Source organism: Bubalus bubalis, chromosome 5, assembly GCF_019923935.1.
Source record: "Bubalus bubalis isolate 160015118507 breed Murrah chromosome 5, NDDB_SH_1, whole genome shotgun sequence".
Taxonomy (NCBI): Eukaryota; Metazoa; Chordata; class Mammalia; order Artiodactyla; family Bovidae; genus Bubalus; species Bubalus bubalis.
The window spans coordinates 107,267,775-107,339,863 of record NC_059161.1 but is presented as its reverse complement, the minus strand read 5'-3'; the positions used below and the strand labels follow the sequence as shown (position 1 = coordinate 107,339,863).

The 72,089-nt window shown below is 38.4% G+C and overlaps 5 protein-coding genes and 1 pseudogene across 5 annotated transcripts; 2 read left to right on the top strand and 4 right to left on the bottom strand.

Moving 5' to 3' along the window:
• The first annotated feature begins 4,560 nt into the window (after positions 1–4,560).
• Positions 4,561–5,493, top strand: LOC102402896 (olfactory receptor 148-like). The gene has a single exon (XM_006056096.2). It carries the CDS (start codon positions 4,561–4,563, stop codon positions 5,491–5,493), a length of 933 nt encoding a protein of 310 aa, XP_006056158.2.
• Positions 5,494–16,352: 10,859 nt separating this feature from the next.
• Positions 16,353–17,291, top strand: LOC102403230 (putative olfactory receptor 10D4). The gene has a single exon (XM_006056097.4). It carries the CDS (start codon positions 16,356–16,358, stop codon positions 17,289–17,291), a length of 936 nt encoding a protein of 311 aa, XP_006056159.4. The 5' UTR covers positions 16,353–16,355.
• Positions 17,292–37,333: 20,042 nt separating this feature from the next.
• On the bottom strand, positions 37,334–38,578 carry LOC102403555 (putative olfactory receptor 10D4). Its single transcript, XM_025287189.3, has one exon. It carries the CDS (start codon positions 38,576–38,578, stop codon positions 37,646–37,648), a length of 933 nt encoding a protein of 310 aa, XP_025142974.2. The 3' UTR covers positions 37,334–37,645.
• Positions 38,579–48,562: 9,984 nt separating this feature from the next.
• LOC112585265 (putative olfactory receptor 10D4) lies at positions 48,563–49,495 on the bottom strand. Its single transcript, XM_025287188.3, has one exon. The coding sequence runs from the start codon at positions 49,493–49,495 to the stop codon at positions 48,563–48,565; it is 933 nt and encodes a 310-aa protein (XP_025142973.3).
• An 8,276-nt stretch (positions 49,496–57,771) lies between these two features.
• On the bottom strand, positions 57,772–58,786 carry LOC112585264 (annotated as a pseudogene).
• Positions 58,787–70,790: 12,004 nt separating this feature from the next.
• Positions 70,791–71,823, bottom strand: LOC102403865 (putative olfactory receptor 10D4). The gene has a single exon (XM_025287187.3). It carries the CDS (start codon positions 71,712–71,714, stop codon positions 70,791–70,793), a length of 924 nt encoding a protein of 307 aa, XP_025142972.2. The 5' UTR covers positions 71,715–71,823.
• Between the last annotated feature and the right edge of the window lie 266 nt (positions 71,824–72,089).

The following is a 72,089-nucleotide window of genomic DNA, read 5'->3' as shown; positions in this document are numbered from 1 at the left end:
GATGAAGCTTGAGGAGATTATGTTAAGTGAAATAAGCAGCCACAAAAAGACAAATACTGTAGAATTCCAGCTATACAGGGTGTTTAGAGTAGTTAGATGACAGATAAGAAGGTAGGAAGTTGTTTGCCAGGGGCTGGGAGAGAAGAAGATATGTTTGTTACTCACTCCCAGTGTCCATCTCTTTACAACACCAGGGACTGTAGCCCACCAGGCTCCTCTGTCCATGGAATTCTCCAGACAAGAATACTAGAGTTGCCATCCCCTTCTCCAGAGGATCTTCCAGCCCCAGGGATTGAACCTGGGTCCCCCACATTATAGCCAGAGACTGCTTTACTGTCTGAACCACCAGAGAAGACCCAGGGGAAGAGAGATTGTTGTTTAATGTATATTGTTTACTTCTGCAAGGTGAAAAAGTCCTAAAGTTTGGTTGTGCTGTAGCATGAATGTACATAGCACTACTGAACTGTATACTCTAAATGGTTAAGATGATAAATTTAATGTTTTGTACTGCTTTTCCACGATTTAAAAATGAGGCTCCTTTGGAATAGACATGTACACACTGCTGTATTTTAAATGGATAATCTACTGCATAGCACAGGGAAGTCTCCTGAATGTTATGTGGCAGCCTGGACAAAAGGGGAATTTGGGGGAGAATGGATACATGTATATGTATGGCTGAGTCCTTTTGCTGTTCACCTGAAACTATCACGACATTGTTAATCAACTATACTCCAATATAAAATAAAAAGTTAAAAACATTAAAAAAAAATAAGCCTCCTTATCTGGTTCTCACATTTCCTGGGATTTTTGAGTTTGCTAGTTCTCTTTTTTTTCTTATAACTTTACCTACTCTTGAACCCACTCAAATCACTGTTAAATTGCTGAATACCTCAGTTTGGTGTTTGGTGTAGGCAGAGAAAAATCTGGTCTAAGGTAGGCTCCATTGGGGTATGCTTGGAGTTATCGTTAGTGTCCTTACTCCTTACCAGACAGAGTGAAATGTGATTGCTTTACAAGTATTATCTAGTTTACCTTAAAAAATGCTGAGATCACTTTACTTAAGGTTAAACAGGGCTTAGGGATGTTGGATAAATTTCTGTGAATTTCACAGGTTTTTGTAAATAGAATTAGAATTCCATCTCAAATCCTCTTGCAGCTATCCTCAAAATAGCAATTTTGCAAAATTTTTGAAAGTAAGTATTTGGCCATTTACATACATACACCAAGGCTTCCCTACAGCTCAGTGGTAAAGATTCCACCTGCAGTGCAGGAGATGCAGGTTTTGGCTCTGGGTCAGGAAGATCCACTGGAAGAGGAAATGGCAACTCACTCCAGTATTCTTGCCTTGGAAATTCCATGGACAGAGGAGTCTGGTGGGCTACAGTCCATGTGCTCAAAAAGAGTCAGACAGTACTGAATGACTGAGTACACATACACACAGCACATACACATACACACAAACACACACACCCCCCCCAAAACATCTTACCTCACTTTGTTTTTCCTTTCAATATCTCATATTATCTCTTATTCCTGTCTTCGAACCATGCAAGCAATCTCCTTTTCTATACCTTCTCTTTTTCCCACATTACTCAATGTCTTGTCTTCTTTATTTAATTTTCCTTCCAAGCCTTCCTAACCCTAATTTTAACCTTAACCTGGAATATACCCTTACAGACTAAGGTCAATTTAATGGTATTTACGTCCCAGGCTCAATTCTGCTGACAAAGATCCTTGACCGGAGTCAAGGCTCCAGTCTTCTCAGTGGTCACATACCGTTTGAGAGCTGGGCCAGAAAGAAGGCAGAGTGCCAAAGAAATGATGCCTTCAAACTCTGGTGAGAAGATTCGTGAGAGTCCCCTGGACAGCAAGGAGATCAAACCAATCAATCTTAAAGGAAATCAACCCTGAATACACATTGGAAGGACTGACAGTCAAGCTAAAGCTCCAGTATTTCGGTCACTTGATGCGAGCCAATTTATTGGAAAAGTTCCTGATGCTGGAAAAGATTGAGGGCAAGAGGAGAAGGTGGCAACAAAGGGTGAGATGGCTGGATGGCAACATGAATGCAATGGACATGAACTTTGGCAAACTTTGGGAGATGGTGAGGGACAGGGAGGTCTGGCGTGCTGCAGTCCATGGGGTCACAAAGAGTTGGACACGACTGAGTGACTAAACAACAACAGCTTCATAGTTAAAGGTATGGTTATCATCTTTTTTATTTGTACAGACTGCACAGTTTTTTTCAAGTTAGTCTTCATGCTTCAAAGTATTAAAAATAATCAAAGATAAATAGAATGGTAGGATTACTCACTTTAATAACCTTTTATCATTAGTTAGATGTGCAATGAAAATATTAGGTTTACTTTTCAAATTGAATTCCAGATGTACTTGGAATAAGGTAGCTACCTAAACACGAACTAAGATACCAAGTACTATAAAAAAATAATAATAAATTTCAAATTATAGCTTAAAATTCTATACGACCTCTTAGAATGTTTCTTCCCCCATTTTCTCCTGGCTTAAGCCTTTATTTCCTTTACCCTTTGGAGGACTGCCCGACTCTATTCCATTGTACCCCATACCCTGGCCACAGAAGTGAGCATGAGATTCAGCCAAAGAAATCGTGTTTGAACCTGAGACTCCCAGAAGCAATGGGTGGTTGAGTCTGAATCACCTGATGGGCAGGCCCTGAGGATGCACCACAAGTTCTTACTGCTGAGGAGCTGCCCTAGTTCCTAGCCTTCCATGAGCCCAGTTTTTCATCAATTTATTTAGTTTTCTAAGCTACCACAATTACTATTTCTTGCAATAAATCAATCCTATTGACACAAGTACCAAAATAATATGTTTGTATGTGTGTGTTAGTTGCTCAGTAGTGTCCAGCTCTTTGTGACCCCATGAACTGTAGGCACCAGGATCATCTGTTCATTGGATTTTCCAGGCAAGAATACTGGAGTGGGTTGCCATTTCATTCTCCAGAGGAAATCCCAACCCAGGAATCAAACCTGGGGCCTCCTGTATTGAAGGTGGATTCTTTACCATCTGACCCACCAGGGAAGCCCCCAAATCACATAATTCATTAATTAAAACAACATATATACATGAAAAAGCAGTAAATACATAAATGTACCTATAAATATGTGATATCTGTGCCAAATGAATTTTTAAATTATATTATTATTCCATTAAAATATATTTTGCAAAGATAATCATAAAAGATTTCATCTTTAATCAGTTTCCTTCTCTTTCTGTCTTGTTGCTAAGGTGTAATTATACCAAGCAGTTAATTGCTTCCTTGCTTAATAGGCTCTCTGACTTGGGGGATTAACACCCAAAGGAAGACCAAGGTTACTTAAAGCTTCTTTGGGAATTATTGCAGTTCCTTCCTAGAGTCAAAGAGGAAATTATATTGCAAGAAAGAAAAGCACACTGATATTTTTTATATTCTGTTTGAAAGTGATGGGAAAAGAGAAGAATTCTGGAGGTCTACCAGCAGACTGCAAGCGGATGGGAATTCAGCAGGACAAGACTGCTTCCTCTTCCTGCAGTAGGAGAGAAAAGTGACATTCAACTCAAATAGCACCGGCCAGTTATGTTCCCTCTTTGCCTTGTTAGTTCCCAAATTTTGTGCTTTATTTTTTAAATATTGACTCTCACCCTCTCCCACCCATCATAACCACCAAAATAAAATAAAGTAAGAACAGAGCTAGAGCTAGATAGGGTTTTAGGCAGTAGAATTCATGGATTGATCTATGATTCGATGATTTCACTGTGTTGGAAAAGTTCAAGCAATTTGGAAAAGATATGAGATGTGTTCAAAAAATGAAAATTGGAAAGGAGTCTCTAATATGCATACTCCTGGGCTGTCTACTGCCATAAAGTTGTTGTAGTTTAGTCACTAAGTCCTATCAGACCCTTTTGTTACCCCATAGCCTCCTAGGCTTCAGTGTGTGTGGGATTTTCCCAGTAGGAATACTGGAATGGGTGGCCACTTCCTTCTCCAGGGAATCTTCCAGACCCAGGGATAGAACTCGAGTCTCCCACTCCTCCTGCATTGTAGGCGAATTCAATACCACTGAGCCACCAAGAAAGTACTTCCTAGCCCCTCAATGTCCTTGGTAGAATTTCTAATTAACTTCAACATCATCTTGATGGTTAAACAAAGGTAATAGTTATTAGTGTCACTAAGCCATGTCTGACTCTTATGCCATCCCATAGACTGTAGCATGCCTGGCTCCTCTACTCCCCACTATCTCCCAAAATTTGTTCAAGTTTAAGTCTATTGAGTCATTGATGATATCTAACCATCTCACTCTCTGCCACCCTCTCCTTTTTCCTTCAATCTTTCCCAGCATCAGGGTCTTTTCCAATGAGTTGGCTCTTCAGATCAGATGGCCAAAATTTTTCAGCTTCAGCAACAGTCCTTCCAGTGAATATTGAGGACTGATTTCTTTTTGGATTCAAAGTGATGATGAATGTATTGGTATTGTGTCTGTCATAGCCTGCATCTTCATGCTTCCCTGTCTTTTGTCTCTCCTAGACCTTCCTCCCAAGAACATGAGGAACCACACAGAAGTGAATGAGTTCATCCTACTGGGAATACCTCAGACACAGGGACTGGAGACTGTGCTCCTTGTCATCTTCTCATTTATTTACCTCTTCACCCTGCTGGGAAATTTGCTCATTCTTCTAGCAATTGTCTCCTCCTCGAACCTTCACACTCCCATGTACTTCTTCTTGGGACTCCTATCGATTTTGGACATGCTATTCCCCTCTGTCACCTGTCCCAAGATGCTAATCTATCTCTCTGGCCAGAGCCAAGCCATATCTTATAAGGGATGTGCTGTTCAGCTCTTCTTCTATCATTTCCTGGGTTCTACGGAAGGCTGCCTCTATTCTGTGATGGCTTATGATCGTTTTGTTGCCATCTGTCACCCACTGAGATATATGCTCATCATGAGACCTGGAGTCTGTGTTGGTTTGGTCTTGGCAGCCTGGTTGGTGGGTTGTCTTCATGCCACTATCCTGACATCCTTTACCTTTCAGCTACCCTACTGTGGCCCCAATTGGGTGGACCACTTCTTCTGTGACATTCCTGCTGTCTTACCCCTGGCTTGTGCTGATAGCTCCCTGGCCCAGAGAGTGGGTTCCACTAATGTTGGCTTTCTGGCTTTAATGCTTTGGTTGAGTGTTTGTGTCTCCTACACACGCATTGGGATTGCCATTTTGAGGATCCGTTCAGCAGAGGACAGGCAGAAAGCTTTCTCTATCTGCAGTGCCCACCTCACTGCCATTCTCTGTGCCTATGGACCTGTAATCATCATCTATCTGCAGCCCACATCCAACCCTTTTCTCAGTGCCACGGTGCAAATATTAAATAATATTGTCTCACCCATGCTGAACTCATTAATCTATTCTTTAAGGAACAAAGAGGTGAAAAGCTCACTAAAAAAGGCATTCTATAATGTAGTATTTAGTGCTGTAGACTAAATTATGAGTTTTGTGAAGGATTTTAGATTTATTGTCTTTTAACACCCTTCTCCTATTTCTTCTTTTTTAAAAAACATTCTTGTGGTATAGCTTTTTTACAATGTTGTGCTCATTTCTTCTGTACCTTAAAATTAATCAGCCATACCCACGCATGTGCTAAGCTGCATCAGTCATGTCCTACTCTTTGCAACCCCATGGACTAAAACCTACAAGGCTCCTCTGTCCATAGGATTCTCCAGGCAAGAATACTGGAGTGAGTTGCCATTTCCTACTCCAGGGGATTTTCCTAACCCAGGGATCAAACCCGTGTCTCCTGTATCTCCTCCTTTGGCAGGCAGGTTCTTTATACACACTCATATATCCCTTCTTTTTTGGATTTCCTTCCCATTTAGGTCACCACAGGGCACTGAGTAGAGTTCCCTGTGCTACAGTGTAGGTTCCTATCAGTTATCTATCTTATACATAATATCAATAGTATTTATATGTCAGTCCCAATCTCCCAATTCATCCCACCACCACCCCCCATTTTCAAATTGGTGTCCATAGGTCTATTCTATACCTGTTTCTCTATTTCTTCTCTGCACATAAGATAATCTATTTCTTCTTTTTTGTTTGCCTTATTTTAATTTTTTTATTTTTTATTGGAGTATAGCCAGTCAACTATGCTGTGATAATTTCAGGTGAACAGCAAAGGGACTCAGCCATTCATATACATGTATCATTCTCCTCCAAACTCCACTCCCTTTTAAATGAATAAATAGTTCATGGAAAATGCTTCCTCACATTTGTCTTGTTCACTGTTGTATCCACAGGACATGGCTGAGTGATCTGGTAAGTGCTATGCATGAGCTTATTAAGTGAATGAATGGGTACCACTTAACCTTTTAAATTTGATGTAATTTAATATTTATTTACTATAAACAGAAACAATTTCAATAATTGGGAAACAGAACAACCACATACACTGATTAAAATACATATCCTCTTAAAGCTGAGGAAATGTAAAACCCAAATCTGAATGAACTCTAACCACTTTTCTCAATTCTCAGATCAGTGTTGTGATGACTGGCATGGCCAAAAAATTAAATCATTTTAAATCTTTCCTGTATCTAATACTTTAGTATGCTGCTGCTGCTGCTGCTAAGTTGCTTCAGTCATGTCTGACTCTGTGCGACCCCATAGACGGCACCCTACCAGGCTCCCCTGTCCCTGGGATTCTCCAGGCAAGAACACTAGAGTGGGTTGCCATTTCCTTCTCCAATGCAGGAAAGTGAAAAGTGACAGTGAAGTCGCTCAGTCATGTCCGACTCTTCGCGACCCCATGGACTGCAGCTTAGCACACAACAAAAAATTTTACTTAAAACATACATGCTCACACACACAAGCAAACACCAGTTCTTAAAATCTCACTCCATCAACAACACAACAACAAAAACAAAGAACTTGATTCCAAAAAGTGCGCAGAAGACCTCAACAGACATTTTTCCAAAGAAGACATACAGGTGGCTAATAAACACATGAAAAGATGCTCAACATCACTCATTATTCAGATCAGATCAGATCAGTCGCTCAGTCGTGTCCGACTCTTTGCGACCCCATGAATCGCAGCACGCCAGGCCTCCCTGTCCATCACCAACTCCCGGAGTTCACCCAGACTCCCGTCCATCGAGTCAGTGATGACATCCAGCCCTCTCATCCTCTGTCGTCCCCTTCTCCTCCTGCCCCCAATCCCTCCCAGCATCAGAGTCTTTTCCAATGAGTCAACTCTTCCCATGAGATGGCCAAAGTACTGGAGTTTCAGCTTCAGCATCATTCCTTCCAAAGAAATCCCAGGGCTGATCTCCTTCAGAATGGACTGGTTGGATCTCCTTGCAGTCCAAGGGACTCTCAAGAGTCTTCTCCAACACCACAGTTCAAAAGCATCAATTCTTCAGCGCTCAGCCTTCTTCACAGTCCAACTCTCACAGCCATACATGACCACAGGAAAAACCATAGCCCTGACTAGATGAACCTTTGTTGGCAAAGTAATGTCTCTGCTTTTGAATATGGTATCCAGGTTGGTCATAACCTTCCTTCCAAGGAGTAAGTGTCTTTTAATTTCATGGCTGCAGTCACCATCTGCAGTGATTTTGGAGCCCAGAAAAATAAAGTCTGACACTGTTTCCACTGTTTCCCCATCTATTTCCCATGAAGTGGTGGGACCGGATGCCATGATCTTCGTTTTCTGAATGTTGAGCTTTAAGCCAACTTTTTCACTCTCCACTTTCACTTTCATCAAGAGGCTTTTGAGTTCCTCTTCACTTTCTGCCATAAGGGTGGTGTCATCTGCATATCTGAGGTTATTAATATTTCTCCGGACAATCTTGATTCCAGCTTGTGTTTCTTCCAGCCCAGCGTTTCTCATGATGTACTCTGCATGTAAATTAAATAAACAGGGTAACAATATACAGCCTTGACGAACTCCTTTTCCTATTTGGAACTAGTCTGTTGTTCCATGTCCAGTTCTAACTGTTGCTTCCTGACCTGCATACAAATTTCTCAAGAGGCAGATCAGGTGGTCTGGTATTCCCATCTCTTTCAGAATTTTCCAGTTTATTGTGATCCACACAGTCAAAGGCTTTGGCATAGTCAATAAAGCAGAAATAGACATTTTTCTGGAACTCTCTTGCTTTTTCTATGATTCAGCGGATGTTGGCAATTTGATCTCTGGTTCCTCTGCCTTTTCTAAAACCAGCTTGAACATCAGGAAGTTCACGGTTCACATATTGCTGAAGCCTGGCTTGGAGAATTTTGAGCATTACTTTACTAGCATGTGAGATGAGTGCAATTGTGCGGTAGTTTGAGTATTCTTTGGCATTGCCTTTCTTTGGGATTGGAATGAAAACTGACCTTTTCCAGTCCTGTGGCCACTGCTGACTTTTCCAAATTTGCTGGCATATTGAGTGCAGCACTTTCCCAGCATCATCTTTCAGAATTTGGAATAGTTCAACTGGAATTCCATCACCTCCACTAGCTTTGTTCGTAGTGATGCTTGCTAAGGCCCACTTGACTTCACATTCCAGGATGTCTGGCTCTAGGTCAGTGATCACACCATTGTGATTATCTGGGTCGTGAAGATATTTTTTGTACAGTTCTTCTGTGTATTCTTGCCATCTCTTCTTAATATCTTCTTCTTCTGTTAGGTCCATATCATTTCTGTCCTTTATCGAGCTCATCTTTGCATGAAATCTTCCTTTGGTATCTCTGATTTTCTTGAAGAGATCTCTAGGCGTTCCCATTCTGTTGTTTTCCTCTATTTCTTTGCATTGATCGCTGAAGAAGGCTTTCTTATCTCTTCTTGCTATTCTTTGGCACTCTGCATTCAGATGTTTGTATCTTTCCTTTTCTCCTTTGCTTTTCGCATCTCTTCTTTTCACAGCTATTTGTAAGGCCTCCCCAGACAGCCAGTTTGCTTTTTTGCATTTCTTTTCTATGGGGATGGTCTTGATCCCTGTCTCCTGTACCATGTCACGAACCTCATTCCATAGTTCATCAGGCACTCTATCTATCGGATCTAGACCCTTAAATCTATTTCTCACTTCCACTGTATAATCATAAGGGATTGGATTTAGGTCATACCTGAATGGTCTAGTGGTTTTCCCTACTTTCTTCAATTTAAGTCTCAATTTGGCAATAAGGAGTTCATGGTCTGAGCCACAGTCAGCTCCTGGTCTTGTTTTTGCTGACTGTATAGAGCTTCTCCATCTTTGGCTGCAAAGAATATAATCAATCTGATTTCGGTGTTGACCATCTGGCGATGTCCATGTATAGAGTCTTCTCTTGTGTTGTTGAAAGAGGGTGTTTATTATGACCAGTGCATTTTCTTGGCAAAACTCTATTAGCCTTTGCCCTGCTTCATTCTGTACTCCAAGGCCAAATTTGCCTGTTACTCCATGTGTTTCTTGACTTCCTACTTTTGCATTCCAGTCCCCTATAATGAAAAGGACATCTTTTTTGGGTGTTAGTTCTAAAAGGTCTTGTAGGTCTTCATAGAACCGTTCAACTTCAGCTTCTTCAGCGTTACTGGTTGGGGCATAGACTTGGATTACTGTGATATTGAATGGTTTGCCTTGGAAATGAACAGAGATTATTCTGTCGTTTTTGAGATTGCATCCAAGTACTGCATTATGGACTCTTTTGTAGACCATGATGGCCACTCCATTTCTTCTGAGGGATTCCTACCCACAGTAGTAGATATAATGGCCATCTGAGTTAAATTCACCCATTCCAGTCCATTTCAGTTGGCTGATTCCTAGAATGTTGACATTCACTCTTGCCATCTCTTGTTTGACCACTTCCAATTTGCCTTGATTCATGGACCTGACATTCCAGGTTCCTATGCAATATTGCTCTTTACATCATCAGACCTTGCTTCTGTCACCAGTCACATCCACAACTGGGTATTGTTTTTGCTTTGGCTCCATCCCTTCATTCTTTCTGGAGTTATTTCTCCACTGATCTCCAGTAGCATATTGGGCACCTACTGGCCTGGGGAGTTTCTCTTTCAGTATCCTATCATTTTGCCTTTCCATACTGTTCATGGGGTTCTCAAGGCAAGAATACTGAAGTGGTTTGCCATTCCCTTCTCCAGTGGACCACATTCTGTCAAATCTCTCCACCATGACCCGCCCGTCTTGGGTTGCCCCATGGGCATGGCTTAGTTTCATTGAGAAATGCAAATCAAAACTACAATGAGATATCATAAACCAGTCAGAACGGCCATCATCAAAAGATCTACAACAGTGAAGGCTTGAAAGAGTGTGGAGTAAAGTGAACCCTCTTGTACTGTTGGTGGCAATGTAAACTGATACAGACACTCTATAGGGCAGTATGGAGATTCCTTTAAAATTATGAATAAAATTACCATATGATCCAACAGTTCCACTACTGGGCATATTCCCTGTGAAAACCATAATTGAGAAAAAGACACAAGTTCTTAAATATTCATTGCAGCACAATTTACAATAGCACATGGAAGCAGTCTTTATGTCCATCAACAGATGAATGGATAAAGAAGCTGTGTTGCATATATACAATGGAATATTATTTAACCATAAAAAGGATGCATTTGAGACAGTTCTAACGAGGTGGATGAACCTCGAGCCTATTATACAGAGTGAAGTAAGAGAGAAACACATATCTAATATTAATGCATATATATGGAATCTAGAAAGCTGGTATGATGAACCTATTTGCAGAGCAGCAATGGAGATGCAGACATAGATAATGGACTCGTTGACACAGAGGCGGGGAATGAGTGGTGGGACGAATGGAGGGAATAGCATGGAAACATACATTACCATGTGTGAAATATATAGACAGAATTTGCTGTATGATTCAGGGATCTCAGAAAGATGTTCTGTGACAACCTAGAGGGACAGGATGGGGAGGGAGGTAGGAAGGAGGCTCAAGAGGGAGAGAACATATGTATACCTATGGCTGAATCATGTTGATGTATGGCAGAAACCAACACAATATTGTAAAGCAATTATCTTTCAATTAAAAATAAATTTAGAAAAACAAGTAACTTGATTTAAAAGGGTGTAAAGGACTTAAAAGACATTCTGTGAAGAAGACAGCAAGCATATAAAAAGATGTTTAATATCACTACCACTAGGTAAATGTAAATCAAATTCACAAGAAGATGTCACTCACAGCCATTAAAATGGCTTTTACTGAAAAAAAGGGGTGGGGGATGGAAATGTGGAGAAATTGGAACCATTGTGTGCTGTTGGTGGAAACTATAAAATGGTACAGCCACTATGGAAAACAGTGTGGAGGTTCCTCAATATAAATTTTAAAATAACATTACCCTATGATTCACCAATTATACTTTTGAGTATAGATCCAAAATGGTCCTAAATATTCATGTTTATATCATGTTCAAAGCAGCATTATTCACAATAGACAGGTAGGAGGTGAAAGCTATTCATGTTCATTAACGATAAATGAATAGTCAAAATGTGATATATACATACATGGAATATTATTCCCACTTTAAAAAGTGGGATGACACAGTTGGATGTTACTAGAATGATGAAGCTTGAGGAGATTATGTTAGGTGAAATAAGCAGCTACAAAAAGACAGATACTGTAGGATTCCAGCTATACTGGGTGTTTACAGTAGTTAGATGACAGATAAGAAGGTAGGAAGGTGATTCCCAGGGGCTGGGAAAGAGGAAGATAGATTGTTGTTTAATATATATAATTTCCTTTTGCAAGATGAAAAAGTTCTGAAGTTTGGTTGCACTGTAGAAGGAATATATATAATACTACTGAACTGTATACTTAAAATGGTTAAGATGGTAAATGTTATGCTTTATATTGCTTTTCCACCATTTAAAAATGAAGCTGCTTTGGGAAGGACATGTACACATTGTTATATTTAAAATGGATAATCTACTGTATAGCACAGGGAACTCTGCTCAATGTTACATGGTAGCCTGAATGGGACAAAAGTTTGGAGGAGAATGAAAACATGTATATGTAGGGCTGAGTCCCTTTGCTGTTCACCTGAAACTATCACAGCACTGTTAATCAGCTATACTCCAATATAAAATAAAAACTTTTCAAAAATAAATAAAAAGAAGCCTCCTTATCTGATTCTCACATACCCTGGGATTTTTTTAGTTTTCTGTTCACTCCTTTTTCTTATAACTTCATCTACTCTTGAACCCACTCAAATCACTGTTAAACTGTTGAATACCTCAGTCTGGTGTAGGCAGAGAAAAGTCAGAAATCCAGCATAACATAGGCTTCAGGGGGTCTTCCTGGAGTTATCATCTGTGTCCTAACTCATTACCAGACACCGTGTAATGCAATTTCTTCACAAGTATTACCTAGTTTATCTACAGAAAGTGCTAGATCACATTGCAGAGGTAAAACGAGTCTTAGGGATGTTGCATAAATTTCTGTAAATTACAGGTTTTTTGTGGATAGGATAAGGATTCCATCTCAAATCATCATGACGCTATAATCAATATAGCAATTTTGCTGAAATTCTTAAAATATATATTTGACCTTTTATATAAACACACCAAAACATCTTAGCTCAGCTTTTTTTCCTTTCATCATCTCTGATATATGAGAATGTTCCCATATTATCTCTTATTCCTGCTTTAAACCCTCCAAGCACCCCTCCTTTTTATACTTATTTTTTCCCCTCCAGTTATTCAATGCCTTTTCCACTTTTTATTTATTTTTCCTTCCTAGCCTTCCTCACTCTAGTGAAGTGAAAGTCACTCAATCAAGTCCAGCTCTTTGCAACCCCATGACTCTAGTCTGCATGACACTCCTCTGTCCATTGAATTCTCCAGACAAGAGTACTGGAGTGGGTAGCCATGCCCTTCTCCAGATCTTCCCGACCCAGGGATTGAATCCAGGTCTCCTGCATTGTAGGCAGTTTCTTTACCATCTGAGCCACTAGGGAAGCCCTCTCCTGACTCTAATCCTAACCCTGAATACACCGTTACACATCAAGGTCAATTTAATGGTGTTTACTTCCTAGTCAAAGGCATTGTTACCATCTTTTTTATTTGGACAGCCTGTAAAGTTTTTTCAAGTCGATCACCATGCTTCAGAGTATTAAAGATAATCAGAGATAAATAGCATGGTAGAATCATTAACTTTAACATACTTTTAGCATCAGTTAGATGTGCAATAAAAATATTGTTTACTTTTTAAGTAGAAATTCCAGATGTACTTAGAATAATGTAACTACCTAAGTGCCAAGTATAATAAAACACCCTCTTGCACTGTTGGTGGGAATGCAAACTAGTACAGCCACTATGGACAACACTGTGGAGATTCCTTTAAAAACTGGAAATAGAACTGCCTTATGATCCAGCAATCCCACTGCTGGGCATACACACTGAGGAAACCAGAAGGGAAAGAGACACGTGTACCTCAATGTTCATCGCAGCACTGTTTATAATAGCCAGGACATGGAAGCAACCCAGATGCCCATCAGCAGATGAATGGATAAGAAAGCTGTGGTACATACACACAATGGAGTATTACTCAGCCATTAAAAAGAATACATTTGAATCAGTTCTAATGAGGTGGATGAAACTGGAACCTATTATACAGAGTGAAGTAAGCCAGAAAGAAAAACACCAATACAGTATACTAACGCATATATATGGAATTTAGAAAGATGGTAACAATAACCCTGTGTACGAGACAGCAAAAGAGACTCCGATGTATAGATCAGTCTTATGGACTCTGTGGGAGAGGGAGAGGGTGGGGAGATTTGGGAGAATGGCATTGAAACATGTATAATATCATGTATGAAACGAGTTGCCAGTCCAGGTTCGATGCACGATACTGGATGCTTGGGGCTGGTGCACTGGGATGACCCAGAGGGAGGGTATGGGGAGGGAGAAGGGGAGGAGGGTTCAGGATGGGGAACACATGTATACCTGTGGCGGATTCATTTTGATATTTGGCAAAACTGATACAATATTGTAAAGTTTAAAAATAAAATAAAATTTTTAAAAAAAGTAAGAATAGAGAAAAAGAAAAAAAAAACGCATACTTCAAATTATAGCTCAAAATTCTTTTCCACTTCTTGGCATGTGTCTTCCTCCCTTTTCTCCTAGCTTAGGCCTTTATTTTCCCTACCCTTTGGAGGACTGCCCATTTCTGTTCCACTGTACCCTGTACCCTGGCCACAGAGGTGGGCATGAGATTCAGCCAAGAAAATCAGATTTGAATCTGAGGCTCCCAGAAGTAATGGGCAGCTGAGGCTGAATCACCTGCTGGCAGAGCCCAGAGGATGCACCACAAGTTCTTACTGCTGAGGAGCTGCCCTAATTCCTAGCCTCCCATGAGCCTCGTTTTTTTCAACAATTTCTTTAATTTTCTGAGCTAACCCAGTTACTGTTGCTTGCAATAAATCAATCCTATTACCACAAATAGTAAAATAATTGATTGATTAAAACAACACATACACATGAAAAAGCAGTAAATATATCTATAAATGTGATATATGTGCCAAATGATGTTTTTTTTTTGTTTTTTTTTTTTCAAATGATGTTTTAAATGATCATTCACTGAAGTATATTTTATAAGGAAACCATAAAAGATTCCCTCTTTAATCAGTTTCCTCCTCTCTCTTTCTCTCTAGGTTTCATTGGTAAGGTCTAATTATATCAAGCAGTTAATTTCTCCCTTGCTTAATAAGGACCCTGACTTGGGGGATTAATACCCAAAGGAAGACCAAGGCTACTACTTACTATCTCCCGTATTTGGGAATTATTGCAGTTCCTAGATCAGAGAGAAATTACTATAAAAGTGAAAAGCACACTCAGATTTTGACATTCTATTTGAAAGTGATTGAAAAAGAGAATTCTGAAGATCTACCAACAGACTGCAAGTTGATGGGAATTTCGCAGGACAGGGTTACTTCCTTCTTCCAGGGAAGGAAAACAAAGTAACATTCAATTCAATAGCACCAGTCATTTATGTTCTGTTTGCCTTGTAAGTGCCCAGATTTCTCCTTCATTTAAAAAAATTTTGGCTCTCACCCTCCTGTCATGACCATCAAAATAAAATAATAAAGATAGAGCTAGAGCTAGCTAGGGTCTTAGGCAGTAGAATTCATGGGCTAATGTATGATTTAAAGAGCTTACTGTGCTGACAGTTAAAACAAGTTGAAAAAAATATGAGAAATGTTCAAAAGATGGAAATTGGAAAGGAGTCTCTACTATACCTACCCCTGTGTCTTCTACTGCCATAAAAGTAGAATGCTTTTTAGCCTGGATCTGGTTAGACTATTACAGGTTTTGGAGACTGAAATGGAGGCTATTGGTTACTGATGTGTGCTAAAATCCAGAGCATATGCGTCCTGTTAAAGTAATTTTCTGTTCTTTAAGGGCTGTTAAAGACCCCTCTTTTGGCTGGTTTCTCATTGTTGACCCTCATAGCCAGGGAGATAATGTGGGAAAGAGTCTGTCTTTTGTATGTGTGGAGTGCATGCTAATCACCTCAGTCGTGTCCGACTCTTGAGACCCTCCGGACGGTAGCCCACCAGGCTCCTCTGTCCATAGGATTCTCTAGGAAAGCATACTGGAGTGGGTTCACATGTCCTCCTCCAGGAGATCTTCCCAACCCAGGAATCAAAACCAGGTCTCCTCTGTCTCCTGCACTGGCAGGTGTGTTCTTTACTAGTGTCACCTGGGAAGTCCCTAAAGTGAAAGTGTTAGTTGTTCAGTCCTGTTTGACTCTTTATGACCCCATGGACTGTAGACCACCAGGCTCCTCTATCCATGTAATTCTCCAGGCAGGAATACAGGAATGGGTAGCTATTCCCTTCTCCAGAGGATCTTCCTGACCCAGGGATCAAACCTGCATTACAGGCAGATTCTTTAACATCTGAGCCTCCAGGGAAGCCCATATGTGACTTACATGATCATAAATGATTTTGGACATTTAAAGGAACCTAGTTGTCTCAGGTGAATATAGAAAACTTGGATAGGACTTTCTTGCATCTTTAAATTTGTCCTTTTAGAATCACAAAGCAGCATTCAAAATTAATACAATTTAACAGTGTATATGAAGCGTGGAAGATAGGAGAGTTGTCATGTAAGGATTTCTTGGTGAGACTGCAAGTAGAAACTGCACTGCAAAGAGAGACCCAGCATGGAGAGAAGCAGGCCAATCAAGGCAATTCTAAAGGGAAGCACTAGTCTATTTACATTGAGATTATTTGCTCCTTTTCCATTTCATTGTCTTAAACACATTCACATACATATTCACATACATATTCACTTTAACTACAGATTTCTTTTGACAGACGCCCAAGATTTGATCCTTCCATAAACATGAGAAATCACACAGTGGTGACTGAATACATCCTGCTGGGAATCCCTGAGACAGAGGGCCTAGAGACTGTGCTTTTTTCCCTGTTCTCATCATTGTATTTGTGCACTGTCTTGGGAAACATGCTCATCCTTTCGGCTATCATCTCTTCCTCTCGGCTTCATACACCCATGTACTTTTTCTTGGCAAACCTCTCCGTGTTTGACCTGGGTTTCTCATCAACAACTGCTCCCAAGACGCTGTCATACCTTTCAGGGCTGAGTCAAGGTATCTCTTTTCAGGGTTGTGCTACCCAGCTCTTCTTCTACCACTTCCTGGGATGTACTGAGTGTTTCCTATACACGGTGATGGCTTATGACCGCTTTGTTGCCATATGCTTTCCTCTGAGATACGTGGTCATAATGAATCACAGAGTCTGCACCATCTTGGCCACAGGGACCTGGATGGGCGGCTGTATCCATGCCATTATCCTAACGTCCCTCATCTTCCAGCTGTCCTACTGTGGCTCTAACAAGGTGAGCTATTACTTCTGTGACATACCTGCCATCTTACCTCTAGCCTGTGGGGATACATCTCTAGCCCAGAGGGTAGGTTTTACAAATGTTGGTCTTTTATCTCTCATTTGCTTTTTTCTCATTCTTGTGTCCTACACCCGCATTGGGATTGCCATATCAAAAATTCGCTCAGCAGAGGGCAGGCAGCGAGCATTCTCCACCTGCAGTGCACACATGACTGCAATTCTCTGTGCTTATGGGCCAGTCATCATCATCTATCTACAGCCCAATCCCAGTGCCTTGCTTGGTGCTATCATCCAGATATTGAATAATCATGTAACCCCCATGCTGAACCCGTTGATCTACAGCCTGAGAAATCAGGATGTTAAATCAGCTCTGAGGAACGCATTTCCCAAGAGAGGCTTCGCTCTGAAGAAAAACTGAGAAAAGCTCAAGCTTTGCTGGACAAGGTTTGAGTCTCCATTTCTCAGGACTAATTCTCTTCCACAGCTTCCACGGCGTGTTGAAATCAAATGTACTCTGAATGGATCTACCACTTAACCTCACCAAGTTTTAAAGCCATGTCTGCTTTCATATTTTCCTGTGTTTATAATGAAATATAATTACTAGAGTAACTACTGACATCAGTCTTATTCTTGGGCTGCCTGGATTCCCTGCCAGAACCGCCAACCTTCCCCAAACATTTCCTCCCTCGTTAAATCTTTAAAAGAGTTCAGAGAACATATTTTCTTTCTCATAATCTCAGTTAAAAGTATTTCCGTATATATCTAAAGGGAAGGGAGAATGGAAAAAAAAATTCAAGCAAGCCCAGCTTAATACAGAGTATCAGAACTCAATATCCTTTCTGTAGAGCATAACCTCCAATTTACTTCCACTCAACACCAAAACTCTCACTTGAGTAATATTTTAAGGGTTAGATCTATCTCATGTGTAGTCTGGTTTGATTTTAATATTTTCCTTGTGTACACATTCCTTTGGGATCCAGATATTCTTGTTTTATTAGATGACTGGAAGGCTGTTATCTTGAATCTTGTCTCATTAGCCCCTACAAAAATCAGCTTTAGTTTTGTAAAGAAAAAAAGAAACAAAAAGATAGTAAGACAAACAAAAAGAGTCAAATTTAAATGTGGTACTACATGTTTTTCTAAAACAACAACATTGATTACTTTGTCTGTTATAAAAAGCAAGCTGGTTAGAATTTTCATTTAAATTCAGGTAGCAATAAACTTGCTTTTCCATTGAAAATAATAAGGTATATATAACTTATTTTGATTCTGCTAATCTCTAGGTTCCCTAATGATAAGGGAAAAAACAGGTAAATTTATTATAGAAACTGTGTTAAATTTTATAACATAGTCTCATTCTTCTTTTGCTGATTTTAGTTTGTTTCCTTTTATGTTTTACCTACCAGATGTTTATGACTTTTCTTGTAAGCCACCTTAAGTCCTTTTGGTAAGAACCAGAGAATAAATAATGCACTAAAACAAATAATAATAATGATATTAATAAAGTTGTATTTCAGAAGTTAAGTAGTATTTTTCATAATGGATTTATTATTTTCTTCCTTCTCTGGCCTTCAATTCTTGTCTGTCAAATGACTGAAAATAAGTTCTCCAAGTAGAAACTGTAAGCATCACAATGAATGTGGAGTGAGCTGTTAGAAAATATTAAATGGGCTCCCATGGCAGGAGATGCCAGTCACCAGTGCTCTGAATTTGTTGTAAAGGAATCTCTAATGTGAGATACTGTAATTTCACCTGAAAAGTAATTCCGGAGTCACTAGACATTTCTGGCTAGAAATCCAGAGGACATTAACCAAGTAACCTTAATTACATGGAAGTTGTTTCCAGGTTAGCAACAATTGTATTGAAATATTAAATATATCAAGTGTTGAAGGATATAGTGTAAACAATGGTTGGATTTTCACTCATTGCTTTCATATAAACATCAAAAACTCAGTATCTTCCATTATAGCAAGGTTGTTTTTTTCAACGTTCTCTTAACCGAGAGCAAATTACAGTAGTTCCACCCTTATCTGCAGTTTCATTTTTCAGTGGTTTCAGTTCTGTGGTTTCAGTCACCCACAGGTCACCCTTGGTCTGAAACTATTAAATGAAAAATTCCAGAAACAGATCATTCCTAAATTTTAAACAGCCAGCCTTTCTGAATAGTGTGATGAAATCTCGAGCTCCGTCTGGCCACGTACATGAATCACTGTCCCAGGAATACAGTGTTTATGTTCAAGAAATCTTTCTTTTACTCAGTAAGGACCCAAAGCTCAAGAGAAGTGATGTTGCCAATACAGATAAGCCATAGTGAAGCCATAAAGTGTTTCCTTTAAGTGATAAAGTTAAAGTTCTCAACTTAAGAAAAAAATCAGTTCTGTATTGAGGTTGCTGTGATCTATAATACTAATAATGAATCGGATACCCAAGACACTGTGAAGAAAGAAAAAGAAATTTGTACTAGTTTTGTTGCCACACCTCAAACTACAAAAGCTATGACCACAGTGTGTGATAAGTGTTTAATTAGGACGGAAAAGTCATTAAATTGTGCAGTAAATATTTTAAGAGCGAGAGGGAGACCACATGTTTGTTACAGCATATTATTATTGTTCTATTTTATTATTAGTTATTGTTGATCTCTTACTGTGACCAGTTTATAAGTTAAATTTTATCATAGGTTTGTATATACAGGAAAAGACATATATAAAGTGTTAGTCACTCAGTTGTGTCCAACTCTTTGTGACCCCGTGGACTGTAGCCCACCAGGGTCCTCTGTCCACAGGATTTCCCAGGCAAGAACACTGGAGTGGATTGTCATTTCCTTCTCCAGGGGATCTTCCCAACCCAAGGATCAAACCAGGGTCTTCTGCATTGGAGGCAGATTCTTTACTCTCTGAGCCACCAGATTCAGGTTTGATACTGTTTGCAGTTCCAGGCTGGAGAAGGCAATGGCACCCCACTCCAGTACTCTTGCCTGGAAAATCCCATGGACGGAGGAGCCTGGTAGGCTGCAGTCCATGGGGTCGCTAAGAGTCCAGAATGACTGAGCGACTTCACTTTCACTTTTCACTTTCATACATTGGAGAAGGAAATGGCAACCCACTTCAGTATTCTTGCCTGGAGAGTCCCAGGGACAGAGGAGCCTACTGCGCTGCCGTCTATGGGGTCTCACAGAGTCGGACACAACTGAAGCGACTTAGCAGCAGCAGCAGCAGTTCCAGGCACCCACTGGGGGTCTTGGAACATATACCCCAGGATAATGGGCATCTACTGTAGTCACCTCTGTTCTTTAGCCTTGTATTGATGCTGTCAGCTGCATTCATACCCATCCCATTCATTTCATTCTTCCTCTAGTCTCCAAGGATTTATACTAATTGCTTTCCATTTCCCTAAACATAAATACCCACATTTTCTTTCCTGATCTCTCACTTTGATGGGCAGATGCTGAAATAGGTTTATGTTTTACAGCCTTCACTCTTCTGTTCTTTAAACACATGCACATTTTTTTGTTTTAAGGATTTTACTACTTGTCACTACAAAGAAACACATGATGATACTAAAAAATAATTAACATTTGAAAAGTTACAATGGTTTAGAAAATTTCTTTGTATTTTATCCTAACAGTTTTCCTCTAATGTGCATTTTTAAATGTAATTTTAACTATTCATATCTTTCTACTTACTTCCAAATTCTTCACCTTCCATTGAAGGGCAGGTTCACAGGCTAAGAGCCTGGATACAGAAATTTCCTTAGTTAATGGCAGAACCAAAAATAGAATCCTGGTCTTCTGGTTTGCAGATCAGTTCTTTTCCTGTTGCACAGACTTTTAAATTCCAACTGAGGAATTTATGGGTGATCTTGACGCTACAGAAATTTCATTAATTTCCAGACAAGTCATCATAGCAATAAAAACACTAAATATAAAAATAATTCAGTATTTTATTGTAAGAGGTCACCTCTGATTCAGAAATTTTACTGCTTCTGACACAAAACATATAAAAGCTTTTAAACATAAAAAATATATATGAAAAAATAATGTCTAGCTTTTACATTCTCTTGATACATTCCTAAAGCTTCATCAAACAGACTTTATAAATTTAGAGATAATTTGAAACTTCCAAAAGAGTTACAAAAGTAGTACAAAAAAATTCATGTATACCCTTTATTCAGATTGCAAAAATGTTATCAGTATATTTATTACAATTCTTCCTCTCTCTCTCCCTATACACATACACCAAACACACACATTTTTTTCCTAAATCAGAATAAGTTGTTGCCATGATAAGTTGCAGACATAATTCCCCTTTTCCTTACACTCTTTACTTAGAGTGCATTTTTCTGAAAATAAGGAACCTCCTTATATAACTATAATAAAGTTATCAAAACTAAGACGTTAACATTTATACAATACTATTACCTGATCTGCAGCCTTACTTTAGGTTTTAGTAATTATTCCAATAATATCGTTTATAGAAAGAAAAAAAATGTCCAGGATCATGCATTGCATAAAGTCATTTCTGTTTGGTTTCTGTTCATCTACTATGTTCCCGAAGTCATGCTTTGTACTCTAGGACAGTAAAGTTTTGAAGATTTAATTCTGAGTATTTTGTGGGGCATCCATTAATTTGAGTTTGCCTGATATTTCCTCCTCATTAGATTCAGGTTATGCATTTTGGGCAGGACAAACTCAGAAATGTTTTGTTCTTCCTAGTATATCATATCAGGAGGTATTTACTATACATTTGTCCCTTTAATAGTGAGGTCAATGCCAATCATTTCTGCCAGATTACTCAAGAATAAAGTTATAATTTTACTTTCAGAATTAATTGTGATTTTTGTGGGGAAGAGGGGTACTTTGTGATTATGTAAATATCCTGTTACTCCTCAAAGTTTAAACTGATAGTTGTAACCTCCATGGATGATTCCTGTCAGAATGGATTATTATGGTAGTTGCCAAATAACGTTTTTCTAATTTAATCATTCCTACTATAATTACCAACTGGCTTCCTACTATAAGGGAGAGCTTTCCTTTCTCTTTTTAATATAAAATTTATATTTAAATGTATACAAAGAGACATTTATATTAAAATGTCACGCTAACAAACTGAATAAAATATATGATCCTATCTTGTTGAGAATGTGACAAAGGCTGTTAGCTGGAATCACATGGGGTAAGATAACCACACTAAGACCTTATCTTATTAGGAAGGAGAACCGCTTTTTAGTAGAGGAAATGCAAAAGATAGCAAAACTGAACTAGGTCACATCGAAGTTTCCTTCCAACTCTGAAATACTAATTCTGTGTCTCTGTAGAGCTGCCTCATAACTGTGGACCAACCCTTCTGGTTGGGGAAATGGGAGTATGGGTAGAGGAAAAAATGCAAACAGGAGATGATGATGGGACAGAAAAAAAGGCATTTTATTCTTGCCATGAAATCCTTGCTGAATTACCCAACAAATAAAAAAATAACTTCTTCATGTGTAAAACAGGGAGCTCAGCTCAGTGCTATGTGATAGCCTAGGGGGCGGGATACGGTGGGAGTGGGAGGGAGGTAGAAGATGGAGGGGACATATGTACACTTATGGCTGATTCACTTTGTTGTATGGCAGAAACCAACACAACATTGTAAGGCAATTATCCTTCAATTAAAAACAAATTTAAAAATACAAATTATTTTTGCTCAGCTAGTTGCTTGATCTCAGCTAGCTGCAAACACTAGATATGAATCAACAGACGAGGACACCAGTCCTCCAAATAACAGGAGGTATTTATTGTAAGGATATAGAAGAAAAGTGGACCATCAGGATAGACATATTACAGAAACAACATTTTTCAAGACAGAAAGCACAAGGTTCTTGGACCTAAATTTCCCCATTGAACACAGGGCTGTTTATGATATTATGGGAATGGATAAGTTTACCTGTGGAAACAATATTGATGCCCTTCAGACCCAGACTGGTGGGCATTAGAACATAAGACTAGATCATCCCTGTGTATATATGTGTCATCAACAACCTCAGTCTGGGGCAGAAATACATCATCAGTCTCAGTACTACACAAGTACACAATATGATTACAAGACAGAGGACACGGTAAACTCAGACCTCTGAAAAGTCCTCAACCATTGCTCTGCGGTCCACGGAGTCTCCTAAGAGCACATTCCTGAACGAGATGCAGCCGAATTAGAAAGGAACTGTTTCCCAGAATTCTTAGGGGACCACATCAAAATTTTCTTTCTCCAACTCATTCACCACTTAGTCTCAATCTACACTCTTACACCACCTGGGCTGTTTTGGGATTTCATATCTTCTGCAACACAAGATTTCCTGTAGTATGTACTAGCCAGAGGTCCTGAAGACAAATGGCCTGGGCCCAGAAGACTTCTAAACATGGTGGCTTTGCCCAATAACATATTAATATTAACTTCATAATTCTCTTTCAACTGTCACCTGTGAGCACATGATAGGAAATAACTTTGTCTTAAGCTCACTTATATAGGCAAAGAACAATTAAATAGCAAACCCTTAACAGAGTGGGGAGATTTGTAGTGGGTGGGCATGGAGGAGTGTGTTGTACAATCAAATTTAGAGCAAGTTAGAGGATGAGATGGTTAGACAGTGTCAGTGACTCAATAAACATGAATTTGAGCAAACTCTGAGAAATAGTGAAGGACAGAGGAGCCTGACGTGCAGTTCAAGGACTGTAGTCCTTGGGGTAGCAAAGAGTAGGACATGACTTAGTGACTGAACAACAACAGCAGAGGGGAGGATATGTTCTCAGGGGAGACATGGTTTACAGTTATTCATGTGGGTACCCTGTTGGTAAGGTAAGGTAGAAAGACTGTACTTCAATACAAACCTCAAAAGAAATAGAATTTAATAGGTTAAACATATGCTGGAATATGTGTTCTTTAGTTAACTCATATTTACTGATCATATGTAAGATCTGTACAATAGTTGGGGCTTCCCCAGTGACTCAGTGGTAAAGAACTCACCTGCCAATGCAAGAGACATAGGAGACGTGGGTTCAATCCCTGGGTTGGGAAGATCCCCTAGAGGAAGAAATGGCAACACACTCCAGTATTATTGCCTGGAAAATCCCAAGGACAAAGGAGCCTGGCAGGCTATAGCCCATGGAGTCATAAAGAATATAATAGTTAGGAAGTGAATAAAATGCACATGGTTTCTGTCTTTAAATAAAACCTGGAGACTCTGAGGTCACCATAGTAAATTTCTGAATACTGAAAAAAAAAAAAAACCCACTAAGGAAAGTCAAAATTAATTAAAAGGTGTCATGTTAGGGCAATTAAAATTGGGAAGTGGCTTCCCTCGTGGCTCAGAGATTAAAGCGTCTGCCTGAAATGCAGGAGACCCGGGTTTGAGTCTGGGTCGGAAAGATCCCCTGGAGAAGGAAATGGCAACCCACTCCAGTGCTCTTGCCTGGAGAATCCCATGGAGGGAGGAGCCTGGTGGGCTACAGTCCACGGGGTCGCAAAGAGGTCGGATACAACTGTGCAACTTCACTTTCACTTTCACTTTCAAAGGAACCTCACCCCATTCCATCCGGAGAAAGCCCAGACATTGGGCACAGAAGAAAAAACATGACCCCAAATAAAGCCCCTCAGCCTTAGAATAAGATGGGTATGAAATAATGGAAGACAGAATTTTGGACCTGCAATTCTTTGGACTTTAACATACAATGAAAAGATATTTCATATTTATATCTAATTCTTTATGAAATTTTAATAAGAAAATTCATATTCAGAATTGGTATTCATATACAATTTAATTTTGTTAGCAGTATATTATTTGGCACTTTTCCACACTATTGTGAGTGCTTACTTTAGAGCTGCTTCTGTTGAGCTATATTGAAAAATGTAGACATAATCTGTGATGAGAAATTGAACAGAGAAGGCATTTTGGGCTGCGAGTACAGTGTGTCCTTGATATTAAATTAATTTATGTTTTGTGCTGAAGAGAGACTGGTGAGATGGGCTGCTGGATGATGCAGGCAGATCTCCCTGGGTTGCCTGGCAACCAGCTGCCTGAACTGAATGTTCTGCTTTCCCCCCAGACCTCAGCAGATGGGGGAGGGCAAACCAAGATGCCACTGGTTCCAGGGTTTTGGAGGGAGAAAATTAGGATATTCTCCTGCATTTTTATTCCACCTTTATTAGTGATAAAATCAACATTTTATTTTGACCTTCAGTTTATTCATCAATTCTTAGTATGCGGAGACATGGAAGTGGGCAGAAAGGTAATTGTTAAGGCTTCTTCAACATACAGTATTTTATCCTCAGGTTGTTATGATATTTCACAAACCCAAGTTGCTTATATATGAACTGATGGTTTATGAAATATAGTTTAGTAACTTTGCTTAAAATTCTTCCCAACTTCAGCCTAATAATATATACAAAGAAGCATCATAAATGCTTTCCAAGTGTATATCAAGCTAAGCTTTCTATAGAGCACAAGACAAACAAGGTAATTCTTCATCAATTAACAGAGCCTTTTTAAGCGATTAAGATATTACCCAAAGGAAACTACAATCTCCCCTCCCCCTTCCATCTTTTGATTAGTGACTTTGCTACATAATCAAATGCCCTCATCAGCAACCAAGAGCACTCCTTTTTTTTCTCACACTCCACTCGATAGATCATCCATGAAGATCCACTACTCTATTTATCTACTTTTCCCTAATTATCATCCGCTCTCCTTCCTAATTGCCATCACCTTTTTCAAAACCTCAATCACACACTGATAGCCTTCTAAATGGAATCCCGGTCACCACTGCAGCCGAGGGCATCTCCCTGTTTATAATAGTTCATATCACATTTTCATAACAGCGTCTGATCTCCACGCCTGCAATAGGAATGTGTGTATGTGTGTGTGTGTGTGCATGCTCAGTCATGTCCACCTCTTTGCAACTCCATGGACTGTTGTCTGCTAGGCTCCTCTGTCCATGGGATTTTCGAGGATGAATACAAAAGGACATATCATAAAAGGCCCTTCCCAGCCTGTCTCTTGCAGACCTTTCTATTCATGGGTCTACAGATGAAACTGTGCTGTGGGTCCAGGAATGTTGGATAAACCACTACTAAGCTCTTCTGTCAGATGTCTCCCAAATAGTCCCTCTTCCATGAGGCCATCCTGGGAAAGTTGATTTCTCCTCCTTTAGCTTGCACGCATTTTTTTCTGACGGGCCTCATTCAGCAGCGCACTTTGGACATACAATAGTAGTGAGAAACAGACCTGCGTTGAATTCCTACAAATAATACTTTGTTGCCTGTGACATTGGGCGTGTTGAACTTCCTAGGCTGCAGTTTCCTCCACTTCAGTTCTGAATAATACCTCCTTCCTGTGGATACTGGCAACATGAGATAATACTCGTTAAACAGCCTTCATTATTCTGGTTCTTAGAGCTAAAACAGGAATTTTAAATTCTCCTCCCCACCATATCTGTCCTTTCCACGTAGGTTGTAAGGATGGGCTGCCTTTGCCTGAACATTCCTGAAGTTAACCTACTACCTATTCAGATGTGTACTAAGCCCAGAGAGTAGGTTTTCCTAATGTTGGTCTTTTCCCCTCTCTCTTCTTTTTCCATTATTCTTACATTTGCAGTGGTATTGTCACACAAAGAATTCTCTCAGCAGAAGGCAAGCATTGAGCTTTCTCAGCCTACCTCACCCGCAGGCTGCAATTATTTGTGGCCAAGAACAGAAGCCCAGGATCAGAGCCTTCTTTGGTTCTTTCACTCAGCTACTGAATTTGAGTGACCCTGTCATTAAACTCCCTGATCTCCAGCCTGAGAAGCAAATGTGTTCCAAATAAAAGATTTAAAAAACAAACTTATTTCATAAAAATAAATGAGAATACTCAGAACTTCTAGAGGAAACATGACTATTGTTTCTTTAACCACTTTCGAGGGACTGTGCTTTAATCTAGTACTATGTCTTTAACTTCATTCCTAAATCCTATGCCCACATGTAGAAATTTGCTATTAATCACATCTTAAAACTAGAGCTTATTATGTAACTAACAGAATTTAATTGCTGTTTATCATTTGATTTGCCCCTGATCTAAACAACTTTTCATTCTTTTCTTTTTTTAATTTAAATTTATTTATTTTAACTAGAGGCTAATTACTTTACAATATTGTATTGGTTTTGCCATACATCAACATGAATCCGCCACAGGTGTACACGTGTTCCCAATCCTGAACCCCGCTCCCACCTCCCTCCCCGTAACATCCCTCTGGGTCATCCCAGTGCACCAGCCCCAAGCTTCCTGTATCCTGCATCGAACCCGGACTGGCGATTCGTTTCTTTTTTTTTTTTTTTTTAAACTGTACATAATTGTATTAGTTTTGCCAAATATCAAAATGAATCCACCACAGGTATACATGTTATATGATATTATACATGTTTCAATGCCATTCTCCCAAATTATCCCCCGCTCCCTCTCCCACAGAGTCCAAAAGACTGTTCTATACATCTGTGTCTCTTTTTCTGTCTCGCATACAGGGTTATCGTTACCATCTTTCTAAATTCCATATATATGCATTAGTATACTGTATTGGTGTTTTTCTTTCTGGCTTACTTCACTCTGTATAATAGGCTCCCGTTTCACCCACCTCATTAGAACTGATTCTTATCTCTATGGAGAAAACCTGGGAAGGGAGACTTCACTGCAAAAACATTCACCAAAAAGAATATTTCCCTTATCTAAAAATAGCGATTTTCAATAAATTATAGAAGAAACTCTACTTAAAATTAAATCTTTTCAATTCCTATTCATGAAGTAAAAATAGATGACAGTTTCTAGATAAAAGGATCCTTTTTTTTTTTTTTTGGAATAAAGCCAAACTACACATAGAAAAACAGGAAATCGGCATAATAGGGTAGTCTTTTGTGTTTACACGGTGAAAATTATCTTACATTATCTTCTACCCAGATGTTTTTTATTAAAAAGAACAAAATTCAAGCAATATTTTTGTTTATTTAAACAATATTTATTGTTTAAATGCTACCTTTTCATGCACACTGACTCTACTATTGAAATAATTTAGCTACTGGTACCAGGGGGTTTAATCTTATATTTTCAAAGCAGCCACAGGAGGCAACTGAAAACTTTATGACTCATTGTTAATCGTGTTGCTTACTTTCATGGAAAATGAAGAGGCAGAATTTAAAGGGAGAATGTGGGTGGGGTGGGGTTGGGCACGGAGGATGGACTAGTGTTCTGTTTGATTATGAAAATACTAACTCTGTTGTGAGAGAGAAAGTCTGGCAAATGATCATAGTTTAAAATACCTTTTTTCCTTGTTATCAGTTGGTTCTGGGTAATATTTCTCAGAGCAACCAGAACCTGGTTATTGAGATTCTCTATTGTATAACATAATTAATGTGATCCAGCTGCATAAAACCAACAACAATGAAAAGAAAACAAAATTGAGAGCAAATCACACACCCACAAAGTTTTACATGACTGACAGGGGATGCCAGCTTCTTTGTGATAGTTTGCTTCATGTCTTAAAGACAAGCATGGCCGTGCAGTGGTGAGACTGGAAGCCTGTGCTTGGGCTGTCTGATGAATTCTCACTAGGGATGCATGAGCTGTGAATGCTGTACCTCTTCTCCCGTGTCAATGTTTAAAGATAGATCAGCTCAGTATTGAATTCATGGTTTTCTGCGAGTCTGTTTGTCAAACTGTGAAGTCCTTGGAGTTCCTCCAGTGACATCACTCACCCTCTCTCCTCATGGATACCCACCAAGAAACAGCCCCTCTAGGGGGCTCTGCCCAGAAGTTCCAGGTGTTGAAACGATCAGACAGCTCAGGAGCAGCAGGAAGTACATAGCACTAGACTGGCGGGGATGGGCGACAACTCCCAGGGAGATTACTGAAGAGGGATATTTGATAAAACCTCCCCTTCCTAGTAGGAGAAGGCAATGGCACCCCACTCCAGTTCTCTTGCCTGGAAAATCCCATGGACGGAGGAGCCTGGTGGGCTGCAGTCCATGGGGTCGCTAAGAGTCGGACACGACTGAGCGACTTCACTTTGACTTTTCACTTTCATGCATTGGAGAAGGAAATGGCAACCCACTCCAGTATTCTTGCCTGGAGAATCCCAGGGACCAGGGAGCCTATTGGGCTGCCGTCTGTGGGGTCACACAGAGTTGGACACGTTCCTGACCCAGGGATCAAATCTGCATCTCTTATGTCTCCTGCAACACCTGGGAAGCCAATATTCTGGGGAAGATGACCGAAACAGGGAGTGAGAGGGTTGATGCATAAGGTAGGCTGTGGCCTGAGGAACACAGAGCAGAGCACAGTGAAAGAACATTGAGATGAGACTTTCTAGGCCCTTAATTGTCCCTTTTTTCTCTTATCACCTAGTCAACAGATTTTCAGTTGGGTTTCTCATTGGAAACTGGATTGCCTCCACTGAAGGAAGGGTGAAAACTCAGACATTGTTAATGACAGGCATTGGGCCAACAGGAGCAAATCACCAAGAACTCAGTCATTGCAGCAACATCTATATAGGAACAAATAACCAGAGAGATGATCAAAAGTGAAAATTTACCTCATTTATGTGACTTTAAAGGCACTAAAATGTCCTCAGAGATAAAAGATAATATGAAGGAAAGTGAGATATGTTGTCAAACAGTGAATGTTGAAATGAGGGTCGGTTTGCTCTTATCTCTTTAAGATACAGTCAGATGATCTCACAGCCGTATGATTCGAGCACAGTCATTATGTTTTCCTGTGATCTGCTCCCCGGGACATGTGCTGGCCTCTGACTCATTGGTACTGTCTTGTATCCACTTCCAGATCTTGACATTAATTACTGTGCACCCTTTTAAAATTATTTAGAAGTCCTATAGAGTCATCCTGTTGTCAAGATTTCTTCCTATCTCTTACTTTTCACTTTTTCCCTTCTAGGCTTTATCCTCTTTAGGCAAAGAAAGTGAAAAGACACAAATTTTTCAGTGTATTTATGCTCCAATGAGTCATACCCACCCCTTCCTTTAAAGTTGAAAGGTTTTACCACTGGTCATTACAGGGTGTTCAAAAAGCAAATGTATCAATAGCTTATTAAGATATAAAAAAATAATAAATCTCAGGCTTCTGATTCTAGAACAAAGAGTAAGTACATACTGAAAGTGTGATCTCTTTCTCTACACACAGAAATTATAGGAAAAAATATAGTAAGTATACATCTTCAGATGAAAATAATGAAGAAGAATTCTCTACAAACAAGAAACAGCCAGGACACCCATAGTACTGATCTGACCTGGGGCCAGAGCTCTACAACCCAAACAAACTCCAGGCCAGAGCCACATTTCAAAAAGGACCAGCATTAATATTACAAAATCATCACATTCAGAAAAGAGTCACAGTTAAGAACTGTTTTATCAGCTTTCTCATCAGCTATTCAAAGAAATCAATATTCTGAAAAGACACACACAAAAACCTTAAAAATCAGAAGTACTTATAAATTAGGAAACAAAAAATAGTAGGCCATCAAAAAGAATTTACAATAAAAATATCAAAGAGAAAATTAGATAATATTATTAGGAAATAAGAATAGGAAATTCTAAACAAAGGAAAGAAAAGTTGTGAAAAGAAATCATCAGAAATCTTATATAAATAATATTATTGAATTTTTAAATTCAATAATATATGACTGAATAAAGGACTAAAGAGAAAAAATTACTGAACCAGAAAATTTAACTTTGAAAATGATCTAAAATATAGCACAAAAAAAAATAAAGAAAAGAAAATATAAAAGCCGATAACTTCTAAGCATTTTCTTTTAGAAGTTATTTCCCAGTTTTCTGAAATTTTTAGGACTGCATCTGCTGTTGTTCTCCCACCCTCTGATTTCAATCTTAGGACTTTCTTTAGAAACCTTTCTTTTCATTTTAGTACTTTTACTGCTGAGAGTATGTTGAGAGCTCCCCATGCTTCCTTCTGTTTATCTGTGGGCTCAGAAGAGTACAATATCAGGTGTTCTTACGTCAGGAGAGAACAATTACTAGCAGATCCATTCAAGAGAATTACTGTTTCTTCCTTTTTAAAAAACTGCATAATGGTCTTATGAGGTGCTAATGATGAAAAAAGAATGAGAAACACAAAATATTATTTTTAATCCAGTAAAAATTCCACTTCCCAGAAATGACCACTGTTAATTTTGGTGGGCATCTATCAAGCACACCTATATATGCCCACACTTACACAGATTTACATGCATGTAATAATATTATAGTTATCATTCTGTACTCTAATTTTTCTATTCCCTGAACCATTTTTTTTTCACATCAATAAATCTAGATAGCCATCTTAATTAATATGGCTACCAAAAAATCCATTTTATGGCCACAGAATGTATTTAATTCACTAACAGAAAATGTAGGAGATGCAGGAGACCCAGGTTCAATTCCTGGGTTGGGAAGATCCCTTGGCAAAGGAAACGGCAACCCACACCAGTATTCTTGCCTGGGAAATTCCATGGACAGAGGAGCCTGGCAGGCTACAGTCCATGGGATTGCAGAGAGCCGGACATGACTGAGCACACACGCACATGATCATGAACTATTACATTTAACCATCCTCTCAATTGAGACCCTTATTTCATAAGGGTATTTCATCCATATGCATATAATCTCAGTTTCTTCCCTGCTTTAGAAAGGCAATATAACATAGCAATACTCTCACATCTTGTCCTCAAGTATTATTGCTTTATCTTAAAAGGAAGACCTCAAATTTTATTTTTTTTAAGCATTTATTTAGGTTAAAACTTTGGGCATGAACTTTTTTAAAGGCAAAGAAAAGAAACTCATATTTTAAAATCAAGCAGTTGAAAAGAAGTGTTTAGAAGGCAACCTGAAATAAAGAAAATTACAGATCCCCTTTTCCAGTGGGCTATGAGGGGTATCCATCCTATTTGAGAAGGTGGGAAGAGGAAGACAGAGAGCCACCCCTGCTTCTTTGCTTACCCAGTTACTCGCATCCTTCCAAGAGCAAAAGGAGAAACATGTAGGGCTCCATAGTGACCCACTAGGACTTGTATTTATTTAAAAGAGACAAAGTATTTCAAAGCCTTTGTTTAAATGGGAAGCACATTGGAATAGTAGATTTATACAATACCTTCATGAATATGGGGAGAAGAAGAAAGCAATTTTGCCTAATAATACATAGCTAGAGTAATTTATATTTCCAGAAGAATAAAAATTCACATTTAAATACAAAAATGAACATAACTAATTATCAACTAAAAGCCAATTAGAAAACCAAACATTTTAGTCATTAAAGGCTGCATTTTAGACGATAGGAAAATTTCTCTATTTCAGATGGATGTCCTAAAAATTTCCATTATTAAAGTAATGCTTACAAGAGAAACTTTATAAAAATCAAAGACAGAAATGCAGCACTATTCATTTTATTAAAACAGAATTTTGTGAATGTTTTTATTTAACATTTTTTCAAAAGGGGGTTGACAAAACAGAATGGTATCGATTACTACAGTTAAGGAAAAAAGGGAACCTTTTCTCCCTTTCATTTTTTTGAGATTCCTTTTGCTAGCAATTGCTAATAGAAGCAGCAAGATTTTCAAGGCTAAATTCAAGAATTTAACCAGCTAGCGAAAAGAAAATCTTAAAAGTTTGAATATGAGAAATAGTAGGAGAAAAAATGAAAATAAATAAAACAAAAATATAATTGTTCATACTTGCAACCAAGGATTACAGTGGAGGAAAAATTATTAAACTGTTTCTTGCATTTATCAGTTTCAAGTCTACTCAGCACTTTGAGTTTGGAGAATAGAAAGATTTATGTTTATGTCAGAACTGTTTTAGGGGAAAAAAAGATGAGTTATGTGAAACCAGCATAGAAAAGGAAAAGAGAGAGAGAAAGATAGGAGCAGTTCAGTTTCTGCCTCTGAAACTAAATAAGACAAAAGTACAAGTGCTTCTCTCCTTCCAAAACACAGAACTTTCCAATTTAGTATAAATTTTTTCAATATTTATGTCATGACAAAGTAATAATATTCTGTAGCTATCAAAGTCCCTCCGTTGTTTCCTTTTGTTGAAACTAATACTTGGTATCATGTCATCAACACAGTTTCTATGCAAAGTTAATTCCCTGGGGCTTCTTAATAAAGGAGATCAAGTCCTTTTCCATGACAAGGAAAATGTTCAGTTCTCTTCTCAGTTAGCTGGGAGTTGGAGGGGGAATACACGTATTAATATCAGAGTGGGGGGGTTTTGGCTTCTGTAAACGAAATGCAGGGCCCTATGACGTCTGCCAGCCATTTTCATCAAGACTTTCTCTCTTACCTATGTTACCTCCTGTATCTAATCTCTATACACAAACAGTGCCTATAGTGACACCAACATGTAACAATCACTGATTTGAAACCGCTGCTCCAGAAAGATATTCGCACATGGTAGTGTCATCAGGAAGCCATGAGCTTCACAGACCTCTCTCCCACAGTTCTAATCATCATTTCAACCATTCTTTATCCTATCAATTCAGCTCTGAGATCTTTTTTTTTAGACTATCTCCTTTTTAAAAATTTTTCTTTTTTTTAACACCAAAAACACTTTGTATTGGGCTATAGACATAAACAATGCTGTGGTAGTTTCAGTGAACAGTGAAGGGACTCAGCCATCTTTATTGCAGCCTAAATCGGTGCAGAGAAGAATCTAACTCGTCAGTGGCCCAACAGTGTCATCTTCTGGCCAATATGAGGAATTTTACCTTGCTTCAGAAAGTGAAAGTCCCTCAGTAGTTGACTCTTTGTGACTCCATGGACTAGAGAGTCCATGGAATTCTCCAGACCAGAATACTGCAGTGGGTAGCTGTTTCCTTCTCCAGGGGATCTTCCCAAATCAGGGATCGAACCCAAGTCTCTCTCATTGCACCCAGATTCTTTATAGCTGAGCCACTAGGGAAGCCTTGCTTCAGAGGCCAATCTCAAGGGCTGAATTCTAAACAGAGAGCACAGTTGTTCTCACCAGGAAAAAAATGAAAGGATAATTAAATGACATGAGAGAAGTGTTACTTAATGCTATCATGGTGATCATACTGCACTATATAAATGAATCAAATCACCACATACACCTTAAGCTTACACAGGGTTGCATGGCAATTATATCTTAATATTTTTTTCATTTAAAATAGAGGCAGTACTGCAAATGGTAGTCATTGCCTCACCAAAATCAGAAACTAGGAGGCCTCTGGGCACCTTTCTTCCCCTTAACCCATGACCACATGCTTCTAAATAATAGTTCCTATGGACAGGGAGGCCTGGCGTGCTGCGATTCATGGGGTCGCAAAGAGTCAGACACAACTGAGCGACTGAACTGAACTGAACTGATGATGGTACACAATTTCAGATGTGAAAGAATGCTTAAAGATAATCTAGTCCAACATCTTCATTTTATAAATGTTGGAAACCAAGGTCACAGAATAAAATGACTTGTTCAGGACCACACAGGGTATTATTATTAGTGGAACCAGGTAGAATCCAGATATTTTTCTGGGCCCTAATTAAGTGCTTTTTTACACTATGAGTAAAGTGTTCTCATAAAGTAAAGTGTTTCTATTCTTTCCTATTTCCTCATCCAAAATGACCTTGAATAAATCACCATTATTGTTACATGCCTTAGGAATAGTAATAGTAATGGGTGTGCACATACACACATTTCCACAAAAGGATGTGGTCAGGGAAAGAATCCATCAAAGTGAGCCCTGCCAATACCAGTACTGAGGATGGCTGTGGGCATACTCAGGCTTTTACCTCACCTTGAGGAACAACATCCTGAGAGGTTTAACACTGCAGGGGAAAGAATTCATTAAAATTATTCAGTTAGCCTCTGATCAAAAAACTAACATGCTCTGGAGGGAGGCAGGGACTAGTACCTAGTGTTGCTAAAATATATTATCTGAAATATCCAGTTTTCAACAAACAATTAACATACAAAGAAACAGAAAAGTATGATCTGTAGTGCAGGGGAAAAAAAGCTACCTATGAGACTAATGAAATGTCAAATTTTAATAGGAAAATATTTCAAAATTGTCCTTATAAATATGTTCAAATAACTGAAGGAAGCCATAATTAAAGAAGCAAAAGAATGTGTAATGACAATGTTAAATCAAATAGAGAATATCAATGGCTAAAAATTTTAAGAACCAAATGGAAGTTCTGGAGTAGAAAAGTACAATTACTGAAATAAACAATTTATTAGAGGGAATCAATGGTAGACTTAAATTGGCAGAAAAAAGAATGAATAAACTCGAAGATAAACTGATATATATATATATGCATGCAATATATATACATATAATTGTAATATACTTGCCAATAATAGCAAACAAGAGTTGGGTGGGAGAGAGTCTATATTAGGCAAAGAAAATGACATGATAACTCAAAAGCACAGAAAAGAATGGTGAAAGCCAAAAATAAGTAAGAAGGTTATTATAACAAAAGCTATAAATACACAGTTGCTTTACATAAGTCCCCCAGTTTCAGTTTCTTAAAAACCATGAAATTATATAAAGCAATAATTATAACATGTGTTGTTGGAATCGTAGCATTCATAGATGCAATATGTCTAACAATAATACCACAAAAAGAGGGGGAAATGAATAGAGATATATAGAAGTAGTGTCTCTATATTGCTCTGGAATTTATTTAGTATACATTTGAAACTGATTGTGATAAGTTAAGATATAAGATGGTAAGTCCCAGAGCAACTATTAAGGTAATAAATCAACAAAATAGTGAAAAACTCATTAAGTAAATCAAAATACTATTTCATAAAGTAAATTTTTAAAGTAAAGGAGAAATAGAGGAACAAAAAAGACACAGAATGAGGCATAGAAAACAAAAAACAGATAAAATAGCAAATATAAATCCAATTATATCTATATTAACATTAAAATGTGAATGAATTAAAATTCAACCAAAAGGCAGAGATCGTCAAACTGGAACAGAAAAAACTTTTCCTAATACATTCTGTCTACAGGAGACACACTTTAGATTCAAAGATACAAACAGAAGGAAAACAAATGCTTAGAAAAAGAGATATCATGCAAATAGCAACAACAAGGGAGTTGAAATGGTTAGACTAACAGACAGAATAGACTTTAAAACAAAAAATGTTACTAGAGATAAAAAGGAATATTTTATAATGATAAAAGGCTTAATCTGCTAAGAAGATAGTACAATCATAAATACACATGTGTTTAATAATATATAGTGACCTCAGAAACTATAGGATCTAGGGACATTCAGACACATAAGAGATGGGGGTGAGGGGTAAGGAACCTGCTACAACATGGATGAACCTTGAAAACATGCTAAGTTAAACAAATCAGTCACAGAAAACACATTTTATGTGATTCTATTTATATCAAATGCCCAGAACAGGCAAACCTATAGTTATAGAAAGTAGATTAATGGTTGCTTAGAGCTGAAATTGATGGAGGTAATGAGAAGGTGATATGTAAAAGGTATACGATATCTTTTTGTGATGATAAAAATGTTCTAAAATTGACCGTGGTGATGGTGGACACTCTGTAAATATACTAAAAAATACACTGACTCCTATAATTTAAATGGGTGAATTCTCTGGCATATGAAATATATCACAATAAAACAGGTTAAAAATTGTGGCAATGGAAAAGGTTTGATACATTATTGAAATAAACCAGGATTATATATATATATAATATGATTTTTCAAATGTATAAATACACATATGTAGATAGATATATGGATGACATAGGTATACATGAAATAGTTGTAAACAGGATTTTAGAAAATTAGTTCCAATTTAGTTACTCATTAAAGAGAGAGTAGAAATGTCAGAATGTTAATAGTGATTATTATTTAGGTGGTAGGGTTAATTTGTAATTTCTAGTCACTTTACTTTTTTACAGTTTTCCTATTTTCTTCAAATCTATTTATTTTCAAGAGGAAAAAAATGATTACTATTTTTTGAGGGTCCAGGAATTCTGGAAGTCAAACTCCGTCTTTGATTTAATGTAGAAAATCTGCATTCATACTACAGAATTCAAAGCACGGTCGTAAAGAGCAGATACACTGACCTAAGTCTAGAGGATTGATGAAATACCTGTCACTAGATAGATTAGCACATTTCTGGTTTTTGAAATGTAACTGAATTTCTTTACATCAAACTTAAGTACATAACAGTCATCACAGCATAGATGACGAAGTGATAAATTTAATGGAATGAATTGAGTAGACAACAGATTTTTTTTTGGAAAAATGAAAACTACTCCATGCAAATTGAAAAGAAGTTGCTGGAAGAGGTAAGCATGTGTGCTCTAGTTATGACAATATAGAGGCAACATTATTAGCACAAAGTTAAAACCCTTGCATTCACATCTTGGCTCAGCACATTTCTATCTCTGAGACACTGCAGGAGTGCCTTAACCTCTCAGTGCGTTAATACACTCCTCTGTATACCAGGATAATAATATCTACTCTATATGAAAATTCTCATAATAACATATGTCAGTGTTTATAAAGTGCATAGCATAGTACCTGGCACATTGTAAGTGCCATAAAGATTTTCTTGAATACAAATTTATATAAATATATACATGTTTAATGACAAAAAAAATCCATTCAACCTATTTATCCCAAATGCTACTTAGCCATTCACCCCAGCTGGTTTCATAGACCACATGCCCCATATAAATGCAAGGCAAATCTGTAAGCACAGATAATGACATACTACTTTATGCTCCACAAGTATCTACTCCTTGGATTAGTGCTTTTCTCAGAGCCAACTTCATATCCTTGTTTCTCAAGCTGTATATCAAAGGATTCAGGGAAGGGTTAACAATATTATTGAACAACGGAACCACAGAATCCAGCCAAGGGCTGGAAGCAGGCCGGAGATAAATGAGGATCACGGGTCCATAGAAGAGCAAGACGGAAGTCAGGTGGGCACTGCAAGTGGAGAAGGCTCTGTGCCTGCCTTCTGAGGAGCTGATTCTCAATATAGAGATAATGATGCGAGTGTAAGAAGTGAGGACAAGAAGGAAACACAGGAGTGCCACAACACCTACGTTGGTGACACTCACCCTGTGAGCTAGAGAGGTGTCTGCACAGGCCAGGGGCAGCACCACCGGGATGTCACAGAAGAAATTGCCCACCTCCTTGGGGCCACAGTAGGGTAACTTAAACACAAGAAATGTGAGGACAGACGCATGCACACTGCTCCCCATCCAGGTGCTCAGAGTCAAGATGGCGCACACCCTGGGGTTCATGATGGCCGTGTACCGCAAGGGGTGACAGATGGCGGCAAAGCGGTCATAGGCCATCACAGTGTACAGGAAACACTCCGTGCAGCCCAGGAAGTGATAAAAGAAGAGCTGGCAGGCGCAGCCCTGGTAAGAGATAGTCCGGCTTTGCCCCAGTAGGTAGAGCATCATTTTGGGGGAACTCACAGAAGGGAAAAAGATGTCAAACACTGACAGGTTGCCCAGGAAGAAATACATGGGGGTGTGGAGGTTGGAGGAAGTGAGGATGGCCAGGAGAATGAGCAGGTTCCCCACAAGAGTGAGCAGGTAGAAAGTGAGGAAGAAGACAAAGAGCACGTGTTCCAGCCCCTGTGTGTGAGGGATTCCCGTGAGGAGGAACTCGGTCACTGGAGTGTGATTCCTCATCTTCACATCTAGTCACACCTGGAAGATCAGACAGTGGTCTCACTGAGGTGGGCTTTTCCCAAAACACTAACACCTGCACAGGACCCACGGGAAAGGAATAACATCTAGGTATTATACATAAAAAACTTCTAGATGGGAGTCAGTCCAGTCCTTACTAATGAGTGACATTCAGCCATTTATTTGTCATTTGTTTCCTCAGAAGGATAAGAGATGACACAACACACAGAATAGACTAGAAAGCAGAGAATAAATCCTACACTTGGATTAATCTGAGTTTCAATTCCAAATCTACTCCCCACTCTGTAACCCTGGAAAACTTTGAAAAATAATCTTTAAATCTCCTCTGTGTCCATGTTCATGGTATAATATATATCTTATGATTCTTATGAGAATTAATGCTTTTATATATATATATATATATAAAGTCTCCAATGTAATGACTGCTCTTACTCACTCTTGTTTAAAAATTCACGCAAGGTGCTACTATTCTAAAATAATGCACTTTTAGTCCACATGGAGTTTCTCTTCGGCTGACCTGCACCTACAGCAGTTTGGAATCACCTATTGATTAAAATGATTCACAGAAATGTTTTCTGCATCATCAATAGAAACAATGGAAAACTAAGAACTGTCTGGTAGGAATACACTGAGACAAGATGGAAATGATAACACTTAATCAGGAAAAGGAACAGGCACTTAGCAATAGTAAAAACAGCTATCTGATTTCAATGGAACATTCAATCTCTCAATAGAAATTATGTCTGCAATATGACAACAGATGCCATCCCGATGAAGGTTTTTAAGGTTCAGCATCATTAAATAAGAAATATCTTAAGAAAATCCATGAAATCTGCAAAGTCAGTATTAGTCCAAACTCAAATAGACCTAATTCCCATCTTCTCTCACCTGCCTATGGTATGTATAGCCCATTAGATGAGGAGAAGAGAGTGTTCTAGAAAGAAGACACCTACAGGCGGAAGGGAAAGAGTGGACATGGGCTGGAATCCAGGCTCCACATCCACCCTCCTGTTTCCTTTACTTTAGATGCTGTGGAACATGAGGGCCAGGCTCTGAAACCAGAGAAGTTGAAGACACCTCTTTGTCACATTCAGTCACTCAGGCCAACAGTGAGTCTGGTCCCTGATAAAAGGAGAGGCATCCATTTCCTGAAGAGAGAATAGATATCTTGTGTGTTCCTTTGGGACCCACTCCCCATGTGGGATGTCTGTATAACAGAGGGAGCAATTAGAGTGGAGACTTTCTGCTCCTTCCTTCTGCCCACTGTCTCTATCTCATTAATTCTTAGATGAAAATGTAATTACCTTGAAAAGTGAGAAAACTGTAGTCACTCAGTCATGTCTGACTCTTTGCAACCCCATGGACTGTAGCCCCTCAGGCTCTTCTGTCCATGGGATTCTCCAAGCAAGAATACTGGAGTGCATTTCTATTCGCTTCTCCAGGGGATCTTCCTCAACCAGAGACTGAACCCTGGTCTCACACATTGCAGACAGATTCTTTACCATCTGAGGCACCAAAAGCATTTACTTATTTTCAATTTTCAAATCCCTTAGATTAACAATAACACTTGGGCATTTTTATCTAGCAGAAAGCCATCCATTGAGTTCAGATTTTTTTAATTTCCCACTGATCCTATGTTTGGAAGAACTAGGTTTAAGAAAAAAGCTGAGGATTAGGAAAGGAACCACTTATAGAAATGAGGCAAGAATCCCAGTTGGTGTTAACAAAACTGCTTTTTTTCTGTAATTAGTGGTAGAGTTCCCCAATATCACTCTCTCAACTGCTTTGATTAATATCTTATCCTTTTCCAAAAACTCTGTTCTTCATTTTCGTTTTAAGATCACTACTGGTCTTTATATTATCATTCTTTAACTGCGATGGGTAAGTGCATGCCAAGTTGCTTCAGTCGTGTCTGACTCTTTGTGACCCCATGGATTATAGCCCACCAGTCTTCTCTGTCCATGGTATTTTCCAGGCAAGAATACCGCAGTGGTTGCCACGCCCTCTTCCAGGGCATCTTTCCAACCCCAGAATCGAACCCATGTCTCTTACCTCTCCTGCATTGGCCAGCAGGTTCTTTACCACTGGTGCCACCTGGGAAGCCCTTAACTACTGTAACTAGGTTCAATTTATGTTATAAGAATCAGTCTACTGACTGTGTAGACAAAGGATCAGAACAGACAAAGGTAGAATTAGGTAGGGCTGTGAGCACTCTGGGCTTCCCCAGTAGCTCAACAGTAAAGATTCCGCCTACAATGCAGGAGCTGCAGGAGACACAGATTCAGTCCCTGGGTGGGGAAGGAAATGGCATCCCACTCCAGTGTTCTCACCTAGAGAATCCCCATGGATAGTGGAGCCTGGCAGGCTACAGTCCATGGGGTAGCAAAGAGATGGACACGACTGAAGTAACTTGGCACACACGTGAGCATGTTATTTTTTAATGGCCATTCAGAGAAGGAAATGGCAACCCACTCCAGTATTCCTGCCTGGAGAATCCCAGGGACAGAGGAGCCTGGTGGGCTCCCGTCTATGGCGTCACACAGAGTCGCAAACAACTGAAGCAACTTAGCAGCAGCAACAGCAGCAGCAGTGAAACAAGCACATGGATCTATTTAAAATGTTATAGCTAAAATTCCTTTGATATAATACAAAATGCACAAAAGTGACAATGCTTTAAGTATTGTCACAAAAGTGACAATGCTTTAAGTAAATACTTAAATGTAAATACTTAATGTAATTACTTAAATGTAAATACTTAAATGCAAATACTTTTTTTCATGCTAAGGAATTCAGAAGAGTCTTCTGTCTCTATGGTTTTGAAATCACAATTACTTCTTACTGTGAATATCTTATTCTTTATTTTAGCCAAACTCTTCAAGGACCCTTTATTCCATCCTTGCACCAATCATATAAGTAGATATCATTTTCGTTTTGAAGATAAAAATGAGGCTGGAAAAGTTTAAATAATTATCAAAGTTTACTCCAAAACTCAATCACAGAACTTGGATTTGAATGTCAGTCTGTCTGCATTTAACACGTATGTTCATTTCTAACAAAATGGAATAAATAATTTTAGTATTAATTTTAAAAGTAAATATATTATAGTCTTATATTTCTACTCATTTTCTTATTCATTCCTATTGTTTTCAAAATGAAGGTGATGAATCAAATCATCATAAAAGCTTAAAATTTTTTGACAAGCAATGATTTCTTTAATATTTTAAACAGTTTTATTGAGATATAATTTCTATGCCATAAAATACACACTTAAAATTACAATTCAATGAGAATACATTTACAAAGAATATGTACTTACAGAGATGTACAACCATCATCACAGGTTAATTTTAGAACTTATCCTTCATACAGGAAGCTTGGGGCTGGTGCACTGGGATGACCCAGAGGGATGGTATGGGGAGGGAGTTGGGAGGGGGGTTCAGGATGGGGAACACGTGTACACCGTGGTGGATGCATGTTGATGTATGGCAAAACCAATACAATATTGTAAAGTAAAAATAATAATAATAATAAATTTTTTAATAAATAAATAAAAAATAAATAAAAAGAATTGTCCATTTCCAGTCATTTGCATCGATTTCCCAAGCTCTAGGCAACTATTAATCTATTTTTGGTTTCTATGAATTTGCCCTTTTTGATTATGTTTTACAAGTGTAGTCACAAATTATGTGTTCTTTTTGTCTGGTATCGTTCACTGAATGTGTTTTTGAGATTGATCTCTGCTGTTGCATGTATCAGTATTTTTAAAGTTGCTTCATTTTGGTGAACAATATTTTATCATATGGATATTTTTATGTCCTGAACCATAAGGTAAGATTCTGACTTTATTCCTAGTTACCTGCTGCTGCTGCTAAGTCGCTTCAGTTGTGTCCGACTCTGTGCGATCCCATAGACGGCAGCCCATCAGGCTCCCCCGTCCCTGGGCTTCTCCAGGCAAGAACACTGGAGTGGGTTGCCATTTCCTTCTCCAATGCAGGAAAGTGAAAAGTGAGAGTGAAGTCACTCAGTCGTGTCCAACTCCTAGTGACCCCATGGACTGCAGCTTACCAGGCTCCTCCGTCCATGGGATTTTCCAGGCAAGAGTACTGGAGTGGGTTGCCATTGCCTTCTCCATGCCAATACATAAAAGATTATTGGTATAACTAGAAATATTTTGCATATCTCAAAATCCAGTCCAAACTGTATTTTGGATTGTCACATAGTAAACAGTTCAGAATGTCAATTCTGAATTTATATATATATTATATTCACAGCTTTTATTATTTTATTTCAGCTTGTCATCTCAACTTCTTTACTGCAAAAAGTAGTGCTGTATTAGTGAAAATCAGTCCAGCTCTGAAATATTTTGTAATCAGTAATGTGCCCTACTCTTCCTTTTTTCAACTGCCCTTTCTATAAATTCAGTATTTTACTTTGCACCTAAGTAATAACAAGAATTCTTCAAGAAGTTTATGTATTTCATAATCAGTATCCCTATGACTCATTAAAACACACACATTAGGAAAAGAAATAAGCCACAGTGAGCCTTATATGTACTATCTCATTTCAACTTTCAGAATTGCTGTTCTTGGCAAAATCGCAAGACATTAAAGAAACAGATAACCTAATAGCCCCCAATTGTACTATTCTTTATATTGTGTTATTCCTAGACTTTCCATATCATTAATTTATTCAATAAATATCCACAGTGAAATGAATGCATTTGTCACCCAGACAGATTAAATTAGCTTCACAATACATTCACTTTCAAAACACTTATACATATATATATATGACATTCATGAATTTATGAACATATGACTTATACATGAGTAAGAGTATATAAATTTGCAAAGAGAAATAAAACACTATATTTACTAGAATGTATGTGTTAGTAGGTTAACATTCTTTTCCAAACAGTAAAATTTTACATTCAAAGCAAAATGCTCTCTTAGGAGACTGTTAGTGAGTGCAAAGTTAAAGCAGTGCAACTAGACGATTATAACCAAGGGTTCTCCTACTACAGTAATTTGCCACACTTTGCCTTACTGTATCAGTATGTCTGTCAAACAGTCTGAAATGCCTTTGCCAGCTGGTATTCTCTCTCCCATGGACACTAGAGATACGCTATCCATTTGTTCAACAGCTTTATCAAGGCACAGGCTACATATTATAAAGTTCAACTCTTGTTAAAAACACAATTTAATTATTTTTTTAATTTTACAGAGTCATGCAAACATTGTAAAAATTTTGATCATATCCATCACCCAAAAGTTTCCCTGGGGCCAATTTGCAATCAATTCCCATTCCCACTCCCCTCTCCAGGAAGCCAACCACTAATTTCCTCTTTGTCTCTGTAAATTTGTCTTTTCTAGGTATTTCATACAAATGGAATGATACAACATGTGTTCTTTGAACCTGGCTTCTGTCCCTTAGCATAATGCTGTTGAGGTTCATCCATGCTATATCATGTAAAAATAGTTTGTCAGAGGCTTTTTCTTGCCAATAGTATTCCATAGCATGAATACATTATATTTTGTTTATCCTTTCACTAGACATTCAAGACGTTTCTACTTTTGAATATTATGAGTAACACTCCTATGAACAATCACATGAAAATCTCCCTGTGTATCCACTTCCTTTTCATCTACTATCCAAGACTGTATTTTTTTCTGAGATTTTGATAAAATCCTCAAAATATCTTCTGATATCAGTGATAAGCCTTGTAAAATCAAACTAAATTGTAGAACGTTTTTGTAGACATCCAATCCCACCCCTCAAATGTTTATTCTCAATACTTTCTATTTCAAGCGATGCTATTTTCCCAAGTCTTAGTTCAGCCTACTGTGGTTCTCTATAAGCACAGTGTATGTAAGGACATATCCAACAGCTTTCAGAATTGAGGTTTTTCAAAATAACTTAAAGGCACAACAATTCTTCGGAAATCGAAATATCTCTCCTCGAAATGGTAGCTATCACTGTGTTGAAAGTCAAGGTGCTCCCTACTCTTCCCCTATATTACTTTTCATACTACAGCAGCAGAGGTAGGAGAGCACCTCCATGCCTACTGTGTTTGCTAACAATTGGATTCTCATGCCACCGTGTGGTTTAAGAACTGATAACCCATCTACTGCTAGTTTAGGACATATGACCCATGTCAACATAGAAGAAAAAGGGAAATCTAAAATAAATGTTTGACAACTAATCTCAAAAATATACAAGCAACTCCTACAGCTCAATTCCAGAAAAATAAACGACCCAATCAAAAAATGGGCCAAAGAACTAAATAGACATTTCTCCAAAGAAGACATACAGATGGCTAACAAACACATGAAAAGATGCTCAACATCACTCATTATCAGAGAAATGCAAATCAAAACCACAATGAGGTACCATTTCACGCCAGTCAGAATGGCTGCGATCCAAAAGTCTACGAGCAATAAATGCTGGAGAGGATGTGGAGAAAAGGAAACCCTCTTACACTGTTGGTGGGAATGCAAACTAGTACAGCCACTATGGAGAACAGTGTGGAGATACCTTAAAAAACTGGAAATAGAACCGCCTTATAACCCAGCAATCCCACTGCTGGTCATACACACCGAGGAAACCAGAATCGAAAGAGACACGTGTACCCCAGTGTTCATCACAGCACTGTTCATAATAGCCAGGACATGGAAGCAACCTAGATGTCCATCAGCAGATGAGTGGATAAGAAAGCTGTGGTACATATACACAATGGAGTATTACTCAGCCATTAAAAAGAGTACATTTGAATCAGTTCTAATGAGGTGGATGAAACTGGAGCCAATTATACAGAGTGAAGTAAGCCAGAAAGAAAAACACCAATACAGTATACTAACACATATATATAGAATTTAGAAAGATGGTAACGATAACCCTGTATGTGAGAGACAGCAATAGAGACTCAGATGTATAGAAGAGTCTTTTGGACTCTGTGGGGGGGTCAGGGGGATGATTTGAGAGAATGGCATTGGAACATGTATAATATCATATAAGAAACGAATCGCCAGTCCAGGTTTGATGCAGAATACAGGAAGTTTGGGGCTGGTGCACTGAGATGACCCAGAGGGATGGTATGGGGAGGGAGGTGGGAGGGGGGTTCAGGATTGGGAACACGTGTACACCCATGGCGGATTCATGATGATGTATGGCAAAACCAATACAATATTGTAAAGTAAAAAAAAAAAATCTATTTAAAAAAATAAAATAAATGTTTGAGGGAAAATTCTAGAGACAGAACAAAAGAGATATCAATTGTATTCACTGGGTGGGGGTTGGGGGGGAAGATGAAGAAACATTATTTGGCCACAGATCTAAGCTTTCAAAAAAAATGTTACAGGATCTTCCTGGTGGCACAGTTGTAGAGTCCACTTGCCAATGCAGGGGACACAGTTTCAATTCCTGGCCCAGGAAGATTCCACATGCTGTACAGCAGCTGAGCTCATGGTCCACAACTGAAAATGATCCAAATACATTCTGTCTATAGGAGACACAGTTCAGAATAGAAAGATATAAATAAAAAGAAAATAAAAGCATAGAAAAAGAGATGTCATGCTAACATCCACCACAGGGAAGCTGAAGCGGCAGGACTAATAGACAAAACAGACTTTAAAACAAAAAATGTTACTAGAGATACAAGGGAACATTTTATAACAATAAAAGGGTTGATCTATTATGAAAATAGAACAATTATAAACATATGTATTTAATAACATGTAGTGACCTTAGAAAACCAAAGTAACTAGGGAAATTCAGGCTACATAAGAAGTTCGTGGTCCAGTGAAAAAGACTCCATCTGCCAATGCAGGAGACATGGGATCTATCCCTGGGTTTGGAAGATGTCCTGAAAGAGGAAATGGCAACCCAATCCCATATTCTTGCCCAGGAAATCCCATGGACAGAGGAGCCTGGCAGGCTACAGTTTCATGGGGTCGCAAAAGAGTCGAACACGACTTAGTAACTAAACAACAACAAAGATAAGACGTGGGAAAAAAAAAAACCAGAACCTACTACTACATGTTTGAATCTTGAAAACATTATGCTAAGTTAAGAAGACAGTCATGTTGATGTATGGCAAAACCAATACAATATTGTAAAGTAATTAGCCTCTAATTAAAATAAATAAATTTAAAAAAAAGAAAACCAGATATCTCAAAAAAAAAAAAAAGAAGACAGTCACCAAAAAAAGCATTATATGATTCTGTTTATATAAAATCTCAAAAACAAGCAAATCTGTAGATACAGAAAGTAGATTAAGTTGCTTACAGCCAAAGGTGATAGGGGTAATAAGAAGATGATAGCTACAAAGTATAGGATATCTTTTTCTGATGATAAAAATGTTCTAAAATTGGCCATAGTGATGGTTGCACAGATCTGTAAATATAATTTAAAAAAAATTCGACTTGTACACTTTAAATGGGTGAACTATTTGGGACATGAATTATTTCAGTAAAACTAGTTTAGAAATTGTGGCAATTGAAATGACTTAATACACTATTAAAATAAGAAAATATTATATATATATGTATATATATATAATGACAATTGTATAAACATGCATATGTAGATATGTATATTCATGATGTACATTTAGATTACATAATTATAAACAGGAAATCAGAAATTTTAGTTTCAATTTAGTCATTAATAAGAGAGAGAGGAGAAATGTCAGAACGTTAATGGTGATTATCATTTGTGTGATAGGATAAATTTGTAATTTCTAGTCACTTTACTTTATTACAGTTTTTGTATTTTCTTCAAACCTATTTATTTACATGAGGAAAAAGAAGATTATTATTTCTAAAGTGCTAGGAATTTTGGAACTCAAACTCAGTCTTTGATTTAATGGAAGAAAATCTGCAATCACTGTTACAGAATTAAAACTACTGTTGTTAAGAACAGATACTGCCCTAAGACTAGAGGATCTATGAAACACGTACTAGTAGATATGTGGATATCATCTGGTTTCTGAAATGTAACCAAAATTCTTTATATCAGATTCAGGTATATAACACTCCTCACAACATAGGGGGAAAAAAGTAATGCAATTTAATGGAATGGAACAAACTGAATAGACTACAGATTTTTTTTTTTTTTTTTGAAAATGGAAGAATACTCCATGTAAGTTGAAAACAAGTTCCTGGAAAAGTGGGCATTTGTGCTATACTTCTCACAATACAAAGCTTTCCAGGTGCCACAGTGGTAAAGAATCCTCCTGCAAAGGCAAGAGATGCAACAGACACGGGATCAATCCCTGGGTCAGGAACATCCCCTGGAGTAGGAAATTGCAACCCACTCCAGCATTCTTTCCTGGAAACTTCCATGGATAGAAAAGCCTGGGGGATGGAATGGGGAGGGAGGAGGGAGGAGGGTTCAGGATGGGGAACACATGTATACCTGTGGTGGATTCATTTTGATATTTGGCAAAACTAATACAGTTATGTAAAGTTTAAAAATAAAATAAATTTTAAAAAAAAAAAAAAAAAAAGCCTGGCAGGCTACAGTCCTTGGGGTTGCAAAGAGTCAAACATGACAGGATACCCACACACAAGTTTCTGACAATGCAGAAGAAGCATTATTAGCACAAAGTTAACACTCTAGCAGTCACAGTCCTAGCTCAGCAAACTTCTATCTCTGTGACACTGCAAAAGTCTCTTAACCTTCCAGTGCCTTAATATCCTCCTCTGTAAACTGGAATAATAATACCTATTCCACATGATAATTATCATAATAACATATGTCAGTACTTATAAAGTGCATAGAATAGTGCTTGGCCCATGGTAAGTGCTGTAAGAGATTTTGCTCAATAAAAATTATGTAAATATATACATGCTAATCACACAAAAAAAAATCCATTCAAATTGTTTATCAGTCACACCAATGTTAAGAGACTAGTCATCCCCTATAAACACAAGGCAAATTTATAAGCACAGGTACTGACAGAAAAGCTTACACTCCACAGGTGTGTACTCCCTGGATTAGTGCTTTTCTCAGAGCCAACTTCATATCCTTGTTTCTCAAGCTGTATATTAAAGGATTCAGGGAAGGGTTAACAATATTATTCAACACTTGAACCATAGAATCCAACCAAGAACTGGAGGCAGGCCGGAGATAAATGAGGACCACGGGTCCATAGAAGAGCAGGACAGAAGTCAGGTGGGCACTGCAGGTGGAGAAGGCTCTGTGCCTGCCTTCTGAGGAGCTGATTCTCAATATAGAGATAATGATGCGAGTATAAGAAGTGAGGACAAGAAGGAAACACAGGAGTGCCACAACACCTACGTTGGTGAAACTCACTGTTTGAGCTAGAGAGGTGTCTGCACAGGCCAGGGACAGCACCACCGGGATGTCACAGAAGAAATTGCCCACCTCCTTGGGGCCACAGTAGGGTAACTTAAACACAAGAAATGTGAGGACAGATGCATGCACACTGCTCCCCATCCAGGTGCTCAGAGTCAAGATGGCACACACCCTGGGGTTCATGATGGCTGTGTACCGCAAGGGGTGACAGATGGCGGCAAAGCGGTCATAGGCCATCACAGTGTACAGGAAACACTCCGTGCAGCCCAGGAAGTGATAAAAGAAGAGCTGGCAGGCGCAGCCCTGGTAAGCGATGGTCCGGCTTTGCCCCAGTAGGTAGAGCATCATTTTGGGGGAACTCACGGAAGGGAAAAAGATGTCAAACACTGACAGGTTGCCCAGGAAGAAATACATGGGGGTGTGGAGGTTGGAGGAAGTGAGGGTGGCCAGGAGAATGAGCAGGTTCCCCACAAGAGTGAGCAGGTAGAAGGTGAGGAAGAAGACAAAGAGCACGTGTTCCAGCCCCTGTGTATGAGGGATTCCCGTGAGGAGGAACTCAGTTACTGGAGTGTGATTCCTCATCTTCACATCTAGTCACACCTGGAAGGCCAGACAGCGGTCTCACTGAGTTGGGCTTTCCCCAAAACACTAATACCTGCACAGGACACATGGGAAAGGGATAACATCTATGTATTATACATTAAAAAACTTCTAGATGGGAGTCAGTCCAGTCCTTACTAATTAATGAGTGACATTCAGCCATTTTTCATCTGTATCCGCTGAAGGATAATGGATAGCACAAGAGAAAGAATAGGAAGAGGGTAGAAGATAAATCCTGCCTCAGATTTACCTGAAAATAAATGCCCAATCTAATTCCCACTCAGTGATTTTGGATGATTTAAAAAAAAATCTCCATATCTCCTCAATATCTGGGTTAATAGTTAATAATATCTTATGATTCTAAGATTTAATAACATGATTCTACTTTGGCCACATGATATGAAGAACTGACTCTGATGCTGGGAAAGATTGAAGGCAGGAGGAGAAGGGGATGACAGTGGATGAGATGGTTGGATGGCACCACCAACTGGATGGACATGAGTTTGAGCAAACTCCAGGAGTTGGTGATGGACAGGGAAGCCTGGCGTGCTGCAGTCCATCGGGTCACAAAGAGTCAGACATGACTGAGCGACTGAACTTGATTCTAATGAGGAATAATGCTTTAATATATATAAAACCCCTAATGTAATGCTGCAAATTCCTATCCTCATTAGAAAATTCCCTCAAGGTACTGAATTCTGATTTCAATGCTCCTTTACTCCACACAGCATTTGACTTAGGCTGATCTGCACCTGCAGCACTTTGGAATTATCTATTGATGTCATTGATTCACAAAAATGCTTTCTGCATCGTCAACTTGAAAAATGGACAACTAAGAACCATCTAGAGGAAATACAGTGAAACTGATGGAAATGATAATGCTTAATTCAGGAAAAAGCAACAGACAATTACAATAATAAAAACAACTATCTTCTCTCAATGTCACAGTCAGTCTCTCAATAGAAATTATGTCTGCAATATGACAATGTATGCCATCCCGATGAAGGTTTTTAAGACTCAGCATCATTAACTAGGGAATATCTTAAGAAAACCCATGGAGTCAGCTAAGTCTGTGTTTAGTCCAAACTCCAATAGAGCCAATTTCCATCTTCTCTCACATGCCTATGTATAACCCATCAGATGAGGAGAGAGCTTTCCAGAAAGAAGGCACCTACAGATGGAAGGGAAAGGGTCGACATGGGCTGGAATCTGGGCTCCACATCCACCCACCTGCTTTCTTTCCTTTCTTTCCTTCAGAGCCTGGAACAGGAGGCCAGGCTCTGAAACCAGAGAAGCTGAATGCACCTCTTTGATTAAGTCACTCAGACCTGAAAATCCAGACCAACAGTGCCTGTGTTCCTTGGGAAAAGGAGTGGCCTTCGTTCCCTGAAGAGTGAATAGATGTTTTGAGTGTTCCTTTGAGACCTTCTCCCCAAGTGGGATGTCTGTAGAACAGGGGGAGCAATTAGACTGGAGACTTTCCCCTCCTTCCTTCTTATCCTCACTGTCTCTACTTCATTAAATCTTAGACTAAAATATAATTATGTAAAAGCATTTACTTATTTTCAATATGTATGTATGTTCCACATTTTGATTATCTATTTGTCATTAATGGGCACAAATAGCTTCTACCCCCTACCTATTGTGAATAATTCTTCCATGAACATACTATAAGTATGAATATTCAGGACTCTTGGATGTATACTCAGAAGTAAAATTAGTGAATCATAGGGTAATTTTATTTCCAAATTTACTGAGAAATAACCATACTACTTTCGATAGAGAATGTACCATTTTGCAGTTCCTACCAATGGTGCACAATGGTTCCAAGTTTTCCACATCTCTTTTCTATTTTGCTTTTTTCCCCAATAAGAGCTATTCTAATGGGTGTAGGTGATATCTCAATGTGAATTTGATTTGTATCTCCCTAACAATTACAATAAACTGTGGAAAATTCTGAAAGAAATGGGAATACCAGACCACCTGACCTGCCTCTTGAGAAACCTATATGCAGGTCAGGAAGCAACAGTTAGAACTGGACATGGAACAACAGACTGGTTCCAAATAGGAAAAGGAGTACGTCAAGGTTGTATATTGTCACCCTGTTTATTTAACTTATATGCAGAATACATCATGAGAAACGCTGGGCTGGAAAAAACACAAGCTGGAATCAAGATTGCCAGGAGAAATATCAATAACCTCAGATAATCAGATGACACCATCCTTATGGCAGAAAGTGAAGAGGAAAAAAAAGCCTCTTGATGAAAGTGAAAGAGGAGAGTGAAAAAGTTGGCTTAAAGTTCAACATTCAGAAAATGAAAATCATGGCATCTGGTCCCATCACTTCATGGGAAAGAGATGGGGAAACAGTGGAAACAGTGTCAGACTTTATTTCTTTGGGCTCCAAAATCACTGCAGATGGTGACTGCAGCCATGAAATTAAAAGACACTTACTCCTTGGAAGGAAAGTTTTGACCAACCTAGATAGCATATTGAAAAGCAGAGACATTACTTTGCCAACAAAGGTCCGTCTAGTCAAGGCTATAGTTTTCCCTGTGGTTATGTATGAATGTGAGAGTTAGACTCTGAAGAAAGCTGAGCGCCGAAGAATTGACGCTTTTGAACTGTGGTGTTGGAGAAGACTCTTGAGAGTCCCTTGGACTGCAAGGAGATCCAACCAGTCCATACTAAAGGAGATCAGTCCTGGGTGTTCATTGGAAGGACTGTCGCTAAAGCTGAAGCTCCAATACTTTGGCCACCTCATGTGAAGAGTTGACTCATTGAAAAAGACTCTGATACTGGGAGGGATTGAGGGCAGGAGGAGAAGGGGACAACAGAGGATGAGATGGCTGGATGGCATCACCAACTCGATGGACATGAGTTTGAGTGAACTCTGGGAGTTGGTGATGGACAGGGAGGCCTGGTGTGCTGCAATTCATGAGGTTGCAAAGAGTCAGACACGACTGAATGACTGAACTGAACTGAACTGAACAATTACTGATGTTAAGCATCTTTTCATATGCTTGATGATCAATTGGATGTCTTCTTTACGGATGTCTATTTAAGTCCTTTTCCCCCCTTTTAATCAAGTTATTTGTTTTGTTGTTGTTCTTGTTGAGGATGCTGGAATAAGATTTTAAAAACTGGTGTGTGCAGGTGTATGTGTGTGCACATGTGTTTTAAGAAAAGATTTATGTTGTGTGCTATACTAAAGTTTTAGATACAGGGAAGTTTTAAGATGTTTTAATATTTTTGCAATGCCTGTCATTACAACACTGATTTCAGAGAAGCTGAGAAAAGTGGTTGGAGTTCATTCATATTTGTCTTTCTTCAACTTTAATGACAATATGTATTTCAACTTTAATCAAAATATATATCTAAATAAGTTATGTGGTTGTTCTGTATCCCACATGTTTCACTCATGTTTCTGTTTTCATATCAGTAAATTTGCAATTACATCATAATTTGAAAGGCTAAGTGATACCCATTCATTCATTCAACAAACTCACACACCATGCTTACTGGGTCACTGAGGAATGTCCTATGGGTATAACAGTGAATAAGACAAACATGATGGAAACTTGTCTTGCACAGAAAAGAAATAAAATGAACAAGTTTAAGTATTAGTGGTGATAACTATTTGTCATAATCACAATATAGGGTTTACCAGATATTATAGCATGAGGGTTCCTCCATCAGTATCCAGCATTAATAGGACAGCAAACTAATACTAGAGTTTTTTGAATCCAGCATATAGTTTAGGACACACTTCCAAAGCACAGTAATAGGATTTTGTATGATCTTAGGTTTTATCTGTCATGTTAGGAGGGGGCATGGAATCCTCACATTGCACATCAAACCATTATGTGCGGTGTAAATGGACTTCATTTTGTCCTTTTTGTCTTGTGCTTTTTGTAAGGGCAGCAATTTATTTTACTTGGGGTTTTCACTTTTTGTTTTATTTTTATGGTTTCAAATGATATGGATACTTTGGGGAGTAAAAATGGAACAAAAACCTAAACATCAGTAAACTGTCATAGAAAATAAGGACTGATGTGTCCATGGGATCACCTGTAAATATTCTCCTTCTTTCTCTGGATTCTGGAGAAAAATGAGAAGTGATGAACAACTTGAGTATTTTGGGAGGCCAAGTTGGAAAATGTAACTTGGTGGGAGAACCAGATACGCATGGTAACTGAACCCAGTAATCAGGACATCTTCTCTTCAAACAACTCTGGACAATATGGCTTTCCCAACCCTTTCACACTAAAGTGTAATCTGGGATGTTGTCAGGATGATACAGTAGGAAACAGTGATAGTAGGAATTAAGAGGACTTGAGACTAGAGCTGTATTTTTTTTAATTTTATTTTATTTTTAAACTTTACATAATTGTATTAGTTTTGCCAAATATCAAAATGAATCCGCCACAGGTATACATGTGTTCCCCATCCTGAGCCTTCCTCCCTCCTCCCTCCCCATACCATCCCTCTGGGTCGTCCCAGTGCACCAGCCCCAAGCATCCAGTATCGTGCATCGAGCTGTATTTACCCTAACTACACGTGTAATGAAGGGCAAGATGCTTATTGCTATATCTCAGTGCCACCATGTACAGAAGGGTACAGTGGGTTGTGGCACAGAATTAGTGGAGTTAAAAGAAAATCAATATATAAACATGACCAATGTCCCTCTATATTATACCAGTTATTTATTGAACACTATGTATCATGAGCTCTGAAGAGAGCTCAATAAAGCCCAAGTAGTATAGGCATAAATAAACACAGAATAACAAAAATATCAAACACCAAACAGAAGGACAAAATGTGGAAAGCATTCAGAAAAAAATGACTCATCCTTTACAAGGGAACATTAGTGAGAACTTTGACTGACTTTTCATATGAAACAGTGGATCTCAGAAGGCACCAGGATGAATAAGCACTCAAAGGACAAAAAGCCAACCAGGATACTACTGACATTAAAGAAATCATCCAAGTGAATATGAAACATGAAATAAAGACATTCTATGAAAAATTAAAGTGGAAAACATTTGTTCCCAGCAGATGTACCTTACAAGAACTACTAAATGAAGTCCTTCAAGCTACAAGCATTTAACTCTAGATGGTAATCCAAATACAAATGAAAGACAAACACCATTGGTTAAGGTAACTATGCTATTTAAAAAGACAGTACAAATTCATATTTTCTAATTTCAATGAACTTATTTTAATACCAAATATATAAAACAATATGCATATAAAGTATTACAGAGTGTGTAATATTCATAAAAATGTAATATACTTGCCAATAATAGCAAAAAAGAGGTAGATGGGAGCAAATCTGTATTGAGCAAAGAAAATGACATGATAATTCAAAACCACAGAAACAAATGGAGAAAACTAAAAGTAACAAGGTTATTATAACAAAAGCTATAAATACATAGTTGCTTTACATACTTCACCCAGCTTCTTTAAAAGACGTAAAATTACACAAAGCAATAATTACAACAATGCATTGTTGAAATTGTAGCATTCATAGGTATAATATGTCTAACAATAATACCACAAGGAGAGGGCAGAAGGCAGAGAGCTATATAGGATTAGTGTCTCTATCACTCTGGAATTAATTTAGTGTATGTCTGAAGCTTATTGTGATAAGTTAAGATATAAGATGGTAAGCCCTAGAGAAACTATTAAGGTAATAATTCAAGCAATATAGTGAAAAACTCATTAAAGAAACTAAAAATGCTAAAAAAATATTAATTACAAATTAATTTTTTAAAGTAAAGGAGAAATAAAAGAACAATAAAAGACATGGAATGACACATATTCAAGTAAAATATCACATGTAAACCCAATTATATCTATATTAACATTAAAATGTGAATGGATTAAAATTCAATCAAAAGGCAGAGATCATTGAACTGGACCGTAAAAATGATCCAAATGCATTGTGTCTATAGGAGACACATTTTAGATTCAAAGACAAAAACAGGGGACTTCCCAGGTGGTCCAGTGGCTAAGACTCTGAGCTCTCAATGCAGGGGGTCTGGTTTCATATCCCTGGTCAGGGAACTAGATCCTACATGCTGCAACTAAGAACCAGGGCAGCCAAATAAATTAATTAAAAATAAATACTTTTTTTAAAAAAGATACAAACAGAAGGAAAATAAGAGTGTAGAAAAAGAGATGTCATGCAAATAGAAACAACGGGGAGTTGAAGTGGTTAGATTAGTAGAAAAAATAGACTTTAAAACAAAACATGTTACTAGAGATAAAAAGGAATATTTTATAATAATACAAGGGTTAATCTGGTATAAAGACAGAACAATTGTAAGTACATGTGCATTTAATAACATATAATTGCCTCAGAAATCAAGAGAACTAGAGACATTCTTATCACATATGAAGTGGGGGGAGGTGCAGAGGGATATAACTTGCTACTACATGGATGAACCTTGAAAACATTATGCTAAGTTAAGACAGACACAAAAAAAACACGTTTTATGTGATTCTCTTGATATAAAATGTCCAGAACAGGGAAATCTATAGATACAGAAAGCAGATTAATGATTGCTTACAGTCAAGGGTGACAGAGGTAATAAGAGAATGACAGCTAAATGGTATAGGATATCTTTTTGAGATGATAAAAATGTTCTCAAACACACCATGGTGATGGTTGCACATATCTGTGAATATACTAAAAAAACACTGACTCATGTACTTTAAATGGGTGAATTATTCGGTATGTAAATTATATCTCAATAAAACTGGTTAAAAACTGTGGCAATTGAAAATGCTTGATAGACTTTTAAAACAAGATTCGTAGCTCAGTGTTAAAGAATCTGCCTGTCAATGCAGGAGACACAAGAGACTCACTGCAGTAGAAAATGGCAATCCACTCCAGTATTCTTGCCTGAAAAATCCCATGGACTGAGGAGCCTGGTGGGCTACAGTCCATGGGATTGAAAAGAGTCTGACATGACTGCGCAACTGAGCACAGCTTATACACTATTTATAGACATGACTGCAGCTGCTGATGCTTAGTCTCTTCAGTCGTGTCCGACTCTGTGTGACTCCAAGGACTGCAGCCTGCCAAGCTCCTCCATCCGTGGCATTCTCTACGCAAGAGCACTAGAGTGGGTTGCCATGCCCACCTCCAGGGGATCTTCCCAGCTCAGGGATAGAACCTGGGTCTTCTGCATTGCAGGCAGATTCTTTACCACTGAGCCACCAGGGAAGCCCCACATATGTGCATAAATACACATATGTAGATAGGTATATAATAATACAGATATAAATAAAATAATTATAAACAGGAAGTCAGGAAATTTAGTTCTAATTTAGTCATCAATGAGAGAGAGAGAGCAAATGCCAGAATGTTAATGGTGATTATATTTCAGTGGTAGCATTAATGCATAATTTCAGATCACTTTAATTTTCACAGTCTTCCTGTTTTCTTCAAATCTATTTACTTATATAAGGGAAAAAAGATTATTACATTTGAAGGTTCAGGAATTCTGCGATTCAAACTCAGTCTTAATTTAATGAAAGAAAATCTGCAGTCATTATTATAGAATTCAAATCACTGTAGTAAAGAACAGATATACTTAACTAAAATTGATGATCTATTAAAATACATATTAGTAGATATATGGATATCACCTGGCTTCTGAAATGTAACAGAAACTCTTTATATCAAGATGAAATACATAGCATTTGTTAAAATATATATTAAAAGGGATAAAATTAATGGAACAAATTTAATAGACTACATTTTTTGGAGGAAAATTAGAGAATACTCAATGTAAATTGAAAAGAAGTCCCTAAAAGAAGTAAGCATTTATGCTATAATTCTGACAATACAGCAGAAGCATTAGCACAACGTTAATAACCTTGTATTCACATCCTAGCTCAGCGACTTTCTATCTCTGTGACACTGCAAAACTGTCCTAACCTCTCTGTGCCTTAATATCCTCTTCTGTAAATTGGGATAATATTTACTCCATGTGATAATTATAATAAACACATGGGTCAGTATTTGTAAAGTGCATAGAATACTGCCTAGCACATGGTAAGTGCTGTAAAAGATTTTGTTGAAAAAAATTTTATATAAATATATACACACTAATCATAAAGAATTAATTCAACCTACTTGTCCCAAATTGCACTTAGCAGTCACATCAACTCTAACAGACTAGGTGCCCCAGATAAATACAAGGCAAAATTGTAAGGACAGATAATGACAGAAAAACTTACACTCCTCAAGTATGTACTGCCTGGATTAGTGCTTTTCTCAGAGCCAACTTCACATCCTTGTTTCTCAAGCTGTATATCAAAGGATTTAAGGATGGGATAACAGTAGTATTTAATACCTGAACCACAGAATCCAACCACGGGCTGGAGGCAGGCTGGAGATAAATGAGGACCACGGGTCCATAGAAGAGCAGGACAGAAGTCAGGTGGGCACTGCGGGTGGAGAAGGCTCTGTGTCTGCCTTCTGAGGAGCTGATTCTCAATATAGAGATAATGATGCGAGTGTAAGAAGTGAGGACAAGAAGGAAACACAGGAGTGCCACAACGCCTACGTTGATGAAACTCACCCTGTAAGCTAGAGAGGTGTCTGCACAGGCCAAGGGCAGACCACCGGGATGTCACAGAAGAAATTGCCCACCTCCTTGGGGCCACAGTAGGGTAAAGTAGGGTAACTTAAACACAAGAAATGTGAGGACAGATGCATGCACACTGCTCCCCATCCAGGTGCTCAGAGTCAAGATGGCGCACACCCTGGGATTCATGATGGCCGTGTACCACAAGGGGTGACAGATGGCGGCAAAGCGGTCATAGGCCATCACAGTGTACAGGAAACACTCCGTGCAGCCCAGGAAGTGATTAAAGAAGAGCTGGCAGGCGCAGCCCTGGTAAGAGATGGTCTGGCTTTGCCCCAGTAGGTAGAGCATCATTTTGGGGGAACTCACAGAAGGGAAAAAGATGTCAAACACTGACAGGTTGCCCAGGAAGAAATACATGGGGATGTGGAGGTTGGAAGAAGTGAGGGTGGCTAGGAGAATGAGCAGGTTCCCCACAAGAGTGAGCAGGTAGAAAGTGAGGGAGAAGACAAAGAGCACGTGTTCCAGCCCCTGTGTGTGAGGGATTCCCGTGAGGAGGAACTCGGTCACTGGAGTGTGATTCCTCATCTTCACATCTAGTCACACCTGGAAGATCAGACAGTGGTCTCACTGAGATGGGCTTTCCCCAAAACACTAACACCTGCACAGGACCCAGGGGGAAGAGATAACATCTGTATACTATCCATAAAAATAGAGAAGAGAATGACAACCCACTCCAGTATTCTTGCCCAGAGAATTCTATGGACAGAGGAGCCTGGTGGGCTGCCGTCCATGGGATCTCAAAGCATTGGACACGACTGCATGACTGAACTGTCCTGAACTGATTGATGTGAATGATTCTCAAAAATGCTCTCACCGTCATAACTGGAATAGCAGAAAACTGAAAACCATCTAGTGGTAATACAGGAGAACAGGATAGAAATGATAGTACTTAATACAGTCAAAAGCATCAAGCAATTAGCAATATTAAAAACAACTATCTTCTTTCAACATAAAATTCTGTCTTTCAATAGAATTTACATGTGCAATATGACAATATGTATGGGTACAATTAAGGTTTTTAAGACTCAGCATCATTAATTAGGGAATATCTTAAGAAAATCCATGAAGTTAGCTAAGTCAGTTTTAGCCCAGACTCCAATAGAGCCAATTCCCATCTTCTCTTACCTACCTCTACTATGTATAACCCATCAGATGAGGAGAGAATGTTCTAGAAAGAAGGCACCTACAATGGAAGGGAAAGAGGGGCTTGGGCTGGAATCCAGTCTCCACGTCCACCCTCCTGGTTTCCTTTCCTTTTAGATGCCATGAAACAGGAGGGCCAGGCTCTGAAACCAGAAAGGCTGAACACACCTCTTTGTCAGAGGAGTGGCATTCATTCCCTGAAGAGTGAATAGGCATTTTGGGTATTCCTTTGGGACCGTCTCCCCAAAGGAGATATCTATAGAACAGAGGAAGCAATTAGACTGGAGACTTTCCCCTCCTTCCTCCTTATTCCCTCCTCTTCTTTACTTCACTCTATCTCATTAATTCTTAGACTAAAGGTAATTATGCAAAAGCATTTGCTTATTTTCAAATCCCTTTGATTCACAGTCACTCTTGGATATTTTTTTCCTTTAGTAGAGAGCCATCCATTAAGTTCAAATATTTGAAATTGTCCAGTGATACTGTGTTGAAAGAACTGAGTTTAAAGAAAAAGCTGGAGATTAGGAAAGTAACCACTTAGAAACGAGGCAATAATCCCATCTGGTGTTGACAAAACTTCTTTTCCTATAATTAGTTGTATAGTTTCCCAATATCACTTTCTCAACTGCCTCAATTAATATCTTCAGTTCAGTTCAGTTAAGTTCAGTCGCTCAGTCGTGTCCGACTCTTTGCGACCCCGTGAATCGCAGGACGCCAGGCCTCCCTGTCCATCACCAACTCCCGGACTTCACTCAGTCCATCGAGTTGGTGATGCCAACCAGCCATCTCATCCTCTGTCATCCCCTTCTCCTCCTGCCCCCAATCCCTCCCAGCATCAGAGTCTTTTCCAATGAGTCAACTCTTCGCATGAGGTGGCCAAAGTACTGGAGTTTCAGCTTCAGCATCATTCCTTCCAAAGAAATCCCAGGGCTGATCTCCTTCAGAATGGACTGGTTGGATCTCCTTGCAGTCCAAGGGACTCTCAAGAGTAGTCTTCTCCAACACCACAGTTCAAAAGCATCAATTCTTCAGCATTGTACAACCATTACCACAATCTAATTTTAGAACATTTCCCCCATAATATATATACTATGTGTATACTATGTGTATATATATATATGTGCATATATGTATGTATATATGTGTATATGTAAATAAGTATATACACAATATACATAATATATATATATTCCCTCATTATATATATATATATATGTATATACATATATATATACACACACATTTTGAGTCATTTTCACTCCTACCCCAAGCACTAAGCAATCAATTTACTTTCTATCTCTATAAATTTGCCTTTTTACTAGTGGAGTCACAAAATATGTTCCTTTTTTGTCTGGCTTCTTTCACTGAACAAGCATTTTTGAGACTGATCTCTGCTGTTGCAACAGTCAGTATTTTGTTCCTACATATTGATGAAGCATATTGTAGCATATGAATATTTTGATTTCCTGAACCATAGGTGACGATTCTAACTATATCCTAGTATTTACAGACCCCTACAGTTCATGGGGTCACAAAGAGCTGGACACAACTGAGCGACTAACACTTTCAGAAATTTTTTAATATCTCAAAATCACCATCATTATTATCCATGCAAAACTGTGGATTGTGCAAAACACAATCCAAAATCTTATTTTGGATTGTGTCACATGTTAAACAGTTGAGTGTATTAATTCTGAATATATATACATATATACACATATATCAGAGAAGGCAATGGCACCCCACTCCAGTACTCTTGCCTGGAAAATCCCATGGACAGAGGAGCCTGGTAGGCTCCCGTCCATCTAGTCGCTAAGAGTCAGACACGACTGAGCGACTTCACTTTCACTTTTCACTTTCATGCATTGGAGAAAGAAATGGTAACCCACTCCAGTGTTCTTACCTGGAGAATCCCAGGGACAGGGGAGCCTGGTGGGCTTCCGTCTATGGGGTCGCACAGAGTTGGACACTACTGAAGCGACTAGCAGCAGCAGCAGCATACACATATATATCCATAGTTTTAATTATTTTGTTTCAGCTTGTAATCTAAATTTCTATACTATGAAAAACATTTACTGAATTAGTGAAAATCAGGCCAGCACTGAACTGATTTATAATTAGTAATGTGCCCCAATCTTTCCTTTCTCAATTTCCCTTACTATAAATTTAATATTTTACTTTGTATGTAAGTAATTCCAAGAAATCTTCAAGGGGTTTGTGCATCTCATAATTACTATCCCTCTGATTCATTAAAACACAAGTATTAGGAAGAGATATAATCCATTGTTACGGTTATTGTTGTTGAGCTGTTAAGTCATGTCCAACATTTTATTACCCCATGGACTGCAGCATGCCAGGCTTCCCTGTGCTTTACTATCTCCCGGAGTTTACTAAAATTCATGTCTTAAGAGTTGGTGATGCTATCTAACCAATTCATCCTCTACTGCCTCTTCTCCTTTTGTCTTCAATCTTTCTAAACATCGGGGTCTTTTCCAATGAGTCAACTTTTCACATCAAGTGACCAAAGTACTGGAGCTTCAGCTTCAGCATCAGTCTTTCCAATTAATATTCAGGGTTGATTTCCTTTACGATTAACTGGTTTCATCTCCTTGCAGACCAAGGGACTCTCAAGAGTCTTCTCTAGCACCACAGTTCAAAAGCATCAGTTCTTCAGCTCTCAGCCTCCTTTATGGTCCAATTCTCACATCTGTACATGGCTACTGGAAAAAACATAGTTTTGAGTATATATTTAAGTTCTGTACCCCTCCTTTAATTACATTATTTGTTTTGTTCTTGCTGTTCCTGATGATGCAGTAAATTTGATAAACTGGTGTATGCATTTGTGTTTGTGTGCATGTGTTTTAAATAAAATTTTATGTTGTGTCTGTGCTATACTAAAGTTTTACATTTAGGAAAGATTTAAAGTGCTTAATTTTTTTTTTTTTTTTTTTGCAGTCCCAGTCATTACAAACTGATTTAAAAGGAGCTTTAAAAAGTGGTTGGAGTTCATTCAGATTTGGCTTGCATATATCTTCAACTTTAATGAGAATATATATTTAAATTAGTGTATGTTGTTGTTTTATATCCCATGTTTCACTAATGTTTCTGTTTCATCTAAATATATATGCTGGTGCTGCTGCTGCTAAGCCGGTTCAGTCATGTCCGACTCTGTGCAACCCCATAGACGGCAGCCCACCAAGCTTCCCCATCCCTGGGATTCTCCAAGCAAAAACACTGGAGTGGGTTGCCATTTCCTTCTCCAATGCATGAAAGTGAAAAGTGAAAGTGAAGTTGCTCAGTCGTACCCAACTCTTCGTGACCGCACCAGACTCCTCCATCCATGGGATTTTCAGGGCAAGAGTACTGGAGTGGGTTGCCATTTTCTTCTCCAAAATACATACAAAAGAATAAGTGGTACCCATTCATTCTCTTAATAAACTCACACACAGTGCTCACTAGGTACTGGGGCATGTCCAATACATATAACAGTGTATAAGATAAACATGATGGAACTTTCCACTGCATAGAATAGAAATCTACTGAACAAGCTTAAGTATTAGTGTGATAACTATTTGTCATAATCATTATCCAGGTTTTACAAGATATCATAACAAGAGTGTTCTTCCATCAGTATCCAGCATTAATAGAACGGCAAACTAATACTAGAATTGTTTGAATCCAGCATATAGTCTAGGACACACTACCAAAGCATAGGAATAGGATTATGTATGATATTAAATTTTACCTGTCATGTTAGGAGGGGCCATGGAATCCTCACAATGCACATCAAACCATTGTCTGAGGTGCAAATGGACTTCATTTTGTTCTTTTTGTCTCATGCTTTTTGTAAGGGCAGCAATTTATTTTACTTGGGATTTTCACTTTTTTGTTTTGTTTTAATGGTTTCAAATGATACTGATACTTTGGGGAGTAAAAATGGAACACAAACCTATACATCAGTAAAACGTCATAGAAAATAAGGACTCATGTGTACGTGGGCCTCCTGTAAATACTTTCCTTCTTTCTCTTTGGATTCTGGAGAAAAGTGAGAAATGATGAACAACTTGAGTATTTTGGGAGGCCAAGTTGGAAAATGTAACTTGGTGGGAAAACCAGATACGCGTGATAATTGAACTCAGTAATCAGGACATCTTCTCTTCAAACAACACTGGACAATGTGGCTTTCCCAACCCTTTCACTCTAGAGGGTAATCTGGGATGTTGTCAGTATGATACAATAGGAAACAGTGAGAGTAGGAGTTAAGAAGGCTTGGTACTAGACCTGCATTTAGCTTAACTACATGTGTTATGAAGGGCAAGATATTTATTGTAATATCTCAGTGCTACCATGTACAGAGGGGTACAATGGGTTGTGGCACAGAATTAGTGGAGATAATAAGAAAGTCAATATATAAACATGACCAATGTTTGTGTATATTTTACTGGTTATTTACTGAACAATCTCTGTGTATCATGAGCTCTGAAGAGAATTCAATAAAGGCCCTGTAAGATAGGCATAAACAAACACATAATAATAAAAATACCAAAACCCAAACAGAAGGAGAAAATGTGGAAAACATCAAGAGAGAAATAACTCATCATCCCTTATAAGGGAACCTCAGTAAGAACTATGAGTGACTTCACATGTGAAACAGTGGAGAGCAGAAGACATCAGAATAAGTATTTAAATACTCAAAGGGGAAAAAAAGCCAACCACTAAACTACCTACATTAAAGGTATCATCAAAATGAATATGAAATAAACATTCTATGAAAAACTGAAGTGGAAAGAATTTGTTTACAGCAGATGCAACTTACAAGAAACACTAAATGAAGTTCTTCAGGCTAAAAACATGTAACACTTCATGGTAATCCAAATCCAAATGAAAAACAAACAGCACTGGTAAAGGTAAACATGTTATTAAAACATTCTGTAAATGCATATTTTCTAATTTCCATGAACTTATTTTAAAACTGAATATATAAAACAATGTGTACATAAACTATTATGGGGCATGCAATATATATAAAAATGTAATACACTTGCCAATAATAGCAAAAAAGAGGTAGATGGGAGCAAATCTGTACTGGGCTAAGAAAATGACATGATAGTTCAAAACCATAGAAACAAATGGCGAATGCCAACAATAAGTAGGAAGGTCATTATAACAAAAGCTATAAATAGATAATTGCTTTACATGCTTCTTTAAAAGTCATAAAATTATACAATGTAATGATTATAACAGTGTGTTTTGGGAATTGTGTCATTCATAGATGTAATATAGATTTAACCATTTTATCACAAAAAGAGAGGGGAAGGAAGAGAGCTGTCTTGAAGTAGTGTCTCTATATCACTCTGGAATTAATTTAGCATACACCTGAAGCTGATTATGATAAGTTAGGATATAAGATAGTAAGCCCCAGAGGAACAACTAAGGTAATAACTCAAGGAATATAATGTAAAACTCATTAAAGATATTAAAAATGCTACATTATGAATTACTTTTTAAAAGTAAAGGAGAAATAGAGGAAGAAAAAGACGTGGAATGAGACATATAGAAAACCAAAAATAAAATATCACATGCAAATACAATTATATCTATATTAACATTAAAACATGAATGGATTACAATTCAATCAAAAGGCCAAGATGGCCAAGCTGCATTTTTTAAAACTATCTTTCCTGTATTCCTTTATTTATTTACTTTCTATTATTTATTTATATTTGGCTGTGTCAGGTCTTGTTTGCTATGCAGGCTTTTCTCTCTTTGAGGTGAGCAGGGGCTACACTTCCTATTGCGGTTGCTTTGCTTGGTTTGTGTGTGTGTGTGTGTGTGTGTGTGGTGCTGGAGAAGTCTTTCTTTTTTTTTTTTTAATTGGAGGCTAATTACTTTACCCTGTATGCTTTGCTTGCTGATAGGCTCTAGGCACGACGGCTCAGTAGTTGCAGTTCCCAGGCTCTAGAGCAGAGGCTCAATAGTTGTGGCTCACAGGTTCAGTGGTTTGCAACATGTCTGATCATCCCAGAACAGGGATCAATTCCACGTATCCTGCATTGGCAGGTGGATTCTTTACCACTGAGCCACTTATGGAATCTTACAGGAGACACACACACACAGAGATTCAAGATACTCCCTCACAGAGAGAGATACAAATAGAAGGAAAATAAAAGCATAGAAAAACAGAGATATCATACAAACAACAACCACAGGAAAGCTGAAATGGCTAAATTAATAGACAAAATAGACTTTTAAAGTATTACTAGGAGACGTCCAAGAGGACTTATGCCGAGATGCAACTCCTGGGACTGCTGCTCCCACCTCCCCCATCCCTGTTGCAGCCACTGCCAACCCTCGCCTCTGCAGGAGACCCTCATGGCATCTCCCCTTTTGCAGCCCTGTCGGGATCCCAGGATCCACCCCCTCTCCCCAACCACCAATGAAGAAAAACTGGCTGGAAGCATGCAAACTAGTGCTTCTCAACCCTGGTTGAATAATGGAATTTTCTGGGAACTTTTAGAACTATTACTATTCGATTGTCTAGGGTGAAGATTGGACATCAGTATTGTTTTATAGCTTTCTAGATGATGATTCTAGTCCTATTCTCTGACCCTATAGCCCCTGCCCCACCTTTTTCCCTATCAAAATTCTTTCTCATCTGTGGTTTGGAAAAAGTAATAAATTCATCTGAAATAAGAAATTGAAAAAAAAGTATTACTAGAGGAAAAAAAGGGACATTTTATAATGATAAAAGGGTCAGTCCTTTATGAAGATAGTACAATTATAAATATATATGGATTTAATAGCATATAGTGACCTCAGAAACCAAAGTAACTAGGGATATTCAGGCCACATAAGATAAGAAGTGAGAAAAAAACAGTAACCTGTTACAACATGGATGAATCTTTAAAACATTAGGCAAAGTTAAAGAAAGCAGCCACAAAGAAATATACATTTTATGTGGTTCTATTTCTATAAAGTGGCCAGAACGAGCAAATGTATTGATACAGAAAGCAGATTATCAGTTTCTTAGAGAGGAAAATGATAAGGATAATAATAACAGAATGATAGCTAAAAGGTATAGGGTATCTTTCTGTGATGATAAAAAAAAATGTTCTGAAATAGACCATGGTGATGGTTTAAATTCTAGAATATACTTAAAGAAAAACATTAATTGCACAGTTTAAATGTGTGAATTATTTGGTATGTGAATTGTATCTCTGGTTTAAACTGGTTTAAGAGAACTCCTGACTCCAAGGAACATTAATTGACAGGAGCTCATCAAACGCCTCCATACCGACACTGAAACCAAGCACCACACAAGGGCCAACAAGTTCCAGGGCAAGACATACCAAGCAAATTCTCCAGCAACAAAGGAACACAGCCCTGAGCTTCAAGATACAGGCTGCCCAAAGTCACCCCAAAACCATAGATATCTCATAACTCATTACTGGACACTTCATTGCACTCCAGAGAGAAGAAATACAGCTCCACCCACCAGAACACCAACACAAGCTTCCCTAACCAGGAAACCTTGACAAGCCACCTGTACAAACCCACACACAGCGAGGAAATGCCACAATAAAGAGAACTCCACAAACTGCCAGAATACAGAAAGGACACCCCAAACTCAGCAATTTAAACAAGATGAAGAGACAGAGGAATACCCAGCAGATAAAGGAACAGGATAAATGCCCACCAAACCAAACAAAAGAGGAAGAGATAGGGAATCTACCTGATAAAGAATTCCGAATAATGATAGTGAAATTGATCCAAAATCTTGAAATCAAAATGGAATCACAGATAAATAGCCTGGAGGCAAGGATTGAGAAGATGCAAGAAAGGTTTAACAAGGACTAGAAGAAATAAAAAAGAGTCAATATATAATGAATAATGCAATAAATGAAATTAAAAACACTCTGGAGGCAACAAATAGTAGAATAACAGAGGCAGAAGATAGGATTAATGAATTAGAAGATAGAATGGTAGAAATAAATGAATCAGAGAGGATAAAAGAAAAACGAATTAAAAGAAATGAGGACAATCTCAGAGACCTCCAGGACAATATTAAATGCTACAACATTCGAATCATAGGGGTCCCAGAAGAAGAAGACAAAAAGAAAGACCATGAGAAAATACTTGAGGAGATAATAGTTGAAAAATTCCCTAAAATGGGGAAGGAAATAATCATCCAAGTCCAAGAAACCCAGAGAGTCCCAAACAGGATAAACCCAAGGCAAAACACCCCAAGACACATATTAATCAAATTAACAAAGATCAAACACAAAGAACAAATATTAAAAGCAGCAAGGGAAAAACAACAAATAACACACAAGGGAATTCCCATAAGGATAACAGCTGATCTTTCAATAGAAACTCTTCAAGCCAGGAGGGAATGGCAAGACATACTTAAAATGATGAAAGAGAATAACCTACAGCCCAGATTATTGTACCCAGCAAGGATCTCATTCAAGTATGAAGGAGAAATCAAAAGCTTTTCAGACAAGCAAAAGCTGAGAGAATTCTGCACCACCAAACCAGCTCTCCAACAAATACTAAAGGATATTCTCTAGACAGGAAACATAAAAACGGTGTATAAATTCGAACCCAAAGCAATAAAGTAAATGGCAACGGGATCATACTTATCAGTAATTACCTTAAACGTAAATGGGTTGAATGCCCCAACCAAAAGACAAAGACTGGCTGAATGGATACAAAAACAAGACCCCTGCATATGTTGTCTACAAGAGACCCACCTCAAAACAGGGGACACATACAGACTGAAAGTGAAGGGCTGGAAAAAGATTTTCCATGCGAATAGGGACCAAAAGAAAGCAGGAGTAGCAATACTCATATCAGATAAAATAGACTTTAAACCAAAGGCTGTGAAAAGAGACAAAGATGGTCACTACATAATGATTAAAGGATCAATCCAAGAAGAAGATATAACAATTATAAATATATATGCACCCAACACGGGAGCACCGCAATATGTAAGACAAATGCTAACAAGTATGAAAGGAGAAATTAACAATAACACAATAATAGTGGGAGACTTTAATACCCCACTCACACCTATGGATAGATCAACTAAACAGAAAATTAACAAGGAAACACAAACTTTAAACGATACAATAGACCAGTTAGACCTAATTGATATCTATAGGACATTTCATCCCAAAACAATGAATTTCACCTTTTTCTCAGGCACACATGGAACCTTCTCCAGGATAGATCACATCCTGGGCCATAAAGCTAGCCTTGGTAAATTCAAAAAAATAGAAATCATTCCAAGCATCTTTTCTGACCACAATGCAGTAAGATTAGATCTCAATTACAGGAGAAAAACTATTAAAAATTCCAACATATGGAGGCTGAACAACACGCTGCTGAATAACCAACAAATCACAGAAGAAATCAAAAAAGAAATCAAAATGTGCATAGAAAGGAATGAAAATGAAAACACAACAACCCAAAACCTGTGGGACACTGTAAAAGCAGTCCTAAGGGGAAAGTTCATAGCAATACAGGCATACCTCAAGAAACAAGAAAAAGAAATGCAAATCAAAACTACTATGAGGTACCATTTCACGCCAGTCAGAATGGCTCTGATCCAAAAGTCTACAAGCAATAAATGTTGGAGAGGGTGTGGAGAAAAGGGAACCCTCTTACACTGTTGGTGGGAATGCAAACTAGTACAGCCACTATGGAGAACAGTGTGGAGATTCCTTAAAAAACTGGAAATAGAACTGCCTTATAACCCAGCAATCCCACTGCTGGGCATACACACTGAGGAAACCAGAAGGGAAAGAGACACGTGTACCCCAGTGTTCATTGCAGCACTGTTTATAGTAGCCAGGACATGGAAGCAACCTAGATGTCCATCAGCAGATGAATGGATAAGAAAGCAGTGGTACATATACACAACAGAGTATTACTCAGCCATTAAAAAGAATACATTTGAATCAGTTCTAATGAGGTGGATGAAACTGGAGCCTGTTATACAGAGTGAAGTAAGCCAGAAATAAAAACACCAATACAGTATACTAATGCATATATATGGAATTTAGAAAGATGGTAACAATAACCCTGTGTACGAGACAGCAAAAGAGACACTGATGTATAAACAGTCTTATGGACTCTGTTGGAGAGGGAGAGGGTGGGAAGATTTGGGAGAATGGCATTGAAACATGTAAAATATCATGTATGAAACGAGTTGCCAGTCCAGGTTCGATGCACGATACTGGATGCTTGGGGCTGGTGCACTGGGACGACCCAGAGGGATGGTATGGGGAGGGAGGAGGGAGGAGGGTTCAGGATGGGGAACACATGTATACCTGTGGCGGATTCATTTCGATATTTGGCAAAACTAATACAATATTGTAAAGTTTAAAAATAAAATAAAATTTTAAAAAATAAAATAAAAATAACACCAAAAAAAGAAAATGCTTTATACACTGTTAGAACAAGAATATATATATGACTACAACTGTATAAGTACACATATGTAGATAGGTATATGGATGATACATAGTTGAAATAATTATAAACAGGGAGTCAGAAACTTTTGCTTCAATTTAGTCACTAATGACAGAGAAGGTGGAGAAATAACAGAATGTTGATAGTGATTATCATTTGGGTGGTAGGATTAATTTGTAATTTCTAGTCACTTTAGTTTTTACATTTTTCCTGTTTTATTCAAACCTATTTATTTACATGAGGAAAAAAGTCATTTTGATGAACCAGGAATCTGGAATTCAAATTCAGTCTTTGATTTAATGACAGAAAATCTGAAATCATTATTCAAGAATCTGGTCATAAAGAACAGATACACTGACCTAAGACTAGAGGATCTGTGAAAATACCTATTAGTACATATGTAGATATCACCTGGCTTCGGAAATGTAACCAAATTTCTTAATCTCACACTCAAGTATACAACACTCATCACAATATAGATGAAAAAGTTATGGAAATAAATGCAACAAATTGAATAAACTAGATTTTTTTTTAATTGGAGACTACTCTGTGTAAATTGATAAGAAGTTCCTGGAAGAAGTAAGCATTTAAGCTATCTCTGATGACACAGAGGCAGAATTAATAGCACAAAGTTAAAACCCTTCCATTAACATCCTAGCTCTCAGTAACCTTTTATCTCTGTGAACTGCAGAAGTATCTTAATGTCCCACTGCCTTAATATATTCCTCTGCAAATTGGGATAATAATATCTACTCTATATGATAATTATCATAACATCTGTCGGTATTTATAAAGTGGACAAAATAGTGTCTATAAACGATTTTGTTGAATAAAAATTTATGTAAATACTACATGCTAATGACAAAGAATTCATTCAACCTACTTGTCCCAAATCGCACTTAGCAGTCATACCAACTCTAAGAGTCTAGTCGCCCCTGATGAATAAAGGGCAAATTTATGAGAACAGGTACTGAAAGAAAAGCTTACACTCCTCAGGTATGTACTCCTCGGATTAGTGCTTTTCTCAGAGCCAACTTCACATCCTTGTTTCTCAAGCTGTATATCAAAGGATTTAAGGATGGGGTAACAATATTATTGAACAACGGAACCACAGATTCCAACCAAGAACTGGAGGCAGGCCGGAGATAAATGAGGACCACGGGTCCATAGAAGAGCAGGACAGAAGTCAGGTGGGCACTGCAGGTGGAGAAGGCTCTGTGCCTGCCTTCTGAGGAGCTGATTCTCAATATAGAGATAATGATGCGAGTATAAGAAGTGAGGACAAGAAGGAAACACAGGAGAGCCACAACACCTACGTTGGTGAAACTCACTGTCTGAGCTAGAGAGGGGTCTGCACAGGCCAGGGGCAGCACCACCGAGATGTCACAGAAGAAATTGCCCACCTCCTTGGGGCCACAGTAGGGTAACTTAAACACAAGAAATGTGAGGACAGACGCATGCACACTGCTCCCCATCCAGGTGCTCAGAGTCAAGATGGCGCACACCCTGGGGTTCATGATGGCCGTGTACCGCAAGGGGTGACAGATGGCGGCAAAGCGGTCATAGGCCATCACAGTGTACAGGAAACACTCCGTGCAGCCCAGGAAGTGATAAAAGAAGAGCTGGCAGGCGCAGCCCTGGTAAGAGATGGTCGGGCTTTGTCCCAGAAGGTAGAGCATCATTTTGGGGGAACTCACAGAAGGGAAAAAGATGTCAAACACTGACAGGTTGCCCAGGAAGAAATACATGGGGGTGTGGAGGTTGGAGGAAGTGAGGATGGCCAGGAGAATGAGCAGGTTCCCCACAAGCGTGAGCAGGTAGAAGGTGAAGAAGAAGACAAAGAGCACGTGTTCCAGCCCCTGTGTGTGAGGGATTCCCGTGAGGAGGAACTCGGTTACTGGAGTGTGATTCCTCATCTTCACATCTAGTCACACCTGGAAGGTCAGACAGCGGTCTCACTGAGATGAGCTTTCCCCAAAACACTAATACCCGCACAGGATCCATGGAAAAGGGATAATATCTATATATGGTACATTAAAAACCTCTAGATAGGAGTCCGTCCAGTTTTCACTAATTAATGTACAATGTCACTTTTCATCTGTGTCCTCTGAAGGATAATAGATAACACAAGAGGCAGATTAGAGCAGAGGGCAGAGGATAAATCATACCCTTGGATTTATCTGAGTTTAAATGCACACTCAGTGATTTTGGACAATTTTTTAAAGTCTCCAAATCTCCTCGCTATCTGGTTAATAGTTGAATAATATATGATTCTTATGAGGAATAATGCT

Coding starts and splice junctions, on each gene's coding strand:
- LOC102402896 (XM_006056096.2), top strand. CDS start 4,561: ATGAGGAACCACACAGAAGTGAATGAGTTCATCCTACTGGGAATACCT.
- LOC102403230 (XM_006056097.4), top strand. CDS start 16,356: ATGAGAAATCACACAGTGGTGACTGAATACATCCTGCTGGGAATCCCT.
- LOC102403555 (XM_025287189.3), bottom strand. CDS start 38,578: ATGAGGAATCACACTCCAGTGACCGAGTTCCTCCTCACGGGAATCCCT.
- LOC112585265 (XM_025287188.3), bottom strand. CDS start 49,495: ATGAGGAATCACACTCCAGTAACTGAGTTCCTCCTCACGGGAATCCCT.
- LOC102403865 (XM_025287187.3), bottom strand. CDS start 71,714: ATGAGGAATCACACTCCAGTAACCGAGTTCCTCCTCACGGGAATCCCT.